Source organism: Coffea arabica, chromosome 5c (genome assembly GCF_036785885.1).
Source record: "Coffea arabica cultivar ET-39 chromosome 5c, Coffea Arabica ET-39 HiFi, whole genome shotgun sequence".
Lineage (NCBI taxonomy): Eukaryota > Viridiplantae > Streptophyta > Magnoliopsida > Gentianales > Rubiaceae > Coffea > Coffea arabica.
Genome location: NC_092319.1, coordinates 42138730 through 42208410, shown reverse-complemented (window position 1 = coordinate 42208410; position 69681 = coordinate 42138730). Strand labels below are relative to the sequence as shown.

General features: G+C 34.8%; 9 protein-coding genes and 1 long non-coding RNA gene across 40 annotated transcripts in view; 7 read left to right on the top strand and 3 right to left on the bottom strand.

Annotated features, from left to right (window-relative positions):
- LOC113689503 (tabersonine 16-hydroxylase 2-like) overlaps nucleotides 1–1821 on the top strand; it is a 7572-nt gene extending 5751 nt beyond the window's left edge. Inside the window, exon 3 of the mRNA XM_072050208.1 lies at nucleotides 1082–1821. Coding sequence (XP_071906309.1) covers nucleotides 1082–1705 — 624 coding nt within the window. The 3' untranslated portion in view covers nucleotides 1706–1821. The remainder of the gene's footprint in view (nucleotides 1–1081) is intronic.
- A 1810-nt stretch (nucleotides 1822–3631) lies between these two features.
- On the top strand, nucleotides 3632–6186 carry LOC113690178 (tabersonine 16-hydroxylase 1-like). Its single transcript, XM_027208006.2, has 2 exons — nucleotides 3632–4576; nucleotides 5435–6186. The coding sequence occupies exons 1-2, from the start codon at nucleotides 3683–3685 to the stop codon at nucleotides 6065–6067; spliced, it is 1527 nt and encodes a 508-aa protein (XP_027063807.1). The 5' UTR covers nucleotides 3632–3682; the 3' UTR covers nucleotides 6068–6186.
- A 5195-nt stretch (nucleotides 6187–11381) lies between these two features.
- On the top strand, nucleotides 11382–14478 carry LOC113689824 (tabersonine 16-hydroxylase 2-like). The gene is made up of 2 exons (XM_027207615.2): nucleotides 11382–12481; nucleotides 13529–14478. The coding sequence occupies exons 1-2, from the start codon at nucleotides 11582–11584 to the stop codon at nucleotides 14156–14158; spliced, it is 1530 nt and encodes a 509-aa protein (XP_027063416.2). The 5' UTR covers nucleotides 11382–11581; the 3' UTR covers nucleotides 14159–14478.
- Nucleotides 14479–15359: 881 nt separating this feature from the next.
- LOC113689677 (photosystem II repair protein PSB27-H1, chloroplastic-like) lies at nucleotides 15360–16072 on the bottom strand. The gene has a single exon (XM_027207413.2). The coding sequence runs from the start codon at nucleotides 16007–16009 to the stop codon at nucleotides 15491–15493; it is 519 nt and encodes a 172-aa protein (XP_027063214.1). The 5' UTR covers nucleotides 16010–16072; the 3' UTR covers nucleotides 15360–15490.
- An 11227-nt stretch (nucleotides 16073–27299) lies between these two features.
- Nucleotides 27300–33826, top strand: LOC113690649 (probable protein phosphatase 2C 52). Of its 2 annotated transcripts, none has more exons than XM_027208642.2 (6): nucleotides 27300–27660; nucleotides 29175–29614; nucleotides 29690–30034; nucleotides 30152–30269; nucleotides 30358–30581; nucleotides 33129–33826. In XM_027208642.2, the coding sequence occupies exons 2-6, from the start codon at nucleotides 29360–29362 to the stop codon at nucleotides 33597–33599; spliced, it is 1413 nt and encodes a 470-aa protein (XP_027064443.1). In that variant the 5' UTR covers nucleotides 27300–27660; nucleotides 29175–29359; the 3' UTR covers nucleotides 33600–33826. The 2 variants fall into 2 exon arrangements, with proteins under 2 accessions (XP_027064443.1, XP_027064445.1); XM_027208644.2 differs by lacking the exon at nucleotides 27300–27660 and adding an exon at nucleotides 28358–28546.
- Nucleotides 33827–36616: 2790 nt separating this feature from the next.
- On the top strand, nucleotides 36617–37228 carry LOC113689502 (putative cell wall protein). Its single transcript, XM_027207273.2, has one exon. It carries the CDS (start codon nucleotides 36706–36708, stop codon nucleotides 37099–37101), a length of 396 nt encoding a protein of 131 aa, XP_027063074.1. The 5' UTR covers nucleotides 36617–36705; the 3' UTR covers nucleotides 37102–37228.
- Nucleotides 37229–39301: 2073 nt separating this feature from the next.
- LOC113689959 (uncharacterized) lies at nucleotides 39302–42536 on the bottom strand. 2 transcript variants are annotated; one of them, XR_011815157.1, is made up of 3 exons: nucleotides 42331–42457; nucleotides 41912–42186; nucleotides 39302–39654 (listed from the first exon to the last, which is right to left on the bottom strand). It is a non-coding gene; the product is annotated as an uncharacterized lncRNA (long non-coding RNA). The 2 variants fall into 2 exon arrangements; XR_003448272.2 differs by having other exon boundaries at nucleotides 41912–42536.
- A 992-nt stretch (nucleotides 42537–43528) lies between these two features.
- Nucleotides 43529–48358, bottom strand: LOC113689922 (protein SYM1). Of its 5 annotated transcripts, none has more exons than XM_027207743.2 (7): nucleotides 47845–48353; nucleotides 47379–47519; nucleotides 47170–47283; nucleotides 46906–47079; nucleotides 46074–46189; nucleotides 45266–45344; nucleotides 43529–44156 (listed from the first exon to the last, which is right to left on the bottom strand). In XM_027207743.2, exons 1-6 carry the CDS (start codon nucleotides 48229–48231, stop codon nucleotides 45284–45286), a joined length of 993 nt encoding a protein of 330 aa, XP_027063544.1. In that variant the 5' UTR covers nucleotides 48232–48353; the 3' UTR covers nucleotides 43529–44156; nucleotides 45266–45283. The 5 variants fall into 5 exon arrangements, 4 of the variants coding, with proteins under 4 accessions (XP_027063544.1, XP_071907076.1, XP_071907078.1 ...); XM_072050975.1 differs by having other exon boundaries at nucleotides 43529–44109; XR_011815156.1 differs by lacking the exon at nucleotides 43529–44156 and adding an exon at nucleotides 44305–45061 and having other exon boundaries at nucleotides 46074–46185; nucleotides 47845–48358.
- Nucleotides 48359–49544: 1186 nt separating this feature from the next.
- LOC113689920 (uncharacterized) lies at nucleotides 49545–56805 on the top strand. 25 transcript variants are annotated; one of them, XM_072050967.1, is made up of 5 exons: nucleotides 49545–51876; nucleotides 53543–53653; nucleotides 55040–55223; nucleotides 55470–55807; nucleotides 56450–56805. In XM_072050967.1, exon 1 carries the CDS (start codon nucleotides 49727–49729, stop codon nucleotides 51698–51700), a length of 1974 nt encoding a protein of 657 aa, XP_071907068.1. In that variant the 5' UTR covers nucleotides 49545–49726; the 3' UTR covers nucleotides 51701–51876; nucleotides 53543–53653; nucleotides 55040–55223; nucleotides 55470–55807; nucleotides 56450–56805. The 25 variants fall into 25 exon arrangements, with proteins under 25 accessions (XP_071907068.1, XP_071907066.1, XP_071907067.1 ...); XM_072050965.1 differs by having other exon boundaries at nucleotides 49545–51884; XM_072050966.1 differs by lacking the exon at nucleotides 53543–53653 and adding an exon at nucleotides 52444–52559 and having other exon boundaries at nucleotides 49545–51884.
- A 3404-nt stretch (nucleotides 56806–60209) lies between these two features.
- On the top strand, nucleotides 60210–64226 carry LOC113690743 (indole-3-acetic acid-amido synthetase GH3.10). Its single transcript, XM_027208768.2, has 4 exons — nucleotides 60210–60827; nucleotides 61245–61346; nucleotides 61594–62417; nucleotides 63290–64226. The coding sequence occupies exons 1-4, from the start codon at nucleotides 60526–60528 to the stop codon at nucleotides 63832–63834; spliced, it is 1773 nt and encodes a 590-aa protein (XP_027064569.1). The 5' UTR covers nucleotides 60210–60525; the 3' UTR covers nucleotides 63835–64226.
- Nucleotides 64227–69681: the final 5455 nt, after the last annotated feature.

The window sequence follows — 69681 nt, the reverse complement described above, 5'->3', positions numbered from 1 at the left end:
AAAATTATGAATCCCGTATCTTTTTTTTTTAAATTTAATTATCGCTCTAATCTGGGGGATGACAAAGATTTTGGATATAGTATAACTATATCAGTGAGTTGTGATAACCTTTGATAGCCAAATTTTAACAGCATTAATGTGAAGTTTGAACTTTTTTCCTAAACTAGAATTAATACATAGTGGTTGCCGGTTTTGCAAACAGAATACCTTCCTTAACTAGCTGAAAAATCAATATTGAACAATCCTTCAGGTACCAAACTCTAGAATAAGGAGAAACCACGAAGAGAAAAAGAAAATTAACAAAAAAAAAAAGGAAACCGGTATGATGCATATCCAATTGGTGATGTGGAAGTAATATGTTATTGTAATTAAGAAGTGGGTGGTAGTATTCTAAATAAGTTCAACAATTTGAATTAGTCAAATTCAAGATTAAGACGGTAAAGGATCCAAACCAAAAGTCAATTAAATCCAGCAAAGATACATACCCTATTTATCGTTGTCACGGTCCAAGACGATGGAGGCCCAACTAAGTCTATGGGAGAATCGATGGGGACAAAATTACCACCGAACAGAATCACCGATCTGAATTTTTTGAAAAACCACATAATGTGACAATTTGGCCAAGGTTTGAATCCCTGCCTTCTACCCTACTAACACCTTAAAGGCTTGGTGGTGGCCACCAGTCTTGGATAAAATCAGATGATGAATTCACTTATTGTAATATCTTATTGTAATCAAGAAGTGGTTGAAAGCATTCTAGATAGTTTTGTGCGGAGGTTCAACAATTTGGATTAGTCAAATTCAAGATTAAAGAAGGTAAAGGATCCAAACCAAAAGTCAAATAAATCCAGCGAAGATACATACCATATTTATGGTTGTCACACAGTCCAAGAGGCCGGCCGAGATTTATTTATCAAAATTTAGGGAATCTAAAATAGTCCAATGTCACTGATGATGGTTTTTTTTTTCAGTCAAGCATCAGATGATGGTTTTTTTTTTTTTGGGATAAAATCAGATGATGAATTCACTTAGAGATCTGAAAGTAGAATATGTAATTTCCATTAATATTCATGTGTTTCAGGACATTTTTAGTGCTGGTAGTGAGACTTCATCAACAGCCATGGAGTGGGCAATTTCTGAGATGATTAAAAACCCAGAAATAATGAAAAGGGCGCAACAGGAGGTGAGAAATTTCTACAATGACAAAGGAAATGTTGATGAATCACGCCTTCATGAGCTCAAATACTTGCATGCAATCATCAAAGAGACCTTGAGACTACACCCAAGTGCTCCGCTTTTGTTGCCAAGAGAATGTGGTCAGGAATGCAAAATCAATGGTTATGACATACCAGCAAAGGCACAAATAATTGTCAATGCATGGGCAATTGGCAGAGATTCCAATTACTGGAGTGAAGCTGAGAAGTTTAATCCTTCGCGATTTCTTGATTCAGAAATCGATTACAAAGGGAATAATTTTGAATACATCCCATTTGGTGCTGGAAGAAGGATTTGTCCCGGCATATCATTTTCTCAAGCAGTTATTGAGCTGGTACTTGCACAGTTGTTGTTCCATTTTGATTGGAAGCTCCCTGGTGATCTGAAACCGGAAGAATTTGACATGGCTGAGAAACTTGGAAGGACAATTAGGCCACAAAATGATCTCCTCCTGATTCCAATTCCTTACAGTGCTTCTTGTTTGACATAATTTGACTCTATAAGGATGCCTAGGTTATGCATATATCTGCCATCACATTCATGCTAGAGAGCTACATATGGTCAAGTTCTCGAGATTTGTATAATTAAGTTTAAAATTTCGTAATATTTCCCTTTTGCACATTATTTGCACCCCTTCAATCTTGTAGAAGCACCGATTTGCCTCCTCTATTCTTAAAATTTTGTAAAATGCCTTCAATCTTGTAGCCTTTAAAATCTACAAAATTCAGACGTTTATTTTGATTTTCTTCTTAAAATTTAAAATTTATCTTATCCATTAAGAAAAAACCATATAGATTCATTTTATAGACAATAAAACAATACAAACATTGTTATAGCTTAAACTCCAATATGTTATTCATTATAAATCCAAAGCAATGATTTAAATATAAACAGGATTTGGTTGTGGAGAATCAGACTAATTTATATTTTTGTTAGTGTTTCATTGTGCTTAATTTTTGTGAGGGTAAGATGGGTACACAGTCAGGAAGGCTATAGCTGCAAATGCAGCACCTAGAGAGGATCATACAAACTTTTCTTGGTGAATGGTGCAAATCGGAAAACTAATGAAGTTATAACTATAGCATGTCGATGCTGTTAAATGACAATATGCAGTGGCCCTTAAATCTTAATAGACAAAATGGGATTGCTTCTTTAAGTATATGGGCAATTCTTGATTATTTGGTACACCATCACCACCGTGAAAATACATAATTATTTGAGTCCTCAATCTAATTTAAAAAATAAAACATGAATAACAGGATCAATTATGAAAAATTTACCTACTATAACCTGATATTGTAAAAGAAGAACCTGTTGCATTGCGTGGATATAATATAACTAGGCTAAAATCAGATTGGCTTGCTAACAAATGGATGCACTAATTCGCCTTTTTTTTTTTTTTTTTCAGATGGAGGGGTATCCGGGTCACTGGGTAAACCGAACCCGACTAATCTCTCCTGGCTCGAGAGGAGAGGCCCCGTCCCCTCGAGCACGTTAACTCTGGGACTCGATCCCTGGTGGAAAAGATGGACAACGGCCGCTAATGAGTTTTCATGACCAAACGAGCTGTCCAGGAGGGGCGGATGCATTAATTTGCTTGCTCTTGGTTTTTCCCCCCCAATATTCAAGTAACGATTCACATATCAAGTTTCCAGACAAGCTTTTACTGCATGTACTTTATACTACCAATGTTAGCATAATTATCTGTTTCTTAAGCTAGCTTTTTTGATGGATTAAAGAATTGGATAATGAAAATCATTGGATCAATTCATTTATACCTATTTAATTAAAAATGTATAAATGAATAAATAAAAAATTGAGTCAAATAATTCAATTATTTATTTAGAGCCCATTTATTTTAACTTGTTACCAACTCTTTCCAGTGGGATGGCTGGCGTTGAAGTTGATCAATTGGATGCATTTCCATTGCTTTGCTGGCTAAGACATTGCCACTTGATATGGGTGCTGTGACATAAAAAGGAAAAAACAATCTTCTCACATAAAAAGTAAAAAACAATCTTCTCAATTAATTTTTAAACTTAATTACCAATGTATAGCAGTCTTTAGATCCTATTACTAGATGTGAATATTTACATATAACACCATAGGGTCTGAAAGAGCACTAGGGTCTGAAAGAGCGAATCACAAGAGCCTTTGAAAATCCCCAATCAATACTTGGCTTGCAAGTAATATCAGTCGAAAACATTGACTTGATTTTGCTAAAAATGGAACTCCAGTTATCTGGTAATTCAAACATTGACTTGATTTTGCTAAAAATGGAACTCCAGTTATCTGGTAATTCTAAGCCGCCAATACTTGGCTTGCAAGTAATATCAGTTGAAAACATTTGACTTGATGATGCTAAAATAGGAGTTCCAATTGTCTTTGCCTACCAAATTGTAGTATAAAAATAGACACTTCGCTAAGCAAACAACATCCCATTGCAGTTTTCTCCCTCCAGCCTGCAATGGAGGTCATTCTTTTCCTTTTGGCTTTCCTACTCTTCTATTTCATGGTAGCCAAAATTCTTAAAAGCTCCTCGGGAAAAAACTCAAGATTGAGGCTTCCCCCGGGGCCTAATCCACTGCCTATCATAGGAAATATGCATCAACTTTTTGGCTCCCCATTCCATCACTTGCTCAGAGACTTGGCCAAAAAATATGGACCGTTGATGCACCTAAAGCTTGGTGAAATGCCTACCATCATTGTCACGTCCCCTGAAATGGCCAAAGAGATTTATAGAACAAACGATGTCATATTTGCTTCAAGACCCTCTCATCGTGTCACATTCAAGATTTTTTCCTACAATCATAACGATATTATCTTTTCTCCCTATGGAAATTATTGGAGACAACTTCGGAAGATTTGCACCACGGAAGTTCTTAGTCCAAAACGGGTGCAAACTTTCAAAGCAGTTAGGGAAGATGAAGTTTTTGATCTCATCAAATCGATCTCTTTGCAAAAGGGATCGACTATCAATCTAAGCAGAAGGATTTTCTCTCTCACTTATAGCATCACAAGCCTGGCAGCCTTCGGGAAAAGAAACAAAGACAGAGAAAGATTCTTGCACTTTGTCGATGAACTCAATGGGCTGGCATCTTTGTTCTGCTTAGCTGACATGTATCCTTCAGTCAAGTTTCTTCAATTGACGAGTACAGTTAGGTCAAGTTATGAGAAAATACACAAGCAAGTAGATGAAATACTTGAAAATATTCTCGATGAGCATAAAGGGAAAATCCAAGAATCAAAACAGGAAGGTGAAGAAGGCAAGGAGGATCTTGTCGATGTTCTTCTCAATATTCAGAAACGTGGGGACTTCGAGCCTCAACTAACTGATACAAACATCAAAGCTGTTATCCTGGTAAGCGAAACTCAAACTCGCTAGGTTTTTAAGCTTTGCACCTTGACAAAATTTTGTAATTGTTTCTAGGATTAAAGGGACAAAACATGTATATTATTGATTTATCAGTTCAATTTTGGGGATGGTGATGATTTGGGATCTGATAACCTTTTAGCGATTTGAGATACCCTGTAATAAACAAATTTTGACAGTATTAGTTTCAAGTTTGAACCTCTTCCCTAGGATTGAACATGAGACTTAAACAGTGGCGGGTTATGTGAACAAAATTATGATTTTCTTAGCTAGCCGACAAATTGGTCCTATTTCTTGGTACTAAATTTAGTTCTGTTATGATAGAATGATTGTTATACAGATTAGCAGCAGTCTCAAAGTTGAATTCTATTCAATTCAAATCAGTTCATGTAATAATTATGCCTTTTGGTATAAACGTATATATACAACTTGGATGTGAATTTAACCTTATCAGCTCATACGACGAAGTTGGCTATCAGACCAAAACTGTACAAAACTACATCAAATGGAGTAAAAATTGTATGAGCGAACAAAATTCAACTTAGGAATATTACCCAAAAAAAAATTAAAGAACTACATTCATAAGTTTATGATGTTGGACGACAAAACAGGATATAAACCAAAAGTCCAACAAAATCGAGCTTAATTACATACCATATATGATTATCGTCAAATGGTCCAAGAGAACATCCGAGATTTTTTTTTATCCAAATTAAGCAATTCAAACTAATCCAATGCCGCTTAATTTGAAGTTATTTTGGTCAAACATCAGACGATGAATTAATTTAGATATCTGAAAGAAAAAATTGTAGTTTTCATTGATATACGTTCCTATTCATGTTTCAGGATGTTTTCAGTGCTGGCAGTGAGACTACATCAACAGCCATCGAGTGGGCAATTTCTGAAATGGTTAAAAACCCAGAAATAATAAACAGGGCACAATGTGAGGTAAGAAGTTTATATAATGACAAAGGAAATGTCGATGAATCACGCCTTCATGAGCTCAAATATTTGCACGCAATCATCAAAGAGACCTTGAGACTACATCCAAATGCTCCACTTTTGTTGCCAAGAGAATGCACTGAAGAATGCAGAATCAATGGTTATGACATACCAGCCAAGGCACAAGTAATTGTGAATGCATGGGCAATTGGTAGAGATCCATTATACTGGAGTGAAGCTGAGAAATTCAATCCTTTGCGATTTCTTGATTCTAAAATTGATTACAAAAGCAATAACTTTGAATACATCCCATTTGGTGCTGGAAGAAGGATTTGTCCAGGCATATCATTTTCTCAAGCAGTAGTTCAGCTGGTACTTGCACAGCTGTTGTTCCACTTTGATTGGAAGCTCCCTGGTGACCTGAAACCAGAAGAACTAGACATGGCTGATAACCTTGGCGTGACAATTAGGAGAAAAAATGATCTCCACTTGATTCCAATTCCTTATCTTGGTTCTTGTTTAATAAAGGATGACTAGGCTTTGCAGGGATGCCTAAATTATGCTAATACTTGTCATCCCGTCTATGATACTACTTTATAATTTTACCTTGATTATGTACCTAAAATAAAGATTTTATGAATTTATTACTTTCTGTACTCTAAAATCTGCCATGCACTTGCCTCACTTCACAGTGTTTGCCAACGGATCTTCTGTCCCGCACCCTATGCCATTCTCTGTCCCACTCTTTATTATATTGCAATTCCTTCTACATAAATATCATTTTTTAGTTCTTTTTGTTTCTTTAAGATCCAATAACTATTTACTGAGTAATACAAAAAATTTAACAAACTCAAAAAATCAAAATTCATAAAAAAATGAGATTTTTTATGAATTTTTGCTGTATTTTTTAATTTTCTACTATATATATTGCTTTTTTGAAGCTGTTGTATTTATTTAACCAAACTAGTGCTAGTTGATGAGAGTTACTTCGGAAACAGAAAAAGTAAAGTCAAAAAAATTTGAAGTATTCTCTCAATTCTAATAAAATGTAATCGGATCAAGTATGAGTTTGTGATCAGAGCGTCGTATATGGATAGAACTTATAAAGGGGTCTCGAAAAATAAGTAATTTCTGTTGGGCCTTTATCCTTTTTGTAGGTTCAGTAGGATTCTTATTGGTTGGAATTTCCAGTTGTCTTGGTAGAAATTTGATATCTTTTTTTCCGTCTCAACAAATCATTTTTTTTTTTGCCACAAGGGATCGTCATGTCTTTCTACGGAATTGCAGGTCTCTTTATTAGGTCCTATTTGTGGTGAACAATTTCCTAGAATGTAGGCAATGGTTATAATCGATTCGATAGAAAGAAAGGCATAGTGTGTATTTTTCGTTGGGGATTTCCTGAAAATAATCGTTGCATATTCCTCCAATTCCTTATAAAAGATATTCAGTCCATTCGAATATATATTCCTCCTCCAAATGATAAATGATTTATTTATTACAAAAATATATGATATATCTTCTCTATAAAGGGCCAGAAATACCTTGTTTACGTATCATTGGAAAGTGCATTAACATAAATACGGCAGTAAGAAGCGGCAATACAAAGTGTGTAAACTATAAAAACGAGTCAAGGTGGATTGTCCCACACTAGCACTTCCGCGCAATAATTCTACCAAAGGAGATCTTATTACAGGAATAGCTTCAGGTACACCTGTTACAATTTTTGCTGCCCAATAACCGATTTGGTCCCGAGGTAAGGAATAACCAGTAACACCAAAAGATGCGGTTAATACAGCCAGAACCACACCTATAACCCAAGTCAATTCGCGGGCTTTTTTAAATCCACCGGTGAGATACACACGAAATACATGAAGAATCATCATTAGGAACTTGAGTAAGGAGTAGATCTTTTTATTGGGGGGTTTTCTAGAACGAACCCCTTTCTTTATTTTCTTTATTTGGTGTACTTACTTGAGTCGGATGAAAGGAAATTTTCACGTCCGATTTTGAGGGGGGGAGATCCTATAGGATCCTATCTCAATTTTTCTTTTGCTAGGCCCATAACTAAAAAACCCACTTTCTTACAATTACGAGATTCATTCGAATATGAGATCCAATCTTGGAAATACAGCATCGCACTTTTTTTTACTACCCAAGGCTTTGATACATTTCGCAATCGATAAGAGGGTATATTTTGCACGCCGTGTCCTTTATATGAAAATTCGACGCCAGGGGACCATTCCCTTAACTCGTGCCGATGAAAATTTGACTCCACGAGAAATTGAACAAAAGGCTGCTGAATTGGCCTATTTCTTACGTGTATCAATTGAAGTATTTTGAGAAATGGGTGGAAAATAGATGCTTTTTCAACAAGTGGGAAAAATGCAAGAATATTTTTTCTTTTTTCCTATAACATAACTTAAGTGTGAAGTTCCGTTGCAAGAATAGCATAGGGTGTGGGACAGAAGATCCGTTGCGGTGATATTTGGCATACTCCGTGAACTTTACTAAGACATTACTTTTCTGTTAGTGATACTTTAAATCTCAGTTTTTCCTTTTTTTTTTTTTTATGCGTGCAATTTATTTACACAAAAAAGAAACGTAAATCGGATCACATCTGCCGTCGTATAAGTTACATCTCTCATTTTGTTTCTATGCAGAAAAGTGGTATTTCCATTTAGACCGATCAAAGAATGACGATTTATGGCCTCCATTCTTAGTTTCCAGCCTTTTCTTGAAGAGGACAGATATTCTTTGCAAAGATATCCTTGACTGAAACAGGCTGATGAAATGCATGAGAGAGAGAGAGAGAGAACAAACAGACTGAACATGGAAAAAAACTCAAAAGAGACAGAGTAGGCGAGGAGAGAAACAATGGAGTGACACGAACATCAAAGAATTTTGGTGCCTGAATTTACGTAAGAAGGAAAAAAGAGTTTTCGGCCTGAACATTTGTCACGCTTCTCTACTCCCAAAATATCATCTGATTATTGAGCATGAATTAATTTAATTGTCACCATTGTTTCCTAAACCAATAAAACCATAAAAAGATCTGGTTAGAGTACCGATTGTCACCGTTGTCATTTGGTTCTTTAGTCTTTGTCTATTGTCAATTCTTTAGAGTACTGATTGTCAATTCTCAATCTTTTCAGATTCGTTTGCCAGATTTGAAATTTCTAATTCTAGTTTGTCAAATCTCAATTTGATATATGAGTTTGAAGCAATTTAACAGGAGATGTGGAAGGAGAAGGCATGGATAATGAGACTGCTTCAGATTTTTGCCTAATTTGTGCGGGGGTAAGTTGGGTCCGCGGTCAGGAAAGTACGAAGCCACCTTGATGTGAGAGTGGGTTAATCAACTTTGCCAAAAGTCACAAAATGGGCTTGAAAATTTTATAAAAATTTAGATTTTGTCTCCCCTCAATTTTCAAAATTATCCTTATCTCTTGATATTAACCTCTTATAATTTGAAAACTAGTCACCTCTGAACAACTAATTTCTTTCTTTGAAATATCCCTTCTGTGGTCCAATCGTTTCAAAACTATTACTGATCGAGATATATTTAGTTACTTCTTGAATAAGACAAAGTTATAGGAAGTAGAACAAAAATCTAAAAAAATTTTTTTTATTTGATTTTAAGTATACAATCTTGTCCAATTCCATTCGCACTGACACTTGGTCCCGACTCCACCGTTGAATGTGCCACTACGCTTCTAGACTCCCATGATTCAGTACTAAATACAGCAAATCAAATCCAGGATTAATATCTTTTTATCTCACATACATCACATTTAAAAAGTGCTACAGTGTTTTTTTAAAAAAAATTATCCCAAATAATCTCCTATCCAAACACACTCTAGAGTTTTGCAAGGTGAGGTCGCACGATTAGAAAATTTTGGTGGGGTTTTAAAGAGGTGCGGAGTAGCTGTAGGGGCGACACGACCACAAACGACGGAATCATAAGCCATTTTTTATTAGACACCACCTCTTCATTAGTTTTCTTGTATTCTTTCTTTTTTTTTTTCTCTTATTTTTAGAATTGACAGATGAACTAATCTATTCGATACTCGAATTGAGTTCGATTTGATAAGAATTCGTTTGTGTATAATTCGCTAACTAGTCAAGCCAAATTTAAATAGTATTTTATGTTCGATAAATCATAAAATTTTCTTGAAAATAGGACAAATCGATTAAAGTAATGGGGTATGGTTTTATTATTATTATTTTTGAGCAAACCCCCATATATGGAGTAGAATGTCAGCCCAAATTTTATTAAACACCAAAGAAAGGTACAAGCATGAGTAGGGCCAGGCCTGACCTCATCAGAATGCAACAAATAATAATAAAAATATAAAAATAAAAATAAATAAGGAGCACTGCTCCTTTACATTATATGCCCTAGTAAAAGGTACCTGCAAACTATCTAGAAACGAAGCTGCCTTTACAGCCAGCGGCAGCTCAAAAACTGAAGAAAAAATCTTATTGTAAGTAAATCAAGCGCTGCAAGTTTATCAGAAGCAGAGTTTGCCTCGCAAAAAACAAGAACAGTAGATGCCTTGCCTGGAGAAAGGAATCTCCCCACCCATAGAAGATTACATAATACTGACGTTGCCAACGCGTCGGAATTTGTCAATAAAATCAAAACCTGTTAGGTCTTGTCCCAGAAAATCGATAAACGAGAATAATAGGGGTTATTGATAATTTAATAATGATAATAATAGAATAAATAAATCAAACAGAGAAAAACACCAAATTTATGTGATTCAATCAAATTGATCTACGTCCGCGGGTGAAGGAGTGGTAGATTTACTATAACAGAAAAAAAGTACAAATGAGAGAATACAAGAACCAGAAAATAATTTCTAAACTCAAAGACACCTTTTGCTTGGATATCACATCCGCTGAAATCAGATCTTTCACCAACTCGCATATCAAGTTTCTAGGCAAATTGTTAATTAACTCCTTTACACCATAAAAGATGGAAAGAATATGACACGTGGACAGATCTTTCACATGCTTGGCTTTCTTGACGGTCCTAAAGATTAAATGACACGTGGACATTTCCATTGTTAAATCACCAAATTAAGGAGGTGCACTAGAGACAAAGAGCTATATATTGAATGTTGTTGACCAATTCATATATGCTCTTGAAATTATAAATGCCAAATTTTTTCCTTCTAATCTATGTTTTCAGAACCGGACCAGATAGTGACTCGGCTGAGGTCAGGGGTCAGGAGTCAATGGGTTCGACCAGGAGTCGATAGGGGTCGAACCGGATGACGTCATAAATAAAAATTATTTAAAAATTAAAATATTATATATATAATATCTAATAATATATTGATATTAATAAAGGTATATTCATATATATTTGATGTTTCAAATATATTTAACAAGAAAATACAAAGAAATTAGAACAATCAAGTAGCAATTTATATTATTTAATAAATATTAACAAGTTTAGAATTAAAATTATGAATTTAATTGAAAAATAACATCAAATTTTAGGACAATATTTATAAAGTATCAAATATTTGAGGTATATCAATAAGTTTTAACAATTTAGGGGGTTAAAAAATAATATTAAAAAGTTTGAATTTTTTTTTAAAAAAATTACTGTTGAACCGGAAAAATCGATTTTTTTCCGGTCAAACCCGATTTTTGACTGGCTTTGACCGGATTTTAAATTTTCGGTTTTTTAATATGACTCGGACCGGCTACTTGGCCGGTTCGACCGGCCGGTCCGGTCCGAGTTTTAAAACAGAGCTTCTAATAGAATTACAAGCAAACTAAAACAAAGTAAAACAAACTAATTACAACTTGACAATAATAGTATAAAGTATCTCACAAACGATAGAATAAATCTTGGTCAAAGCATATACTTAGAAAACTTTCACGTAGTGTGCAATTTGCATCGAGGACTGATAATTTGTGGGACGTTGCCAAATTGGAAAATTGTTATTGCTAGCTTCATCAGCATCTATAAAAATCAATATTATGCTTCAGTAGGCAAATAACACCCAAGTTCCACATTTCTGGCTTCAGTCTTCAATGGAGGTTATCCTTTTCCTCATTGCCTTCCTTCTTTTCTATTTCATGGCAGTCAAAATTCTCAAAAGGCCCTCAGAGAAAAACTCAAGATTAAGGCTTCCCCCAGGGCCTAACCCACTGCCTATCATAGGAAACATTCATCAACTCTTTGGTTCCCAGATCCATCACTTGCTCAGAGACTTGGCCAAAATTTATGGACCATTGATGCACCTAAAGATTGGTGAAACTCCAACCATCATCGTCACTTCCCCAGAACTGGCCAAGGAGATCTATAAAACAAACGACATCATCTTTGCCTCGAGACCCTCTCATGGTCTCCTATTCAAGATTTTTTCTTTCAATTATGCTGATTTGATCTTTTCTCCCTACGGAAAATATTGGAGAGAATTACGCAAAATCTGCACCATGGAACTTCTCAGTCCAAAACGCGTGCAAACTTTCAAAGCAATTAGAGAAGATGAAGTCTTCAGTCTCATTAAATCGATTTCTTCTCAGAAGGGGTCGACTGTCAATCTAAGCAGAACCGTTGCCACTCTCAGTTACAGCATCACGAGCCGCGCAGCATTTGGGAAAAGGAACAAAGACACAGAAAGATTCAAAGAAACTCAGGATGAACTCAATAAACTGTCATCAGAGTTCAGTTTAGCTGACATGTTTCCTTCAGTCAAGTTGCTTGAGTTGATGAGCATATCTAGATTTAGGATTGAGAAAGTACACAGGCAAATTAATGGAATACTTGAAAGTATTATCAATGAGCATAAAGGGAAAATGCAAGAGTCGGCAAAACAGGAAGGCGGAGAAGGCAAGGAGGATGATCTTGTTGATGTTCTTCTCAAAATTCAGAAACGTGGGGACTTCGAACCTCAGCTAACTGATACAAACGTCAGAGCAGTTATCCTTGTAAGTAAAACTCACTACCATTCTTTTAAGCTTTGCAACTCAGACAGAAAAAAAAAATCTGTAATTAGGATTCGATTAACCTCAACTAACTGCATCTAGTTTTGTTTACTTTTTGTTGATTGCGAATTGCAGTGAGTTGAGATCTAGTAATTAGTATAACCAAATTTTGACAGCACTCGTTTGAAGTTTGAACGTTTTTCCTAAAATAGAACATGAGACTTAGTGGTAGCCAGTTTCGTAAACTAATTATTATTCCTTGACTAGCTGACAAATTAATGAAAAATCCAGAAAAGGAAAAGAAAGGGGAAAAAAACATCAAAGTGGGCTTCTGACTTTGCTAAAGAAACTAATCAGCACCAAATGATTTCACAAAGTAGTAAGCTTAGGGTGCGTTTGATAAAACTGAAATATGAATTTATTAAGTTAGTGAATTGTTAAGTACTAAATTTGATACATTTGAGTATATATCACGTGAAGTAATAAGTGAACAATTTATCACTTATTTTTTGAAACAAATTTTGGTTAGAAAATTCAACGTCATTTAATGAACTCAGATATTCTAGTTTGGTTATCAAAATATATTAAAATCTGAACTTATTGAATTGAATTATTAAATAGGGTCTTCAAATTGTTAGGATAGGCCTATATCGCAACGTATAGTCAATTATGAGTAAACAATAAAACTATATAGTCAATTATGAGTAAACAATATACTACTAATACAGGAATTAACAAGACCCAAATGGCCCCATATTACGATAAACTAATTGTTTGTGCCCTAACCAAACTACTGAAAGGAAAATCCGGAATCAAACCCCAATTCATGGCAAACAGGCAAACGAAAAGAGACGAAAAGTTCAACCCCATTGACTTTTACCTCTCAGTATAAAAATCATCTGTCTTTACTTTTTTGGCTCTTCGTAAGAGTAAAATATTGATATATTACTTTCAATTTATTTTAGTCAAGCAGCAGATGATCAATTAACCGAGAGATTTGAAAGTAGAAGTTGTAAGCTTCATGGATATGCGTCTCTCTGTATGTTTCAGGATATTTTCAGTGCTGGCAGCGAGACTTCATCAACAGCCATGGAGTGGGCAATTGGTGAAATGATTAAAAATCCGGAAATTATGAAAAGGGCACAACATGAGGTGAGAAGTATATACGATGACAAAGGGAATGTTGATGAATCACGCCTTCATGAGCTCAAATACTTGCATGCAATCATTAAAGAAACTCTGAGGCTTCACCCAAGTGCTCCACTATTGTTGCCAAGAGAATGCGGTCAGCAATGCGAAATCAATGGTTATGACATACCAGCCAAGGCAGACATAATCGTTAATGCATGGGCAATCGGAAGAGATCCCAAATATTGGATTGAAGCAGAGAAATTTAATCCTTCGCGATTCCTTGATTCGGAAATTGATTACAGAGGGAATAATTTTGAGTACATCCCATTTGGTGCTGGAAGAAGGATTTGCCCCGGCATATCATTTTCTCAAGCAGTGATTTTGTTGGTACTTGCACAGTTGTTGTTCCATTTTGATTGGAAGCTCCCTGGTGAAGTTAAGCCAGAAGAATTTGACATGACTGAGAACCTTGGTGTGACAATCAGACCAAGAAATGATATCCAGTTGATTCCAATTGCTTACGGTGGATCTTGTTTGATAAAAGGATAACTAAACTGTCATTTCTAGTGCCAGTTTAACTTGATATTAGAGCAGTGATGCAATCAAATTGTGCTGGATGATTTTAAACAATTTATGAATAAAGCTTGCTTTTTTATCACCAAAAAAAAAAAAAGGAAAAAAAACCGTATCTTTTAGTTGGAGGAAAGATGGGAGAACTTGGAGACAAGATGAGCCGATCTTCTTTCTATTCCTTCCCTATCTTTTAGTTGGATTTTGTTTTAACTTTTATCTTGATGGGTAATGGGACTGAAAGTGTTCAATTTTGTGGGTAATGAAATTTGGGCAAACATGCCTCGTGCTCTCTGCAACATGCCTTGAACCACAAATTCGAACCATACTTAAGGATTTAAAATAATTGCTTCTTTTTTATTTTTTTTCAATTTATCTAATTTTTAATATTCATTTTTAAGATTTAAAATAATTATTGATTTAAAACTATTTATGGAAGCAAAGATATAATTTTTATAAAATAATAAGCAAAAAATTTTTTCTATTTTTTTGGATTACTTGAAGGTTAATAAATAAAAATATGTTCCTTTTTTAATGCAATATGGCCTCAAAAAGGGCATTTTCGGCATTAAGGGGGTTTTTGTTAAATGTTTGATCATTCAAAGGATGAGACCGTTATTTGGACAAATTATAGGGATTGATTGATAATATGGTCAAACCTCAGGGGAGATAAATATAATTAACCCAAAAAAAAAATTTCCAGTCCGTGAACTTGGGCCTAAGCACCGTGTTCACATAGGACCAGACAACTCTTTATGTGCACCAAAAAAAATGCATGTAAGGGTATTTCTGATAGAAAAGGCATCGCTACTTCACTAAATTAATTAATTAATTAGTTGATTTTAGTAAAGTAGGGAAGGAATTTGACTTAATTCGATCGAATCTCCACATTCGCACTCCAATATAATTTATCAATAAATAAAAGTGTCAAGTATTGGAGCATATAACCTCAAAGGAATTACTGAGCTAGCTACTGTCAAATTAAAACCATAACAACGAAGCCCAAGAAATATTGATGAGGAAATTGACCCTAATACATGTGCAATCCTATAGAACAAGTTAAAATTACATATAGTAACTCCTCAATAATTAATTGGCTGTATAGAAGCATGAATAAAATTACTAGGTTCGAATGGCAAATTAATTGAATTAAACTCAAAACTAATTGCACATTACCTCATGATCATGAATGCCCTTGTTGAATTTCATTGTATATTCTCAAACTCAGTTGTAATTAATGATCAATAGAAACAAAAAAGGAGCTAGTAAAGGGGAAAAATTGCAACCAACTACAAATTATTGGCTCAAATTTTATCTCCCTCTTGATAATGCCTTCTCAGCAGTGTCAACTTCTTCCAAGATTCTTTGCTTCCTCTTAGTAGGGATGGGTGCAGTCGGACCAAAGCTAATATAATGGCCAGAAACAGCATTGAGGGCCGAGTAAATATCCCTAAATGAAGACCGGCCTAATAGAGCCTTTTCCCTTCTATACTTTGCCACCCAAGTATTGGATGCTTCTCTCAAGTCGGCCACTGCAGTAGCTATATTGGGATCATTTTTGTCCATGGTGATGGTGGTTCTAACCTTGTTGATCACCTCATTTGTCTCCTTTACGTACTCTGCATCCTCAGTGGCCCATGCACCTGGAGTACTACTCAAGGGAAGTATCAATGCAGGAGCGAAAATTCCGGCAGCCAATGATAAAAAATCACGGCGGCGATGGGTGGCAGCATTGGTGGTGGTGGTGATGGTGAGTTTGGATTTAATAGTAGGTGTTAGTAGGGGTTTTGGGGTGGAGGTGCTGGGAGTGAGCAAGGTTGGGGAGGCCATTGGTCCGGTGGTGTTGGACTTGTAGGGTGAGAAGAGAAAGAGGGTGTTAGTTTTTGGGAGGAAATTGAAATAGGGGTTTGATTTTAGGCCACGTTGCCTTATCACCTTATCTTGGTGTTTAGTTTCTGGATGAGAAAGGATCCAATCAGATTTTGGATGATCTGAAGTGGCTTCCTTGGGTACATGGGATGCCCCGAGGGACTCTAATAAATTACGACTTTGGTAGCTTGATAACTAATTGAAAAAAAATCAAAAACTAAATTGAGTTGATGGAAGTTAATGCTTTGTATGTTTCACACAAACACGGTTAAATGGTAAAATTTGGATCAAGAATTTTTTACAATTTTACTCACAATCGACCGGGTATGGTATTTGATGTTTGAATTAGAGATATAACTCTAAAAGCCTAAAAGGGCTAATAGATGCCAAACATGCTTGACATTATAATGATTAGAATAACTATTTTAGATTAATCTTTTTTACACCGATAATTTTATTATATTATTATGTGTTTGGACTTTGTTTCTTGGTGTAAAGTTGCAAGCAAGCTTGCCAAAAAAATTTTTTTTTTTTTTTTTGCATGATGAAAGGAATTATCGTGTTGGTGCTTTCTTGCTTAGTTAAATGATGGATTTGAATAAGAAATAGTCATATGTCCTCAAGCATAATACTACTTGTTGTCATTTAATTGGACAATTGTGGCTATAAAAAAAAAATCAAAACATAACTTGGAGGTTTGCTAACCTCCATTGTAGGATTGACACAACCAAACATAACTTGGGAGGTTTGCTAACCTCCATTGTAGGATTGAAACACATGGTAATAACTTGGAGGTTTGCTAACCTCCATTGCAGGGTTGTGGGCACCATACAAAGAATGAAAGAAAGTGAACTTCAAACCTGTCAATGAGATCGATTCCTTCAACTTTCTATCTGGAGATAATGGGCCCAATTTCTATCAGGAGATCGATGCCTGTTTGCTAATTCAATTCAACACGTAAACTTAATCAATTCAGATTTTAACATGTTTAGATGCGTTTGATAACAAAAATAGAACGTCTAAATTAATTAAATGACACGAAATTTTTTAAGCAGAACTTGCTCTAAAAAATATGTGATAAATTATTTAGTTATCATTTAATGTGATATATTTAGTACTTAATAATTTATTACTTAACAATTCAAATGTATCAAATTTAGTATTTAACAATTCAAAACTTGATAAATCCAGATTTCAATATTATCTTAGTTAAAGTCGTAAAGGTCGTCTCGTGATTGTTTTATAATGCCTAGAAAGAAATACTTAATGAACTAATAATACATCAAACTCTTTTTTTTTTTGTGTGTGTTCTTTTTCGTGTGTTCTTTTCGTGGTCGTGAATGACAAAGAAACCAGCCTAGCTGTCGTAAAGCCCATTACATCAAATGGACTAAAATTCCCTCAAATCCTCACATGGGCTTGAAAATGCAAGCACCTGTTCAACCAGATCCAAACTCAAACGTCTCTGGTCACGGTGGTCCATACAGTTAAAGCTATAAATTAAACTCCCGCTCCAAGTCCATCTAAGGATATAAACGAATTTAATCAAATTGAATATTCTAGTGTTTAAATTTGTTTAATTATTTTAATGAGTTTAAAATTTTGTTTAAATATAACTTGTTTATTTATCAAATAGAGTTTCAACGAACTTTTTATCGAGCATGAAAATTATAGAACATAAAATAGTGTTCAAGTTTAGTTTGATTAGTTGGCAAACCAAATTCAAACGAACTCTTATCACACCGAATTTGATTCAAGTATCAAGTACCTCCTGCTTACACTAAAAAAAAAAGTATCAAGTACCTTGATTCATCTTTCAACCAGTGTTGTTAGACCTAGATTGGACTAGCGGGCCCGACCATGAATCTATCTTCTTTTTGAGTTGGTTAGTAGCACCAAAATTGCTTTGTTCAAAAACCAGTCAAAATCGTCAAAAATTGGCTAAGCCAGTGACTCGATTCTCAAATTTTTCATTCTTGTTTTTCCTAAACATAATTTGAGTTACCTAAATTGTAAAACTTCATTTATTAATAGGAATAAAAAATATGTCACCACTTAATATAAACATTAAAATCACTCACACCCCTAAACGTTCTCTAAATCATGTTTTCATTCCTATCATCTTATCAATTTATCATTAGTGCTTCCAACTTGCATTAGAAAGCCATATTCCCAACAAAAAGATCTTGAATTGGGTATGATTTGTTTTAATTTAGGTTTTTAAGTAGTTTTTGAGAACGGACATATTTTAAAGATGAATTCAGATTTTTATATATACTCTTCAAGTGTATATTTGATTGTAAATCTAATATTTTTGGAACATTTTGTATAGTTGGTCAAAATCTAACCAAGAACTTAATTTCAATATTTCTAAAACTTATAAAAATATAAATTAAGTATAAAATCATGCTGACAGTAGTAAATTTTTTAGAACGATCCGAGGGATTCGACCAATTGACCCCTAATCTAGCAGTTTAGCAGAATCGCTATCCGGTTCGAGTTTAACAACATTACTTTCAGCCCTAAGTTCATCGACTACCATGTTGCTAAATTTTGCAGAATTCAACCTAGCACAGTTAAGATAAAGTCGACTTAGGAGCAATTGGATCATTCAAAATCTACAAGGTACATTTGAAAATCAATAATATAATCCTTAAATCCTGAGCAAATTCTCAAATATACTTGTTGACGGTAAGAAAAAAAAAAAAAATATATATATATATATATATATATATATATATATATTTCGCTTTTCCTAGAACGATCGACCTCGTGGAGGGGATATTCCTTGGCCCACCAAACTTTCTCCAAAGATTTCTATTACCCAAAGAACGAAAAAAAAAATTTTAAAGCAAATCTTGTAGGGCATATATCATGAAAATAGCAATTCACTTTACAGATGATGATGATGATGATGCATGGAATTTAGTTATTACTTTTTCATTATATATTTGCAAAATCATTTTTACTATTCATCCACTTTGAAAGAAAAATGCTTCAACCCAGTTTTAATTTAGTACATACAAAAAGTCTTACAGTTTAGAAACACCACTGGCTCATATTACTCTGCTAGTGAGAGACTATGAAGAAGCAGGCGAACTCCATATTGAACATCATTGCACATTAAAATGCTTGTACCATTGCCTCCCCTTAAACCCTGGCATATTTATGTATATGTGTATATGTGTCAATGTGTGTGTGTCTGTGTGTTTGTGTGTGTGTTACATATTAACTTAGTCCCTGAACTCTCACATATTTCATCCATTCTTTGGGACATTTCTCTTTCTTTCTTTTTTTTTTTTTTTTTTTTTTGTTTGAGGGAGAACCAAACCTTACAAGAAGGAGAGTCAAATCTCACATAAGAAAGGTTCGAGAATCAAATCAAAAACTTTATGATTACCTACTAAATATTTAGGGATAATTTCAGAAACCTCCCTTGAGGTTTCTGACTATTTCAGGAAGCTCCCCTCTATTTTAAAAAATTACACTTACCTCCCCTATTATTAGCATTTCAGTAACAATTTAGACCCAGTATGCTAAATTTGGCTTCAAAAATCCTAAAATACCCCTTTGTTACTTAGAAGGAGAAAAAACTCACTAATAAATTTCTTACACGTTGCAACTATTGTAAATGACATAACCACCACTCCAATAAACTCAATAAACCACTTCAACTTAATCTCCATATTTTCACAATTTTGACAACCTACTAATTCCTCCCTTCCCACCCAAAACTTCCTATGCAAATCAACTGTGACAATTAAAGTTTGCATTCAATCTAATCTTTAGTCTCAATTTTTTTTTGTCTAAATTCAGTGTTTGAATTGACGAATGCCACTATCCAAACTCAATTTAAATTGTTGTAACCTTATTGATTTTAAAATAATCCAACCCACCAAGAATACCAACACGGAGCAACCAAAAGCCGCACTAGAGACCATATCTCATGTCTTTAGGCAAATCTAATTGCAGTTTTTTAGGCAAATCTAATTGCAGTTTTTATATCCCAAAATTCTTTTTTACACAATTGACATAATAATGTAACCTTTCTCAATCCACGTTCCTTTTTTAGCTATTATTTTTATTTTTTTGTCTATACTTTGTATCACGACCATCATTTTCATTTTCATTTAGTTTGACAACAAATTTGATCTGGTAACTTGTCAATTGGCAATTTCAATTCAATAATACTTACCAAAAAGGAAAACAATGAAAGGGAGAGAAGATCTATTTGCATAATAATGAGGATTCGCAATGTATTAAATGGTTTTGTAGATGGGAATTTACAGAAAAATAGCAGATTATGAGGTGTAGAAGAACGAAGGTAGGAGGAAAAATCGGAGAGAGAGAATAAAAGTTTATTTTGTGTTGTAACCGTTGCTTTAGAATGAAAGACTAGTTATAGTTGTAGGGACTTTTTTTGTAGGAATTATTTATAAGTGAAGGATATTATGATCATTTTACTACATGAAGGGAGGTTAGTGTATTTATTCAAATCTAAAGGGAGGTAAGTGAAATTATTAGAAACTTTAGGAGAGGTTTCTGACAATTATCCCAAATATTTATACCAATTGCGTTCAGTCTTGAAACCTGGGGCATATGTTAAATTGTGAGCTTCTTGGATAACTAGATTCATCAATTACTTTTCATTTTGTTTATGGGGGGAAGAATCTGGAGTGGGTTATTGGATTTGTAGGGCTTAAGAAATACATGGATGTCTAGACATATGCGTATGGCTACACATGAGAAAAGCCCAAAGTATAACATGAAAAGATAGACAGATGCATGGCTGCCCCATGCAGATACCATGGAAGTCTCCCTTGTGTTTCTCAAACGGTAAGCAGGCGGAAATCATTTGAAGTGCAATTTTAGGATGGGAACTGGGAAGATAGATGTGACCTTTTGGCTTTTGGCAATTTCCTTAGAAAAATTAAGGAGAAATGAAAAGGAAAGATTTTGGAATTGTTCAACCATGAGATAACATGGAGGATTGCATAGTAAAACCATTCAAGGGTTAAAAAAAATAAAAGGAAAACTATTATATTATCTTGTGACAACCTTTAATTAACTATTTTGTTTCCCATTTATTCACCTTTGTTTTAGAAAAATGGAAAAAATAATGAAAAGCAAACAGTATCTTGCACTATGGTCTACTGAATGAAATGATATATGTACTTGACTTGCGTTCATGTACTCAACAACAACCTTTGGCTTTGTCAAGAAAAACGAACTAATGTTTCACATCAATGAGACTGTTTGAAAACATTACCGTGGTTTTTTTACTCATAAATCTTTGGCTTTGTCAAGAAAAACGAACTAATGTTTCACATCAATGAGACTGTTTGAAAACATTACCGTGGTTTTTTTATTCATAAATATGTACGTAAGATAAACAGTTGATAACGTATTTGATACCTTATATAAGGGATAATTTCAGAAACGTCCCCAGTTTATGATAGTATCACTTAGTACTCTTGAATTTTAAAAAATATCACTAACCTTCCATATTTTCAACTTTTTGAAATATTGTAAATCCATTTTAAAATATATTATTAAAAAATTATTTTTGTATAGAGAATGTGTGTTCAGTCTAATGTTGCCCTTTTTCATTGTACCTTTTTTGTTTTCATAACATCTATTGATAATCCCTTAAACTTTTAAAAACTTGGTCGATATGCTTTTGTAGTTAAAATTATAGGATGTAAACAAGATTGAAGAAAATCTTTTAATAGTTTTCACGTCATCAATCAACATAATAAATATAAAATTTAGAAATTTACAAACACTTTTCGGTAAAAGAATAATTTCTTTTGGTTTTCGAAAACATCTCGAATGAGTTTGTAAACATAACTATAAACATTTTTTTCTAGTTTTTAAAAATTCTAACAAATTGAAAAACTCTTTAAGTTGACTGCAAACACTTTGTAGTAAATGAATAACATTTTTTGGCTTGAAAACACCTTAATGATACTTTTAAAAATGAATTATTCATACCTAATTATAACACCTACTATTATATTGTATCCTACTAAAATTGCATATTCACACAATTTGTCTATTGATTTCAAGCTTTTCTTAATACATACTTTTAATTTTGAATAAAAAAAAAAGTAGGACGACAAAGGGCACTTTTGGAATGAAAAAAGATCTTCTCCATCCAAGAATCGGTTTTTTAATAATATATTTTGAAATGGGTTAATAATGCTACAAAAAATCAAAAGTAGGAAAGACAAGTGATATTTTGCAAAATTCAGAAATGTTGAGTGAAATTGTTAGAGTTCTCAATGGAGGTTTCTGAAATTATCCCTTTATATAAAAAAGTTTTTTTACAAAACAATCCCATCAAAGGAAGCTAATATACAACAATCAACATATAAGAGTTTGTTAATGTGGCGTTAGAGTGTTAGGTTAGAGTCTTTATCATCACTCTTGTCGTGCTTTGTTTTATTATATGCATGAAAAGAATTGAAAACCTAAGCATCTTTTTTTATTTTGAAAAATACACATGGGACAAAGCAATTAAGGTTGTTTTTCTCCTCTCTTTCTATGACGATGGATAAGATTCACAAAAGGATTTGAGTGTCATCAAGTTAGCAACTTGTACAAATAAAACATTTTGTGTATCAAACATTCATATGAGACAAGTTGAGGGTTGAGTCAGAGCAGCCAGGTCCATGAAAAGGACTTAACATCTCCTCGCACCCCTCCCACAAAAACAAAAGAAAGAAATTAATTATGCTCATGTATTTGTCTAAATAATGAACTCAACTCCCTCAAAAGAATCGACAACATGATCTAGATATTAAAGTTGGCAAATCTTCTATACTTTATGTATTACATTAATTGCAAGAATAAGTCAAAGCCCAAATTGATGAATCACAATTTTTATGGCTTTTTCCTGCAAAAGAACACAAAAAGCTCTATATAAGTTATTTTAGACGAGTTATTCTTGGAATAGATGAAATTACATGTTGGTAGATTATTTGGAATTTGCTAAGCAAGTTAAAACTCAAATAAAAAACGCATTGTGCCTGCATCTTGTTCTTGGTAAATAATCAAAAAGCTTTGCACTCTATGGTCAAAAAAGAATATTTGTCATTTTTTCTTGATAAACGGATTATTTTTTTAATAAGAAAAGTGCTGCAATATGGCATTAATTTCATTGAGAATATTTGTCATTTTAAAAGGGTCATACAAAAATTTCTTGGGTAAAAAATAAAATTAGAGTACAATTCTCATTAGACAAGAAGAGCAAAAAAATCCAACAATTTTACGTAAATATGCATTACACATAAACACAATTTTTATAGTACAAACTTGAATTATTTGATCTCCTTGGAGTTATCTTTACGTCCACAAAGAGGTGGAACAACTCAACAAAGTAAAAGACGGAAAAAGGGGCCTACAAAACAAGGTTACTGTTTCTTAAAGGCAACAAGCAACAGAAAAAAGTCAATCTAAAAGTTGTACAATAGATTTTGATATCCCTACCATATCGTCATCAAAAAATGGTTCGAAGATGAAAGGGCCTTGCTACAGAAAGATCATAATCCCCTTTGTTATTTTAATCTACTTCTGGATAAGAAAAGTCATCGTAATTTAGTGGGAACATGTGATTGTTCCCCACTTCGCCATATCTGTAAATATATGATTTTATTGGTTCGTTCCACTAATTGTTTTAGGAATGAATCCTATGTGCTCCTGGGAATATATAAATGCAAGAAAAATTTTCCTTTGGTGAAAATGTTTGAAGCCTATTGATGTATTGTATTAATGTGTCATCTTATATATGAAGTCTATCTTAGGTACTATACTCTATCTTAATTTGTTGTCTCAAACTGCTCTTCACCTAAACCTAACTTATAAGTTAATAGGGACATTATTTGGATAAATATGAGATATTTGTATGGATTCTCAAACTCTCCATTTTTCTCCTTCCTTCGCATAGTAAGGTTTAAAGTCTTTCTTAAATAAATTCACAAAAAAAAAAAGATTTTTCTAATGGGTGCCCTAAGAGTATTCGTTAACACACCTAATATTTACCTAAATTATTATATATACACATGTACTAACAATTATTATCTTTCGTTGCATTTATATACTTTACTTATTTAATATTGCCTATTCTCTCTTATATTTACTTACTTTTTTTAATGAATATTATATTTTCAAAAATATAACACTTGAAATATATATTAACGAGTGTCTTCCGAAAAAAAACACACACACACACATCCTCCACCAAAGAAAGGCATCTGCCTAATTTCATTTAGGAAGTTCAAGTGTCAAGCGAGACAATCTTTAATCTTTGAAAGGACATAGTCAAGATTAGCATGTATTGAAGTTCTTTCAAGTGCTGCATTTTGGTCTGACTTGCAAGTTACAAAACCGATCACATCATTCGGTTACAGATTATAAACCAAATAATCCCTTCCTCAGGCACCTTCGGTCAGATCTTCCAGTTTGACTAAGCAATAAATTGTCAAAAACAATTTCACAATTCCACAATAATGAGGATATTTATGAATTCTTTGACTTTTCTTTTTTGTTTGATAAGTGGGGCATTAGGACATCATTGCCACTGGAAAGTAACAAGAAGGTGCTATGAATATATATAGTTGGCAGTTCGAAAAGTTTTTATTAAAATTTCAGACCAAAGTCATAGCCATATATTGTCAACTTGTCATTGATCATTTTTTTTTTTAATCTTGTTTTCCTTCAAAAATTTGGCGCAGTGTGGTGGCTGCTTTTCTGAGCTTGATGATTCATCACATGCTTGAGCTGGTTGAAGAAACTTTAGTCCTTATTAAAATAAGGAAACAAAATCAAGAAAAATTATGCGGAAAAAGTTCACAGAAATCCAAATTTGTGGGTTTTCCTTATCTTATAAATTTTTGTCATGAGAATAAAAAAAAAAGAAGTGATACTAGAAAAATTGATGTATTTAGTCAATTTCGTCAAGATGCTACTCTTTTTTATTTTTTTTTTATTTTTGGGAGAGTGGAACATCAATTCCCTTTGTAAATGCTTGTAGAAAATTTTAAAATTAAAATCATAGTGCTAATGAATAAATTGACACTCCTAACATGTTTAAGAACTTCACAAAATGTTCTTGATTGTTCAATAATAAATGAATAAGACCTGCATTAAAAAAATTTTAAAAAAATATTGAGGATGGTGTGGGCCGTTGGGAACATGGGGCAAGGACGACGCGGTGATGACGAGTGGACTAAGGAGTGTGGACTGAAACAACATTAATATTTGGGGTTGGGGCTCATTTAATTGGGCTTATGCCACGTCATATGGGCCCGGCTTATTTGTCAAATTGTCGACTGCCGTGTGCTTTTCGTTTTGATGATTTCCTAAGTTTGATCTTAGCTCACATGCCCAGTCGGCGCGTGACAGTTCTGCTCCTTTTTAAATTGTTGTTATTATTATTATTATTATTTTTTATCAATGGTTACTTATCTTTTTTACATCTATTATTATTTTAACCTATTTTAGGGGAGAATCAACTAGGCCTACAGAGAAGGCGATGGGACTGAACCGCCCAACTGAACCTGTACAGAAATCGACTGTAACTTAATCACCATTGAACTAGATGTATAGATTTAGACATGTATAATGACAAGTGACGGGAGGTAAGATATGAACCCTTGACATCCTACTCCCACAAAGCGTTAAGGACTTTGGTGGTGGCCAACTACCCTTGATAGGGCAATGAACTTACCCTTGAACTGACCTATTTTGTCACTTTGCCTCCCCGGGAGTTCAATCGAACCAATGTACCCCTTACTCTTTATTCGCAACCAACTGCAATTGGGTCGGATAACCCATTTTGTGTCTGATTCAGTCATGTATAACTCACATGAGCATGTGAATTGACTGAGATATCTTTAAAAAATCTCTACCATTTTGTATGTCTAACAGAAACACAAGCAGCCACTAGATGATTTGGAGTTTTCATTTTCCTCCTACAAAATTCCTAAAATTTTCATATGACAGATTTGAAGACTCTAAAAATTATTTAAAAAAAAAACCAATTACTTGTAACCAAGAGTAACCAAAAAGGCTGATTAATAGTAGATAATAGGTGGTTTTGATTTTGGTTACCACTTTGTTATAGGTTGTTAGAAATCTAGGTTTTTTTAAGGTCTTTAAAATTTTCAATTAAGAAAATGTAAGAAGTTTGATCGAGGGAGATAACAACTCCACGATCGTCTAGTTTATGTATATGTTTCAGTTTGACCAAGGAATATTTTAAGCATATAAAATGGTAGGGGTTTTTTTTTCCCAAATAATTTAGTCAATATACATAATCATGCAAGTTGTACATGATTCAATCAGACATAAAATGGATTATCCCACCCAATTACATTTGACTAGGAGTTAGAAGGTGCATTGATTCAATCGAACATTGAGGGGAATAAGGTGAGAAAAGAGGTAAGTTCAAAAAAATTTATTGGAATTAACTCGTTTAGTTTCCCAACACTTGGTTAATTATAAATTTGCTGTAATCTAATCCCCATGTGGTATGCTTGAATATCATTTTGTATTGAAGATTATTGAGTAAATTTTTTTTAATATACCAAACTTGATCATCAACCCAGCTAGCGAACAGATTCGGGTAAGTGGTTCAATCACGGTCAATTAGCTAAATTGGTGAGTTTACAATATATAACAAAATAATACATTCAAGTCATTAAAAATAATATATAGATACTGAACCGCGGTTGAACCGGTCAAATTCTCAGATTTTACCAGTTAGACGGGTCATTGACTTTCCAAACATCTTTTCCTTATTTTGTCCAACAATTAACCTAACTCTATTAAGTGACTGGTTTACTGAGCTGATTGGTTAAACCATCTGGTTGCCAAACTGTAAAGATTACATAGTGGTTTGGTAGTACTGTACATCAAGTTCATCTTACGGCCCCTAATGCTTCTCTCTAAGGCTGTTCCAGATTTCACAGTGAATCATATAAGTAGGACTGCAACAGTACTAGTTGACCAGTTGACGAAAGAAAACGAAAAAGGTGGTGATGGATTTTGGTAAAGTGGTGGACATAATGGGACAAAACAAAGTAAATTGATGAAAGCAATATACATATATGCAGGTACTACAAGACACATGCTACGGATGAGCGTGGGTTTGCTTTTTTTGACGTAAAGAGAAAGGAGAAAGAAAAGAAAAGAAAAGGAAAGAAAGATTCATACCCATCATCTCCACCATCATCATCATTTCAGCCATTTGAATTGATTTGCAACCATCACCAGGCTGATAAATACATCTACTAATACGAGTTCAAGTAATCAAACCATATCAACCCCACCACCACACTTCTGCCCTGCTGCTTTTACTCCCAACTTCCCCATCCTCCCATCCTTTTCTTGCTTTTGCAATAAATGCATTGCAAAATTTGTAATAAACAACAGCCAAGCTACAGTAAAGCAAACTCTCCCCTGTTCTTCTTTCTCTTCATAAACAAGCAAGATATCCCCTTGTTTTCTTTTTTCGTATTAATTTTGGAGTATTAGTGGTTTGATTCAGAATCCCACTTCTTAGAAACATGGGATTTCACCACCTCAATACAGTAAAGTCACTAGCAAAGGTAATGGTCTCAATTTTGCATTTTGCTTTGCTGCAAAACCATTCCAATGCTGGTTTTCACCAGCATTTTTGGGCTTTGTTGTGTCATTTGTGCCTCAAAATTTGGTCTTTCCTTGAATATTGTATATTCCTAACTTGCGTTCTCTATCCTTATCTTTCTTGGTTCATGATTTTCTGGTGATTGCTTACAAGTTTGAACACTGAAAGCTAAGAAAAAGGCAGTCCAGAAAGTATAACTGCATAATATTTTGGTATCTTAAGTCAAAAAAGTCCTTCCTTCGGTAATCTTGATGGAATAAACTACTTTTGAAGTATGAAAAAGAAAAAGGGTTGAAGTTCAAATGCGGTGTTGAAGACTCTGCTTTTACTTTGTCATTGACAAAGAGGAGGAGCATCAGTGAAAATTACTGCTGTTTGTTGTAACTTTCCTCTTGCTTTAGTTGATCTGCCGTTGTTTTTTCTTTTTCTTGCTTTTGGGACTGCGTATGTGATTTTGTTTTGACAATTCCACCGATTTTTTCCGTCCTTTTCTGCTTTTCTTTCGCTTTATTATCCTCTACTACATTCTGTTGTATGTTCAAGGGGGAAAAAATTCAAACTTTAAACCATCCTATCTTTTTCTCTTTTGCTTTCTGTGTATCTATCTATCTACCTCAGGATTATCTGTTTCAGATTAGTATCGTTTTTTTGGTAACATTTTTTCCCTTTTATATCATCTTAATTTATCAGCATCTGCCATCTGGGCTCTTTTTTGAGTGCGTTTTGTCCAACTTTGTACTCCTTTTTACTTTACCAAAATCTCTGCCTTTCTCTCTCTCTCTCTGTCTCTGTCTCTGTCCCTGTCTCTTTGAACACACACATACAGAGTCACCAATTATGCATAGTCTGTGAGTGTTTTTATAATCACCATATATTTATTGATTCTTCTGTCTTATTCTTTTGGATTAGTTGTTAAAAGATTGATAATGGTCGGATTATGGTGGAAGCTATGTTCTTATGCTAATAATCTAGGAGTAAAATTCTATAGTTTCCCTAGATGGGTTTGGAACTGTGTTCATTACTGAATAATTAATGCAACTTACCGGGAATGGAAGAGTTGGGTTTTACTTTAATTAGCCTGTAGATCTTTGATAAATATGTCCGTTTGTCGATTTTTACTCAAGTTTGTGCTGTTAATCAACTTGATTTCTTGACCTTCCGTTGCTTCTGTCTGTGATAGGTCAAGTTTTATACTTGAAAACTGTGAATGTCACTGCATGAAAAATTTCAAATGTATTTGTTTAATTAAGATTCCCACAGAGAGACAAATGGTCAAGACAGCCTTTTTCTTATATAATAGTCCTCATTCACATGCAAAATCTTTAGAAGAACCTTGTTTGGTTATATTAAGCTCATATACTAGTGTTGGCATTTTCTCTTCTGCTGAAATAATGCATTAAATATTGAACTAATTAATGCGATCGCGGTTTTTTTTTTTTTTAACATGTACTCATTATCAGTTCATGTCTCTCTCAGTGCTATTGACGTTTGACCAAGATAAGTTTGAAAGTTCTCTTCCACATTGGAGTCTTGTACACATCCCATTCAACTGCATGGTTGACTAGAAAAACCAACCCGTTATTATTGTCAGATTGGTTTTCCAGAGTATAAGAACATTGTTTTTCCTTCCAAACAAATGGTCTCTTTCTGGGTCTGAGGAAATGGGGGGTTGTGTGTCAACCAGTAGCCAAAGTACTTGCAGTAGCAGGAGCAATGGAGAGAAGTTTGCTCCATCTTGTCTAGAGATGATGTTTGGGCGAAAGAGGACGAGGACATTTTCTGACCATATTACTAAATTGCAACATTTGGCCTCTATACCCAATCGAATTTTCACAAATGGGCGAACTAGGAGTTCTTGCATATTCACTCAGCAAGGGCGCAAGGGCATCAACCAGGATGCCATGATTGTTTGGGAGGTGAGATCTGTTCTTTCTACGAATAATGTCATTCAGTTGTGATCAATTTTGACATTTATAATTCTTTGTTCATAGGACTACATGGCAGATGATGTAACCTTTTGTGGTGTCTTTGATGGCCATGGTCCACACGGTCATCTGGTTGCCCGCAAAGTGAGGGATGCACTACCATTGAAATTATTGTCATTCCTGCATTCTAATGACACAAAGCAAAGTGGGTCTAGTGCTAATTGTTGCAATGGTGACCTAAAGTCTGATGTGGTAGATCCTGAAAAGAATGGCTCTGTTGAGGATCAGGTGGATAATTCATGGAGAGAAGCTTTTCTCAAATCATACAAGGCCATGGATAAAGAGTTAAGGTCTCATCCTAACTTGGATTGCTTTTGCAGTGGTAGCACTGCTGTTACTATAGTAAAGCAGGTACAGAAGAAGCAATGCCTGCTCTTCTCCTCACGTTAGGGAATGCTCTTGCTTTTATCATTGATAAGTTTCTCTCATGCTTTGATTGTTTACATGTGTTTGTTGTATAATTGAAAGGGCTCCAACCTTTTTATGGGCTATATTGGTGATTCTCGAGCAATCCTGGCATCAAAGGACAGCAGTGATAAAATGGTGGCAGTACAGTTGACTGTTGATCTGAAGCCTGATTTGCCAAGTATATTAATTTTTGTCTGTCATATTTTTAAAAGGTATTTGCAGCTTATGTGAACTATGTAGAACCAATGTACACTTTTATGTAACAGGGGAAGCTGAAAGGATTAAACGGTGTAAAGGTCGAGTTTTTGCATTGCAAGATGAGCCAGAAGTGCAACGGGTTTGGTTGCCATTTGATGACGCCCCTGGATTGGCAATGGCCAGAGCATTTGGGGATTTCTGTCTAAAGGAGTATGGTGTAATCTCTATTCCTGAGTTTTCTCATCGGGTTCTTAGTGAAAGGGATAAGTTCATTGTACTCGCTTCTGATGGGGTATGATTTTCAGTTTCAATAACTGGATTGTTATTTCATCATTTTTCAATTATGCTTTTCTGGGATTCTCTGGTCTGCAAGGGTACACATTATCCGTTTGGCAGAACAAATAAAGGAGCATCACACACAAAACTTTCTAGAATTAGCAGTTGTAGAATATGGCTTGCACCTAAGTGCAAAAAAGATCAAAATATGGTTTGATCTTTTCCAATAGAAAACTAAAATTAAATATGATAAATCCTTCTCCTTTGTGCATGTGGAGCATAATGACGATAAAATGTTTCGTTTCATTGCAATTGGTCATGCTAGACACCACTCTCTGAGACTAAATTAGTGAATTTGATATGCTTTTCGTTTGCAGTATTTTCTGGTGTAAGCTTGCGTTTGGTTTAAGTAAACATATTTTTTGAATTTTGGCACGCTTTTAAGTAATTCAATTAAGTTGGCCTTGAAAAAGCCTCTCTGCTTCCCAGGATAAGGCTGCTTATGGGATTAAGCCATGCATGCCCTTCCCAAAAACAACAATGGCAGGATCCTTGTGCATTTTACTCCACATTTTCTTATTCTTTTCTTCCTTCGTTTCCTATCTTTTTTAACAAATAATGAAAACTTGTGTAAGACCTCTGTGGTAATTCCTGTTGCTGACATTGCAACGTAGATTTTGGGTCTAAATTGTTGTTGTGGACAGCTAAGTTTCCATGGGCTTCTATAGAACTCGTGCTGTCATTGTGGATTGGTTTTACTTCTGGGTCTACCTTTTTACATTGTATCTTTCCCTATTTTAGCTTTGTTGACTTAGTTATAATGGCATGCTAAGGGTGAGGACTTGAACACTATGCTACTGAGGATGGAAAAAGTTTATACGGAATCAGTAGGATATCATTGTTCTCAGCATAATCTGAGGCTGTCGTACTGGTTTGGCTGGAAAATTCAATACAATGTAGTTGTAAAGCATTTACTTAGCAATGGTCAGAATCTTTAATCCACAAAAAGGACACCTCTAAGGAAATTATCATTAGCTCTCACAAACAAAAGCACTCTTGATCTAGCTTATCATCAAGATGATTGATACCATGAAGACTCAGAATTATCCTGGATGCATCTGATTGAGAGATGCTACTGTAAAGGAAGTTAATTTTCTTCATTACTTCTTTCCCTGCTTGCCAAAAATCTCCGATCCCATGGCAAACACCTAGGTTTGATGTATTTGATTTCTCTGGCTCCATTTCTTTGACTTCTCTAAGGTACACTTCCATGATGCAGTGCAGGTAAACATTACATACCATATGTGGATGACACCATGCACAATTACTTTCAGTTTGACATTGCCAAAGCTAAGTTATTTTCTCACTGAAAAACCATCATTCAATTGGTAAGCTCCAATCAGATTTAAGAAGGCTACCATTTGCTCATCTCTTGCTAAGCTTCAAGTTTCAAAATTTATGCCTCTTTCCAAATTTAAAAGCTTCAAGCTTCAAGTTTCTCTTGATACTAAATCTAATCGTACATATATCTATACGCTCATCTCTATCTCCTATTGCTGATCCTTTGCCATTTAGTGTCAATTAATCCTGTTGATCAGAGACTCATTTAATTGTTCCTTTCTTTTTCCGCATCCACATGAAGCTTTGTATGCATTTGCCCTGTCCTCTTAATGAAATCTTTATTTCATTTTTTCCACTTTTTGCAATTATAATATGATGATATTACACTTTTTTCGTGTCAGTTGATTTTTCTTCATAGGGATAGAAAGCGAGAAAACCTGTAAGCTAGTTGCTTCCTTACTAGCCTTATTCAAGAAACCATTCGGTGAAAAAACTAACCAAACTTCTGAAGTAATAAAAAATTTAACCCATGAGAAAAGTTTTATATATACTTCTTTGTTCACCTATGAATGGCACGAGAACATGAACTTTTGAAGTAGAGTTAATCCAGATAGAGTTTTATTAGTGTATGAAGAAATGATTAGAACTTATTGTATCCGAATCTGGAAATATATTCTTTCTTGTATTATTTTATTGGTTTTTTAAACAAAGAAAGATTGTTTTACTTGCTTGGATACAGCTGTTATCTGGATCTTAATTTTGGATGTGAAATGAAGCATGCCAGTCAAATGCCGGCTTACCTATTCATAAGTGATGAGAAAATATGGAACCGATTGAGGTGAGAATACATTGAAGTTGAAAGCTTTTCTAGTAAAACTCATGCGAGAGGGCTTGGAAGTCTCAAGAATGAAGGTGCTGACTCAGGAGCAGGGGAGAGATCGATATAAATTTTGCTTCATCAGCAAATTAGGACTAGATATACCCTAGATTTTGAGTTGATTGATTGAATAATTAGCTTAGTTGTAATGTGAGGACCAATTAGGTTAAGGATACAAATTCTAAATATGGTTTAAACTATTCTTCTTTCTCATGTGTGCTGAACTATAGGGGTGAAGATCTGTACAATTTTTATGATTTTTGAGTCCATGGGTTGATAACTGGCTACAGAATTGTTGTGCCTTTGGGCTAGAAACTCAAAATAGGTATTTGATTCTCATTTCAGGTCTGGGATGTATTGAGCAATGATGAAGTGGTAGAAATTGTATCTTCAGCTCCAACACGGTCATCAGCTGCTCGGATCCTGGTTGAGTCAGCTGCTCGAGAATGGAAGGCCAAATACCCAACCTCGAAGATGGATGACTGTGCAGTAGTCTGCTTATTTTTGGATGGCAAGATGGATTCAGAGTCTGATTATGAAGATCAGGGTTTTTCTTCTGCTACTCTACAAAGCTATCATTCTGGGAATGCTGCAGAATCAGACGATGGGCAGAACTCAGAGCCTTCTTTGCAGAGAAACTTCACTGTTAGATCAAGCGAAGAGAATGAAGCATACAAAAGAATTCCCGTTGAAGCAGAGGGAAATGGGGAAGCTGTAGTTCCTGAAGATCTGGACTGGTCAGGTTTAGAAGGTGTTACACGGGTCAATTCTCTGGTTCAACTTCCAAGATTTTCCGAAGAAAGACCAAGACCTTAGTTTTGTAATTCTATCCTCTTTATTGTGACACCACTTTCATCTGTCTCAAAGTCTTAAAAGGGATAATATCCTTTAGGTTCGGAAGCATTTGGTAGGGTTTTTACTGCAAATACTTTTTGCTGCCTGTTCCATTTTGTTCATATTTCTTCTACTCTCTTAGCATCATGGTTGGATACTCATATCATCGAAACTCAACTGTATATACTCTTTGTGAAGATTTTCTCCAATCTGCTTCTCTTGTCATTTCTTACACAGTTGAAGTTGGAAGCCCAAGCTTAATAATGAGAACAACAAAGTGGTTGGTTCTTGTGATTTCAACTGCATTGCTGGTCCGACAGAGATTTTCTTGTACCTAAAAAGTGGTACTATACTATGCCATGTGAACTGGGCGAGAGTAAAAGCTGAAATCAGTTGGTAGAATTAATTACGTTTGAGTACCATATGGTCGGTGTTAGAGTACTGGAGGTGGCATCTTCTCATTCTTCTTCAAAGATGAATTTACCGTTTCTGTAAAGACGGGCAAGTGGGGTGCTCTTCTGTTTCCATTATTGTTTCAAAAGTAAATGTTGTATGTACATCAGATGGCAATCCCTAGTAAGTTGTCATATAATCAGAAGCAACAACAATAGGTCAGAGAAAATCCTCTACTAAACGATATACGATTTAAGCGATAGAAACAAATTAAAGATGGTACATATAAACGATGTACGACTCAAGCGATAGAAACAAATTAAAGATTGTACATATCGATGATTTGACACCATATGGTATGTTTCAAAATAGGAAATGCAACCACAAGAAAGTGCAAAAGCTCAAATTTGAATGTCCCTTCAAATTACTACCAACTATGAGTTGGTTAGATAAAAACTGAGACAACAAAAGACCTACCCCAGCAATCAATGGTTGATTTAATCCACATTTATATTTGTATGTAGAGGCAAAATTTGCTTGACTTCTTAGGTGAAGGGCAATTAATGAATTGTAACCCACATGAAGTAGCATTGATCTTTTTTAGAGTGACAGTTTCTAGAAGAAATTCAAACTAGAAAACGTTACAATATAGGGAGACAGACTGAGTGGTTCTGATGAATTTATGAACTGTGAATGCGAAGCAAATAGCATCTGACTTAGTTAAGACAAGTAACCAGCACTGGTGCAGCCGTTCAGGCAGATCAGAAGGTCCCTTTTCCTGCTAACGTGTCAAACTTAGCAACCACCAGAACAACGGCCAGAAAGCTCTAAAACAACATTTGCTGATGGGGTATTAAATTCATCCAAGTACATTATACATAGTATGGAAGGTTGGCCAAGAAGCAAATACCTTTCCTCATGAAAACACTGTACTAATCCAAACGGGTGTGCAGTGCATTCATCTGATCCGATGGTGGTTCAGTCGCCGTCGGTGTCTCATAGACCCAGTTGAGTCCCCTTTAGAATACGATAGAGTAGACAAATATCTAAGTGTTGAAAAAAAAAATGAAAACACTGGATTAAATTTGAACTTTTAACCATGCATGGCACAATTTGTGCTAATAGCTATATGGGATCAAGGAGCTCAAGTTCTTTCCTTGAATCATCCAAATATTATTGAAGTTTGCGCAACTGATTCTCAGTAATAAATTGTTTCAAAAGACCCCAATTTTGAATCTTGTAACAGTAACAAGAAAAGGAACAAGGGTCGGTATACTTTGGACAAAGTATTATACAGCACTTTACTAAACAATCAGCTAAGGGGTTAATTCGATGGAAACTTTATTTTGTCCCCCAGCCACCTCCTTCACCCCACCACCACCACCACCAGACTATCGCTATAAAGAATGTAAGAAAAATATTGGGGCAGTCATTTTGTTATGTCATTCAGTTTGCAAATATTTGAAGCAATTGGAAAATTTGAACCCATGAAGAACAAATGGCCTTCAAGAAATTATGTTAAAAGAAGTGATACTCAAAATATATATAGCACATTTGCATTAAGATAAAAAAAAATAGAACCACTCAGTGAAAGGGAAATTTTTTTTTTTTTTTTTTTTAAACTGAGATCCACAATAACATACACACGCAAGGACAAATTTGGTGCAATAGATGATTCTAGCATAATCAAGTGATTCACTTGGGTGGAGCATAAACTTGCTTTTGTTTGTTTCTTCAGGTGATCAGGAGATCCTTCGGCTCTTAAATCTTTCCCTCCCTTCCCCGTTATAAAGTTTGGAATCTCCTTTGAGCTGAAAAAATTAAAAAAATAACTCTTATAAAACATAGATAAATTTCTTAAAAATTCCAAGCCTTTCCCTAGTAAAAAGAAAAGAAAAAAAAAACTCATGCATATGCCAAAACAAGGTTTCCTTTTATAAGTTTTGTTGTCAAGATTGATTACTTTCTAAGCCGTTACACAAAATGAGAAGCAATTAGTTGATTATTTCGAGGAGGTACTGTTTTAAACCCTCATGTATGGTACTAACCTTAGGTTGAGAGCATGTGCTGCAAGCTACATGATAATCAAGAAGGTTGATATAGCCCTGAGGTTTAATTTATTGAGAATCTAAATACTGAAATCCATCATGTCCTTTTCACTTGCAAGGTTGATTAATCATGCAACAAATGATGAATATAAGACGAATCAACTCATCAGTTTTCTGCATCGTTGTTCTTAACAACCTCCAAAAAGGAAACATATACGTGCACAAGTTTTAATTTGGATCATCATAATATGCATCAGAAATTGTACAATGCTTGTACAATTCTAACTTTTCGTAGTTAAGATTCATCTATTGCTACCAAATTATGCAGCTTTACTTCATGAACATGCATTTATTAGCCGTATAATCAGCTCGTTAGGTTTCTATGGCCAAAAGTGTGCATTGCATACAACACATTATTGTTCTCGTCACCATCAAACCTGTTCATGCCGCGTAAAACTTTGTTCTCTAACGAAAATTGAACCAACTTCTTGAACTCATAAATGGCCGCCAAAGACATCAAACTTGCCTAGTTCTACCCTATAAAAACATGTCTTCACTTCCCAGATTCCCCATCCCCAACTCAATCCATCTCCTGTCCCTTCTTGGCTCTCTCAAGGCAATCCAACAACTTTTCTCTCAAAGAAAAAATGGGAAAAATCCATCCTTCTATCGCGGCTTTCCTTTTTATACTGAACGTGTTACTAAGCTTAACAGGGGTTGCATTTTCGGGCCGCGAAATCCCAATGAAGGATTCCAAAAATTTGGAAAAAATACAACCAGAATCCTTCATTGGTAATGATGGAAGTGTCCTCATTCCAGGCATGGGCAGGTACATGTTCCCTAGGCCAGGCACACATTTCGATCCAATCAACTACAATCCCATTACTGGCACTAATGGAGGAAATGGTCTGCCCGGAATCGGCAGCTTTGGCGGCCCTTTCCCCGGCCAGAGCTATATTCCAGGCGGTGATGATACATTTGTCCCCATTCCTGGTGTTGAGGTGCCAGTTGGCGGCAGCATTCCTGCATCTGCTAGCCCTTGATGATCCTTTGTGGCTTCTAAGCAAATAATGATGAAAATATTTAGCTTATGTGTTGTGCGTACGAGGGTTCTTTTGCTGTTTGTCAATCTCTGCTTTCCTGATAACAAAAACTTATTTTATCTATGAATTTCTTTTTTTTTTTCCCTTTTTTTCGTCTTTTTATCAGAAACATGTCCAGAAAATATTTTAAGGATTAACATTATTGTTGCATTAACCACGTATACATTATTGGATTTGAATGCATACGACTTAATTATCAATCTGAATCTGAATTTCAAAATTTGCACCTATGACAAACATGCATTCATGATCACCAGTACCTCCATAAAGACATGGCCTCTCAAGTAGATCGAGTTATATTCAATTCAAATTAATTGATATAATTCCTATAACTTTGATGTAAACTCGCACAACTTGAATGTAAATTTGAATTTGTCAACTCATACAACTAAGTTGGTGCAAAATTTATGATTACACTAAAATTTTACTAGTTTACACAAAATGTAGTAAGAATTACACTGATCAGTTTGAACTCGATAGAACTCAATTTTTGTGAGACCCCATTTACAATATACTATCGTTCAATATAGAACAAATTAATCCACAAAATAAAATAAATGTAAACTAGGGTACATGAAATCTTGATACAGATATATATGGAAATAAAGAACCGTCGGGATTGCATTCCTTTTATAGAAGCATTGGTAAAATTTGTTATTTGTGATGCGTACAATTATCATGGGCATGGTTGTGAAGTACATTGGCTCAGACATAACTCCTATCTTTATTTAATGCAACAACGGGGTCAAGGGGCAGTGAAGAAGTGTAGGACAGAATGTTATTTTTGCAACTTCCAACTCAGGGAAACCTTTTCTGGTATCTCTTTATTATAGTATAAAATGACATAAATTTTGTAGTGTTTACATATTACAGAGAATACGACTGACTGAAACAAACTAGCATTTGAACAACCGTAAATATGATATAAACTTCACTCAATCAAAATTTTACTGCCTGTGTGAAACATTTTGAGGAATTTGTGCAAGGAAAAAGGAGAGTGCAATATGTTTGAGGTCATCTTATGTGAGCAATTTTTGAAGCACATTCATGCTTGTTGTTGCCTTGTATTGTTTGATCTACTGCTTGTGATCTCAAAGATTCATCATTACGTTTTTCCTTTTTACTGAGCAAACCAAAAGTTTGGTGGTAATATTTGGAGGTGGAACGAAGCAAAATTTTGTGATAAAAGGATCAATTGATAAACAAGTGTCCCGCTAAAAAGGAAAAATGAGTTAATGCATTAATTCGATCTGTCGTAATCCTTGTTCCTTCATTTGAAGAAATTAGTAGTTTAAGCGACAAGGCAACTCATTGCAGTTAATGAAAAGCAGCAAATTATACCCGGATATCTTGTGGAAATCATAAATTTAAGGATAAATTACAAATAACCTCCCTGTGGTTTCATCTTTTGTCATATGATCATTTCATTTTTTCAAAATGTTCATTTCACTCCCTATATGTTACATGTAAAGTCGAAACTTATGTAACATCATTTAGGGTGTGCCTCCTATAATCGCCCTGATTGATTGAGCATTCGATATTTTTTCACTTTACATAAAATTACAAGGAGTTATATGGTTATTTTGAAACTTTAAAGGGGTCATATGGCATTGTACAAAACCACAGAGACGTATGTAATTTACCCTAAATTTAATAGCACAAAAGGTTGTAAAAAGTCGTTAAACGATCTAGACACATCCTTAATAAAATGCATGGTACTTATCTGGAGTCACATGATTTTAGATGCCATATATTTATGAATCAAAAATTGTTTTCTGTACATAAATTAGCAACCAAAGTTTTGGAGGTTTTTTACAACCTTGGAAGCATCCCTATCACTCAAAAGACAATGTGACAAATCCTGACTGGTAATATAGTCAGTTCCACTGTTCAAGACTTTCCCCACCACAAAGACAAGGTTCCCTCTCCGTCTCTATTAATGTCATCTACCCTTCATTAATACACATCAATGAACCCTTCTACTTGATCATCGCTCTTCCAACTGCCAAGAAAGAGACATTGCTTGAATTGTTAGTTTCAAGAGGGATATGCCCTGCAGTTCATGTTTGCCAAGGGCAATGCCCTTTTCATCTTTGCATCCAAGTTCTTCAGCAGTAACAAATGTTTAATGCAAAAGGAGTTACAAAGATCCTCAATTATCTAGATAGGATAATCGCGTACACTGTTTTTTACTGCTCCATAGATATGTCAAAAGAGCTATTGCATTTTTCTCAAGGCAAAATCAAAGAACTTAACTTCCCACATCATACTAAGTGAATCAATACTCAATCATACAAAGTCAACAACTGAGCTTGTACGAGATGACTAATCAAAACAAAAAACTATGATCGCTTATCAAAGAATTTAATGAGTTCTTCAAATATAAAAACGACATAGAATGATATTTAACCAGACATGGTCAAGAACACATTCCGGAATCACCAAATCTGCAATGTTTAATGGTTCTCTATGCTGCTTGGACTTGCCGTATATCTGAAATTAAAAAAAAAAAAACCTCATAAACAAGCCTGGCTAGGAAAAGTAGTTGCAAAATTTAGACAAAGCAATGGAGTCATAGGCATCACGGAAGGGCCCAACATTAGGCAGTGCCTGAGAAAGCAGTAGGGCTACATTTTAGCAAAAGTTCAGCACATGACAAGAAGCTTTTCATAGAAGAAAAACTTCCAGGATTCACCTAATTTACTTTCAAGCGAAAACAAATTCACATTCAGGTCAATAATTTTTTACAGCACAACTAGCTTTGTCATTTATCCAGTCACAAAACTTCAGGTGCATTTTTTATCAGCTAGAAGTTTGCTGGAAGCTTGTAAAGTTGAATATCATAGTGCTTCACCTTCAATAGTGTCATCAATTGGGATATTATTTCCATTTCTCAGATTACCAAATAAGATAAAGCCAGCAACTTTTACTTAGCATATTAACTGAAAAAAGAAAAAGAATAAAAGAGTCTGAAAGATCTAAGTGAACTTGAATCTGATCAGTCACACTGTTAAATAAGAAAATTTTCTTATGCAGAGACAATCTGTCGTAGACTTGAAGGAGGCATAAGGTCACCATAATTACCAAGATATCTAAAATGCCCAATGAAAGGTTTATAACTTTAGAGAGAGAGAGAGGGGGAGGGAGAGGAACATGGCAGCAATGTGGTAAAAGCAGAAGAAAAGGGTTCTTCATGTTGTTCTAAAATATGTAAACCATTGCACTACAAGCACATGAAGCATGAAATTGGCCATCTTCCTATTAACAGATGTTTACAGATAAATGTACAACCCTCCACACTTTTCATGAATTTCATCTTATTTCTTAGGTATTATTCTTATAGCTGAGGCGTCAAAGTCCATTTCAGAGGCTTCAACTCCATGTAATCATATAATTGATGGAATGCTATGCATTCCTACTTAAGTCTTAGAAGTAAAGGTCTTCCCTTTTGTAGAGTTAACATGGGGCAACCACGTGATAAATGAGTTTTAGATTTACTGAAAACTCTCAAGAACACAGATATCAGCATATGGAACTGCACTGCTGTCAATTAGTTAACACTACATGAAATCTAAGAATCACCAATTCCTAAGGAATACTAGTGTCAAACGTAGTTATGGGTCAATTACCAGAAACAAAACAAAGTTGTCACCAAGTGTATGAATTCATCCAGATGAAGGGTCATAGTTCAACTAAGAAAATCTTCTCCTATAATTCAAGGAGCTTACTGCAGATCAAACTTCACTCTACTATCACATCCACATATCTTAACTGCTCATTCCACCACAGTGTTAACTCAAAACACAAAGTGTAGGATTTGATTGGGTGGTATTAGATCACAAAAGGAAGAAGGATTTGAATTGTGCCGTAATCAAAGTACCATCCATATCTAGCCAATAGATCTATCTCAGAAAGACGATTGCTGCAGTTCATTCACTCACTACTAATGACCAAAAAGTTAAAGAGCTACACTTTTAATACTAAGAATGTCCCTAATCAGCATTTTTTAATGTACTATTAGTACCTTAAAATTTGCACTTTTGAGTATTGAAGGGTTACATTTATCATACTAAAAAATGTGCATAATCAGCACGAATATCAATTACGCATAGAAAAGCATTTCAGCATGACTGGTTAGGTTCAAATTTATGCATTTCTTCTTAGCTGTATCATCATCCTAATGGGAAATTACACTCAGTTAAAGCATAACAGATCAAAAAACAATTTATACGTAAAAAGTCACCATCATCATCTAATCTAAAGTACAACATATGAAAGAAAATTCCGTTAAACTTAAACAAGCCCTCCCTCACCATGAGCATAATTTTTTTCCCCTTTTCTTCAAGTTGCTTAATTGAAATTGTAATCGATAGTTAAGCCCTTCAAAAACCGAAGTTAAAGTCATTGTCTTGTAACATCAGATCATCTTTTACATGAATTTTCACTATTCTACTAAAATTCAACAGCGTTTCTCTTTTGTATTTCAATTCAGAAGGAAAATTCAACAGAAAATCTAGGCAACCGTTTATCAGTATATTTAAACACATAAGTTTGCATAGAAATCAGACAAAATGTAGAAATACTGAACGAACAGATACTTCAAAAAAGTGTGGAATATGGATGCACAGGAAAATCATAGACCAAACAGATAGTACACAAATTGCCTTCAGATTTGCTAAAAATTCAATCTTTGACCAAAAGGGCCTCTCCAAAAATCGTCAGAAATGAAAAAGGGTCTAGGAATAATTACCTCAATAAATCAAAATCCAATCAATTTGAGGAGGAAAAAACAGAGGAAACCAAAGAAGACTATCAAGAAAAGGTAATCTACAAAGACGAAGAACTTTGTTGATCCATGATTTCTCTTCACATTCTTTGTCTGCTTCTGCTTTGTGGGTTCCTGAAATTCTTCAATCTCTGCCATCTTTTCAAGGTCTAAAGATCTGCCTCGGACTGAAGGATTTCTCTAAGCGTTTGTTGGAGTATTGTTTTGTCAGCATGCCCACTGATCGGCAGTCACGTGACCTGCATGTGTTTGGAATTTGTGCGGAATTGAAATTTTTTTTTTTAAATATTCGTTTCTGCTTTCTGGATTTTTATTTTTTTGGGTGAAGTCTTTGTGGAACATATTATTATGAATTATGTTTTGAAAAGGAAGAAATATTTAACCTGTGCAGTTAAGGATTAAGAGCCATGGGCCTCAAATGAGATTCAAATCAATAGCCGAGATTAGTTCGAGGTTGGCTCAATTGTTAAATCTGTTCATCGTCCTCTTCTGTTACTGCAAGCGCAACTGCAAAGAATCCAAATCCTTGATACATAATTCGGCTAACTTTTTGATGTGACAATGATAAATTTTTTTTTCCCTTATTTGATAAAATTTACACTATGTTGAGTTCATTTAGTATCCGAATGTCATATACATATACAGGAAAGGAAAAGATGATTCGTTCACGTTTGGATTGCTATTTTTAGGATTTTTTATAAAAAGATATATTGTAACGATTTGATATATGTGAAGTAAAAAAAAATAATTGAGAAATATGTTCATGAAAAATATAAAAAATTTTTGGTAGAAAATCACAATCCAAACAAGACAGCATTTCTAATTTGGTATACTTATTGAGTCTAGTGAACTTCTTACCTAGTCTAATAAAATAATTGAAAATTATCAATCCCTTTGGAGAACAATTCTTTCAATTTATATCCAATCACTGATTGTCACAAGTTTCAATAATGGTGTTAATTTACATTTTAAATAATTGAAATTACTGTAATTTAAGTTTTTTTTTTTGTAAGTTGGAAATATCGAACTTAGAACCTCGATATATCTGTCCATTTTTTGAGCTCCACTATCTGACCCTCCATGAATCAATTTTAACTTTAGGGCCCTCAAAATCTTTTAGCCCTTTTTCTAAGCCCTTAAATGTGTTAGAAATAGCTAATATGTAACAAAATAGAAAAAACTTTTGTGCTCATTTTAGAGTACACGAATAATTAAGTTCTACATTTGTTGGAACCCAACCCCTCCTCCTCTTTGGAGTCTATGCATTTCTAATTGAATTAAGGAAAAGGTGACAGACACACACAAAAAAAAAAAAATTCTTATTTGGTAGAAAGCCAGTTAGCAAGTGTTTTGGCTTTTATGGAGATAGTATTCATGAAAATAAAATTATTAGTCTGTACATACACAATAAAATAAAATAAAATAAAATAAAGTTTGGTCGGTTAATTAGATGTATGTTAACTTTCTTTTCTTGTTTCCTAAGGAAACCAAATTGAAATTATTCAATAATAACCAAATAAAAAACCGAACCAATCAGATTATTTTTAATATTGGAAACAAATATCCAATGCTCCAACAGGCTTCATAATCCACTGGCTTATAATTATAAGCAACTCAAAGGGGCTTTAATTACATAGATTTCATATTGTATTCCAAGTCCAATACACAAATATGGGATAAGGAGATTAATAAAACTTGTGGGGTAGTCTAATCTTCTTCTCCCACTGGATTTCGGAGATCAAGTAAAATTTGACCCCTAATGGGATTGGATCAGGTTTTGAAGTGGACATGTATATAAATAACACAGGTTTTGAAGGTCAATTAATGCATAATAAGCAATTTTTACGTACACCTTTCTCTTTTTTCCCACTGAAAAGAAAAACCCTATTCCCTTAACCCGAGATGGCAAAAGCTAAAGTGTATAAACAGCCACTAGAGAGGCTGAGCAGAGCAAGAACAATGTCACAAGGAAGAAGAAAAGTGCTCAAGGATTTGTCCCTGTGCATGTTGGAGAAGAATCCAAGAAGTACATGATACCAGTTTCATGTTTGTCTTCCATAATGTTCAAGGCTTTGCTCAATCAATTTGGGGAAGAAAACCAGTTATCTTTACAACCCATACGTCTTTCTTGCTCCATTTGGATGTTCGAAGCCATACTCAATCTTGCAAAAGCCGAGACAGAAGGCAGTGATGAAGATTAACTTGATTTCTTGATGAAGATTGTTCGTTCAACAGATGAGAAGATAATTAATTAGTGGAAAAACTTGACAATTTTCCATGAGGGATATGTATATATATCATGATGTTCAAGAAGACAAAAAAAGGAAGAAAAAAAAGATGTTGCTGAAGAAGATGCATGTCCAAAATTGCCTTGCATGTAATTAACATATTTTACACCTTTAATAACATTCAGGGAAACTGCAATTAGATTTTCATCCTGAATTTCTTGAATGGAAGTCTATCTTGTTCGAATAGTTAGGATTACATCTCCAACATTATACTGCACTCCTTCAAAATCATCTGGTATAAGAAACCAGTCAAACTCAAGAAAATTTTCCTGCTACTACTCTATGTTGAATATTTATCATGGTTTTTCTGGTATTTTAATAAGAAGAAGCAGGGCAAAAAAAATAAAATAAAATAAAGGATTACAAATTTATATATACTGCATCCTCATGGCGTATCTAAGTAGCATGACCAGCTAATCATTAACTAAGGGTGTGTTTGGATTGCAATTTTTTATCGTTAACACATTTTTCAATCACTTTTTTATCTCACATATATCAAATCGTTACAGTAATTTTTTTACAAAAAGTCCAGAAAAATGCAATCCAAGCAAACCCTAACCCTTCTGCAACAGCACCAGGCCAACCTGGGAGAAAACCGCTCTAGAGTACAGGAAAAAGAGAATGTAGAATTCTAAGAAAATGGGAAGAAGAAGAATAGACAGATTCTTGCTGTCCAGAGAAGAGGCATACAGATGTATAGCTATAGCATAATTTTTTCCATTAACTGAGCAATCTTTCAGCTGAAAGAAAAAGAATGTGCTTTTGGCCCAGACTTTCTTCAATTCCCAGCATCACATGACGGAATACAATTTATTTGCCAATACTCCTACCAAATGAAAGAAGGGAAGAATATCATCGCGTATAACCTAAGGATGGGCACTAAAGTAAACATTTTAGAAGACCAGTGATAAAAAGGCCTCACAATATGAGTTAGTTCACGTATTGACATTTTCTTTCAACAAAGAAATGAAAGCATATTCAGTAGTCCATTGTCATTATTAAAACTTCAAGGCTAGTACTTGCACTTTACCTTGGGTTTGCTTGATGCTTAGCTAGTGTCATCTTCTGCTGCTTCAGACAACCGTGCTTCTGATTTCTCATTTGAGAACCTTCAAAATTACATATAAAGTTGTATGAAGGTGATTCTCAAAGAAAGCATTTTGAAGAACTTTCAGTTCTGCAGGGTAGAAGAGTTTGCAGATCTAATACTTTTTGCAAGAACTCTTGCAGAAGAACAAATATAGCAAAAGACAATTATGTCAAATTTTAAAACTCAATACCCTTCAACATATGAAACACAGATAGGACTTAACTATTGCTCATATGCATTACTATGACTAAACATTATTAGGTAACAGATCCTGCTTAAGGAAAAACGGCACCATATGAGCATGCAAAATGCACCTTCCAAACTTTTTGAAATAAAAGGCCACAACAAACTTGTCTGAATTCAACTATGTGTTCATCAACACTGAATATTTTCACGGACATGACCATAGCCATTTTAGATGCCTTTGTCCTTGCATGATAATCAAGCCAACAACCACTCAAATGCTCAGGCATTCACATAAAGAATTGTATATAAAGCAGTCAACATTTTCCCCATCAATGCTCACTTTGGATGCTCAAAGCACTAAGGGAATACCAGGGACAGTTAAAAAAAAAAAAAGGAATAACATTAAAGAAAAACAAAATTCTGGCAAGATTCAAGCACAACAAGAATTTCAAACTAAATAGCTAAACTTTCTTTCTTGCAGATGATACTTGTAACAAAATTTGGGAGATCCAGTACTCGAGTGTGGCTGTGTGTGATGAACTTCTGCACAATATATACTTACCCTGAGAGTATGGTGACCCAAATAAGTTCCATACAGTCCACCCAAAGAAGTCTTTGCTGTACTGGAATCACGCCATAGGTGATTACATGAGCAAACGGCCAAAGCTTCCATCCTGCCTGTCATGGAGATGAAGACAGTTCATTATTTTTCCCCATAACATCCAGATGAACACAATTTGTGTCAAATGCAGTATTTCTCAGAGGCTGTACAAGTACAAACTGACGACTTTTCATTTCAACACTTCAACCTGACAGTGTATGTCTAACAAGTTAGCACATCAGCAACAGTCTGGGACTGAATTGGGCTATTGGTTAGAATTGTGGAAGCCATGTTCTATATTGTGAGAAATTCAGCAACCTAGAGTATATACCAAAACTGGGACTTCTTGAACTTTGCAGTTCAAAAGCCATAACAATTATCATAATAAACACGCACAAATTTAGGATACATCGGACAAAGAAATGTCTCCCAATATACTCTGGGAGAATCTTGCTTCAGATAATCATTTGAAGATCGTTGAAATACTAATTTTGACAATGCAGTGACCATAATTGCCTTTACTGCATAGATTTACCATTCATCTGACAATTGACATATGTAATTGAGCCTGAGAACTGATGATTTAAATCTTAAGCAAATGCAACATTGAGAGTGCAAGGGGCCTTTGATATGTCCTACACTAAATGACCAAAAGTTAGGAAGGTGGGACATAATCTTGCATGATGACTCCAATTCTCAACTTGATTAGAGAGATCATTAAAACAGGCCACATACTGGAACTTAACAAAATGGACTTCAAGTAACAAATAAATTCGTTTGACAGAGTACTTACAGTTAACATAGGCCAAAATGTTGACTTCAGTTCATCGAATATACTAGCCGAGGACTCAGAGCGCAAAAACCCCAGAACCACATAGTAGATGCTGTTCCAAACTGCAGACCAGAGAGTTTGGTCAACTACTACTTTGGCAGGGACAACCCACCAATCATTGAAAGGAAAAAGAGCCTGCACGTGGAAGTAATAAAAGCATTTGCAGCTACTCAAAAATTTTGTATATCAATAGCAACAAGAAAATATATAAGCCACAAATCTCACCTCACAAAATTGGTAATAGTAGTGAGAAAGCGATCCATGAAGGGTGAAACCAACAAGACCTGATCTAAATATCCTCTGTCGGTCAAACTCGAAAAGCGGTTTCCCTTCATAACACTGCATCAGGGCCATATTAGTATGCAAAAAGCAAGGCAAAGCTGAAACAGAAAGTAAAGAAAATACTAGAATTGAAAATTAAAATCACACCATACTTGTGCAATCCAATCTCCTACAGAGTAGACAATCCCACTAATCGTCATTTTAGCCAGAACAGGATTGGATTTAAGAGCTTCTTCATATGCAATCCAATTGTGCTCAGGGGCATACTTCAACACTTCATAAAGGGTCCATCCCTAATCAAAGTAATCAAGATATTTCAACTCCAATATACAGAATCCACTGCAATAACTTGAAAATTCAATCTTGATCCTGCATCTTTCCCTTTTCACTTCATCAATTTGTACAACAAATGAGCAATATATATATATATATATATATATATATATATATATATATATATGAAAATACGGAACTTATGACTATCCCATCAAAAATATCAACAAATAAACTAATTGGATATGCTAAACAACCATCAGAACAAAAAAAAAATCACCCAAATTGAGCATTAAAAAACAATAAGCAGCCCGAGAGAGAGAGAGAGAATTCTAGAGAACCCACGTGCCAATATTCATGATCAATGGAGAGCAACTTGGTAATGGCAACAGTACCAACTCCAAGTACAATTGCAGCATTCAGCAACCTTTCTTTATCCTCCAGTAGAGTAGATAGTATCCTGCCCTTTTCCTTCACTTCTCCACCACTAATTGCTTTCTCCTCACCATTCTTTTCACTAGTTTCAGCTGCGACCAAGTCTTTTTCCTCTTTCGTCACAACATTGACGGGCACAAGGCGTAATTGATGCCAACTGGTTTTAGACGAAAATTTTGCATCAAAGTTCAGACTTTTATTGGTGAATATGGTTTTCTTGGCGTCTGAACTTAACGGTTTTGTGGAATTCGATGATGAGAGGATCTGGAAATGGTTGATGGCCTTTAAACAAGCCATGATCGGTTTGTGAGTTAAATTCTTAGGATTTGGAAAAGAGAGATCAGAGTTTAGAATGCAGCTAAAATGGAATGGTGGATTCTGGGCTTTTGAAAGAACAAGTAAGATGTGAAGAAAGCGTGCCGTACTAGAGCGTTGACAATTGATCTCCACGTGTTTAATTGTGGTGTAGCTTAACACGCTTTTGAATTGCTGCCACAACTCACAAGTAAAACCACAAATCTCATATGGTATGGTAATTGGTAAGAACTAAGAAGAAGAAAGTTGGACTGTAACGAGTGAAAGTTGATACTATTTAAGATGATAAATCCTCGTTCCTCCAAAAAAAAAAAAAAAAGGATGATAAATCTTTGTAAATTGCGTTGATCAAGCAGTAAGAAATTCTCAACAATCATAAATTGTCATAAATAGTGATTTTGAATCCTTAACATCTTAAAAGTTGACACATGTTTATCCTAAAAACAATTCAGCCAGTCTATCTTTGATGGTTGGCATATTTTTGTTCTAAAAAATAATTCAACTACATTGTTTGGATTGAGGAAGTAGGAGGGAAAGGAAAGGAAAGAAAAGGAATTGGAAGGATTTAATCTTTGTTATTTGAAATAAGGAGAGAAAGGAAAATATAGGGAGGGAAAGAGAAAAGAGAAAAGAGTCTAATTGTTTTATTAAATTATAATTTTACTCAAAAATAGATCGTAACAGAGAGAAATAAAACTAATTAATTGGAATAATTTATTTTTTTTAAAAATAATTTTTCTCTATCTTTTCCAATAAATTAATACTTTGATCTTTTTCTTTCATTTTTTTCCCTTCAATCTAAATAAAGATTCAATATTTTCTTTTTTTTTTTCCCTTTCATACTTAGACCAAACAAGTGGACAGAAGGCACTTTCCTCTATTCTCTTTTTAATTTTTTATTCCATTGCTACCTTCTCTCTTCCTTTCCTTCAATTAAAAAGGTGCATTAACTTCTTTGAAAATCACTCTGATCAAACAAGCTAGTCAAATTTAGGGATACAAATGACTCGAGTCGAATTGAATTTCGATCTAATCGAGTGTAGTTTTAACATAATTTTACGAAATTTGAACTCGACTTCGAACTTAAAAAAATATAAAAATAAATAAAATAATAAATTTTTAATAAATAATAAAATATTAAAAATATATATAATTTTATTATTAAAATAAAATATATATATATATATTCGAATTTAAGTTAATTTATGAATTAAAAAATTTAATATTTTTAAATTCAAATTCGACTCGATCAACTTAACTCAACGTGGAGTTCGTGCCACTCACGAGCAAATAGATTCATTTGCGGCTCTAGTCAGATCATCGTACAGAAGAAATCGACTTTCATTTGCCATAGCCTCAGCTCGTAAAACCCATCTGTTACTGAAGATTATACTGCATTTCCTTGCTGTTACTGAAGCTCATAATCAAGCACCACAATCTTCTTCTTTGCCCCTCCACCCAACAAATCAGGCCACTGATGAGAAAAACCCTCGATAAACCCCTTCTCACCTTCACACCATCTCTTATACCCCAACACCACCACTACTCCAATGCCAAACCCCCTGCTCCCGTACCAAAACCCAAAAACCCATCTGCAAAATCACATTTTATCTCAAATTCCAAGTGGGTTTTCCCGAATACCTCTCCTCTCCCACCGCCTGAATGGGTTCAACCCTTTACTGACCTCTCAGACCTGATTAAAGACCCCAGAAACCTCCTGCCTTCCCCATGGGTCCCTCAAATTCTCAATCTTTTAGATGGTTCACCAGCCATGGAGCAGAATTTATCCACTTATTGCCACAAGTTCTTGATCAAATTGTCACCAAATTTTATTGCTTTCTTGCTAAAATCTGAGAAGCTTGCTGAGCAGAGTGTCAAAGATACCGCCTTTCGGCTTTTTGTCTGGGCTGGTAAGCAAACAGGCTATGCTCACACTCTTGATTGTTATGTTTCTTTGATTGAAGTTTTGTCTGTTTCAAGTGACTTTGATAGAATAAGTTGTATTTTTGGTGAATTGAAAGATAAGAGCTTTTTGATAAATGTGAATGCTGCTAATTCTTTGATTAGGAGTTTTGGGAATCTAGGATTGGTTGAGGAGTTGTTGTGGGTGTGGAGGAAAATGAAAGAGAGTGGTGTTGAGCCTAGTTTGTATTCTTATAATTTTCTGATCAATGGGTTGGTGAATGCCATGTTTATTGAGTCAGCCGAACGGGTTTTTGAGGTTATGGAAGGTGGGAAGATTTTGCCAGACATTGTTACATATAATACGATGATTAAGGGGTATTGTAAATCAGGGAAGGTTGTGAAAGCCATAGAGAAGTTTAGAGAAATGGAGGTGCAAAATGTGGAACCAGATAAGATCACGTATATGACCTTGATTCAGGCATGTTACTCAGAGGGGCATTTCAATTCTTCTTTAGGACTTTATCATGAAATGGAGGAGAAAGAATTGGAGGTTCCACCCCATGCCTATAGCTTAGTTATAGGAGGACTTTGTAAAGATGGAAAATCTTTTGAAGCATATGCTGTTTTCGAGAATATGTGTCGTAGAGGATCTAAACCTAATGTGGCTATTTATACTGCTCTAATTGATTCATATGTTAAGAATGGGAACCTTGAAGGAGCAATGAAGATTTTTGACAGTATGAAGCATGAGGGTTTTGAACCAGATGAAGTTACATATGGAGTCATTGTTAATGGTTTATGCAAGAATGGTAGGTTAGTTGAAGCCATGCAATGGTTCGAATATTGTGAAAGTAATAATGTCCCTATTAATGCTGTGCTTTACTCAAGTCTCATTGATGGCCTTGGAAAGGCAGGGAGAGTAGCAGAGGCTGAGAAGCTGTTTCATGAGATGGTTGAGAAGGGATGTCCTCAGGATTCTTATTGTTATAATGTGCTTATTGATGCCTTGGCTAAAACTGGGAAAGTTGATGAAGCTTTGGTATATTTTAAGAGAATGGGAGATGAAGGTTGTAATCCAACAGTCTATACGTACACAATTTTAATAACTGGCTTGTTCAAAGAGCATCGCAATGAAGAGGCCTTAAAGTTATGGGATGCAATGATTGATAAGGGCATAACTCCAACTGCTGCTTCTTTTAGAGCTCTTTCAACTGGGCTTTGTCTTTCTGGTAAAGTTGCAAGAGCTTGTAAGATTTTGGATGATTTGGCACCAATGGGTGTTGTCCTGGAGACAGCTGTTGAAGAAATGATTAATGTTCTATGCAAAGCAGGTCGTATAGAACAAGCTTGCAAGTTAGCCGATGGGGTAGTTGATCGTGGTCGGGAAGTTCCAGGTAGGGTTCGCACTATTTTAATCAATGCCTTGAGAAAGACAGGAAATGCAGACTTGGCAATGAAATTGATGCATAGTAAGATTGGTATAGGTTATGATAGAATGGGAAGCATTAAACGACGAGTAAAGTTTCGGATTCTGGTTGAAGATTGATTCTTGGGTTGTGGCAAACTTTGTATGAAATGAAGTGTGGGTTCTTCACTGGCTACAATATCTCAGAGCTTGCTATCGTCAAACGAAGCTCCAATTTTTTAAAGCTGACTGAGCCTTTACCATGCTTCTACTTTGTTGATATGCCCTCTTTCTTCAGTTAGACCTTGAATGGTCCGGTAATCAGGTTCTCCTAATATATTTTTCAGCAAATTCTATGGTTTTAATATGCGACTTGGTTTTGAAGACATCCAAAGCATTCTTGGTGATTGATGCTTACCTTAAAATTTTGGGAAATTGTTCTGAAGAACCGACGTTGAGTCCCAGCAATAGTGAAATATTATTTGATGCATTTGAGATAGGCTTAATTAATTGAATCTAACTAGTAGTAACATTGTGCATAAACTGTTAGATAAGAATGGCTTTTTTTATTGCTGGCTAGATATAGAGGATACAAGATATTGGCATGTTTCAGCTATTTTATTTGTCTTCCTAACAGACAGGATGCAGTGGCCAGAAAAAAGATATTAATAATAAGTGAAGCAGACTTGAGAATGTTTCATTTATAGATCGTGTTTTCATTTTCCTTCAGAAGAATGTGCTGTAACCAACTAGGCCCTGGCTGAAAAGGTTTTAAAGAGTAGATCTGGTATAATCTTATTTAGGGTACACTCACGAGATGTCTGCGACTAAGTTGCTTGTAGATTATAATCTTGTTGCACTTAGGAATGGCCTTTGTTTTTCAGCTTCTTATAACCATCCAAGTCAGCCTACAACTGCAAGATTTAGAAAGGACTAAATGTATGCAAGTTTCCTCTGCCTGATTTTGAACCATGGAGACCATGGTGAAGCAACCTTGTTGGTATGTCAAGGCACTCTTATTTACTCTTAACAACTTATAACAATTTTATGCCTAAGTACTGATAATCTCTTAATCATAATTTAAACAAATAATCTCATAATACGTCATGCTGGAGTGCTTTTACAGCTTAACAGGTTGCCTCTGTCACTTCAGTGGTTTAAGTTTTTGCTTGGTAGATGTTGCCTAGTTAGGTTTAAATGTTACTTAAGCTGTTTCCTCTGTCTTTGTCATTTTTAGTCTTTAAGAATTTGGTCTTTACCCCTAATTATCAGGCTGGACTGATGATGTGTACTTCATAGAGACCTCACTGCATTCTAATGGTATTCTGTTAAGTTAATGGCTAACATAATGGTACTCTGTTAAGTTAATGGTTAACATAATGGAGTTTATGATTCATCTTGCTCCTTTTCTAAACTGAGGTGCAATGCCTCAACAAGTTGTTGTTCCACTACTAGGCTAATTTGTCAGTTTTTGGAGGTGCTGATTCTCCTTTCTTGGTATATCACCAGACGCTATTGGTCTTTATAACAGGAGTATTGGAGTAATATGTTGTAATGGCACATGAGGTGGACTGTTAAGATGTTAAGCCATACTATTGTTGCCTTTTTCTATCTTGTTTTGCCACTGTTCTACCATTCAACATAACAATAGGCTATAAAAAGCATGTTTTTAGAGTACAGACATTAGGAGAAAAAAAAAAAGTAAATCGATGACTCTTTAACCCATGATTATATTCATTTTAAGAAAGATCAAAGAATAAATTATGCTAGAGAGTCCAGATACTCCAGCATAATTTGAAGAATAATGATAATAGCTGCACATGTAGCACTGTAGAAAAGGTTTCACACTGGGAAAAGTTTTTTTGGTTAAAATTGTTTCAGAAAAATATAACCAGTTTGCTAAATTTAACTTGAGGAATTTTTATTGGTTTTTTGCACTTGACCAACATTTCAGCAATTTATTGACGTGTTTCTCTTGTGCAGTCCCTGAGTTGATAATTAGAATTTCATCTAAAAGTCTTTTGCCATCCACTATTAATGATGTTGTTGGCCTCATTAGATGGTTCATTGATGAAGAACCAGCCATAAGAAGAGGTAATGACCTTCACTCAGCCTTTGTTCCCGACCATATCTGCCTTAACCCACTCTCATAGTTCTGAGCGAAGGAATAATTGTAATAGTAAAAGAAGATAAATGGTCTTCATAAGTGTGCTGATTTCAGTATGATTTCTACTTGGTAAGATTTGCTTTGAAATAGTAAAATCAAAACTTATCCACTGTAAGATTGTTGCTGTGGCTGTTGCACTTTTAACTAGCAATTTTGAGTAAGTTTTCAAGGGATATTCTATAGTGTGATGAACGACTACAGTGACAGCCTGGCTTCCAGGTTAAATAATCTGATAATCATGCACTGCAAAATAACCACTATGATCTTCCTGAAGGAGAAGGAGCCCTTTCCAAGTCTTTCCTATTGCCCAGGGCATAATATACCATAAATGCAATTAAGTTCTAACTTTGAGTATATATTTCCATTTTAGTTTTCATGTCTACCTTTTGCCGCAACAGTAGTATACTTTTTGTATGCGAAGAACAATACTTTGGCAAATTTAAAGGCCTTGAATTGCTGATTGCGAAAACCTTGATGGAGGAAATTTTTGTTCCACGAGATATGCTCCAATTTGTTAGTATTTTCACTGGCAAGTTGTATTGAGTGTGATATCTCAGCATTAGTTTGAAGTCAAGTTGGGCTGCAACATGATAATATATTTAGCATTTAGGTTGCTGTAGTTCAGTTACATTTTCACCACGAAATAATTTGCAAGTACAGAACAAAACCGTCTTTGCCTTTTTTTTCCCTTCTTTTTCCCTGCAAGGGTGGTTGGGGGTTTGGGTTAAGCCATGTTTGCCATTCTTAGATGGAAATATTCTTGATTTCATTAAATCAAAACACTTGTGGTACAGAAATAGATGTATTCCCATGTTATGCTGATCTGGGCTCGATCTCACTATTCTGCTCCTTAGATGTATATTTGGATTTCCAAATTTCAACCTACAACTTTCTACTTGATTGTATCATTGTGATAATGGAATAATTTTGCTTCTTAAAAATTTGATTTTTTTTGGGCCCAAAATACTCCCAACTGCTGTGTAGTTGGGTCATACTTTTGTTGTTCTACCCATCCATCAATGATCACAAAGGAATTACTTGTAATGATTTCTGTATATTTACTGTGTGGGCTCTCCTCTTAAACACATGCTTGTATCTTTCTGGTTTACTTTATTCCCTGTCTTGGAATGTGCAGCTTTACTGGGGATATGTCTTAACAATAAATTGATACCAACATAGTAAGCAGGACTGTGAATTCGGCATGAGGTTGTCTTGCATGTTTAAAATTATTGATGTTGGGTTGAAACGCCATCTATATCATTACCAAATAATGTAGAGCATGTAGTAGCTTACCTATTGTTTTATATTCTCAGGATGATGGAGGAGGAAGGATGCTGTACATCTGGAGACAAATGGTGCAGAATCACAATAAACAGATGTTTCAAGCATTAGAGCATAAACGGTAATTGCATGTGACACCACGTGATATTGTTTGATCTTCTTTCCAAGATTGGAATGATCTTCTTATATGATTAGGGCGATGCAGTGTGTGGCCAGGTAAACTGTCTTAAGGGCTGAAAGTATTATCTGGACATATTTGGATTAGTATATTTTTGCCTAGTTAACTCTTGAGAATGTAAAATGTTTTCTGAGATGTAGTTCTTTGGGATTACTAGTCTTGAGGAGATAATTTTAAGGAAAAGGGGGGAAAATTGTAATTAAGAAACAATGTGCAAAATAGTTGGTTCTGCAAGCTTTCTGATGCATGATTGATCAGTAACATGGTTTGTTCTTCCCTGGTAGGTGCAATGTGATCTGGTGGATTCCGATTTGTCCATAATGATTGTATGGTACCTTGATGTCTACAGGACATGGCTTGCCCAATAGAGTGACGAGTTGCTTTCGGTATAAAAGTAAAACAGGTGGCTGTTGTGGAAGATTTCCTTCCATGATTTACCATGTCTGGGATTCTCAGGTCCAATATAGCAAAGAATGGCGGATATTCGTCTGTCATTTGGCAGTTGACAAGACATGGTTAAATTGTTTTCTACACTGAAGGTATTGGTACAGCTGCGCATGGTGGGGAATGAAGCTCACATCTGAAGGTTGTCAGCTGTCCTGCTTGTATGCACAAACAAAAGGTAGATGCCAATTCCACCACTTTCCTTTTCTAGTGGCATCAAATCGGAACAATCTCGATACTTTAAGTAGTTATGCTTCTCACAGAAGTCCATGCATTCAAATATACAATAGCTCCAAGGTATTGAGTGTGTTTAAATGATAATGGCCCCTATCTGCTGAGAAGTTGGATCAGTTCTATAGCAAGTGCATTTCTTTGTTGTACTTGGAAGTTGATATTTTCATTTCCTACAAAATGTTTACCTAATCAACTTCTCTCCAGCTTGTTTTAAATGGAAAACTAAAAATAACCCTGAAAAAATGTAAAGTAAATCTCCTGTAAAGCTAAACATGCAAAGCCATATAAGTTGCTGGAATGATCCTCTGGGATATGAAAGAGACTTGCAAACTTTTGAAAATGCAGATGACTGTTGAATCAGCTGGGAGTGGATTTTGAGAACAAAGTATGGAAAACATATGGTAGTTGTAATTTGTAAATGCTTGTTTCTCTTCTGAAAGAGAACTAAGATCCGGCCTTCCATAATTGATGCAAGTAGTTGTGTGTTTTGCTTAACATTTTCTTGAAGAAATCATTGAAGAAAATGATTGTCCAAGTGGCCATTTTTCCTTCATCAATGACGTGGGCTTGAATCCTTCACTCACAGGATGTGGTGCTCGTTTTCCTCCTCCAATGAATGGCTATGACTTGAGAGTCCAACCCACTGTGCCCTTGTCTCCACTCTCCAACAACTCTCCAGCAATGTATATGAAGAATAGCTAAGTTGGTAATGGCTGCCTGGTAAATGTTGCTGTCTCAAGTGCCCATTATAGCAAGAATGTTGTCCAGATGGTGACATTAAAGGGTTTGTTCCCCTTGTTCTCCATGAAAGATAGTTTTGATCATAGGTCAGAAAATGATGAAATCTTAGTACAATTCTTTTTTTTTTTAAAAAAAAAACCCTGAAATTTTGGAGTTATTGAAGAAATTCAAGTGAAATATATTTCAAAACAAATTCTGTTACATTTGATGGTTGATTATCAATTGCATGATTATAAAAAGAAAAAAAAAGAGAGAAGGATATGCATATTTGTTTTGTTGTTAGATTAAAGCTACCAGGAAGAGAAAAATTTGTCAAGTTATTCAACTTAACCAACAAGCTGTTTCAGACAGATGGTCTTACTTTTTAATGGAATAAACTTTTTGAGTATAATTGTAAGTTTCTAAAATTCGATCAATTATGAGGATAAGACCAAAAGTAGTGAACGGTCCACTTAATCCTGTCCGCCACTTTGCCTCAACAAAAGCTAATCACATCTAAAACAGCAAAAAATATGTGGACGGATCTTACTGTTTTGAATCTTTCTTCTCCAAAATGGTACAAGACAAACTTTACTTTTGGGGTTGAAGACAAAATAATGCCTTTCTGATTGACTCCAACAATTAATGACCTTAAGACGTGAGCTGAGAAAGCTTGATAGATCATTAAGCATTTCTTGCATCAATAATTCCATCCCCATATGGTCCTATGTATACAACTATGTGTTTATATCTATCTATGCAAGGACATCAGCAGGCAGAGCCCTTTTGTTCTTCTTCTTTTTCTTCTTTTTTTTTGAGGGAACACAACCAACTTGTTAAGATCTCCGGCCAAAGTAGTTATGCTTTTTTAATGGAGTGCCAATAACATTTATCCTTTAAAATAGTAATTAAAAATGAAAAATATTATTCACACTCCACTTTTTTTTTTATCATAAAGTCTGATAAATGAAAATCATATGATACAAATGATAGTGAGAGTGACATCATAAAAAAGTGACGTGCGATTGACAATTACCTTAAAAACAATGGCGGGTCTAATTTACTCACACATGAATCAGTCAAATGGTATTTTTGCAACATCACTCAAATGCCAATTCTAAAATAGAAATCAACCATAATCTCTCCCTCTCTCTCTCTCTCTCTCTCTCTCTCTCTCTCTCTCTCTCTCTCTCTCTCTCTCTCTCTCTCTCTCTCTCTCTCTCTCTCTCCACGTCGAATTGATGTTATTGATGCATTTTTCAAACATAATTCATCGTAAACTGCTTTGTCAAGCAAAAAGGACAGGGACACACGTGAAATATGATACTACATTCTTTATGGTAAGATACGAAACATTCATTCATAACCAAGCAAAAAAAAAAAAACAGAGACACTTAATACTTTCTTTATAGAAAAGATTATGGTAAGTTATCGTTATGCTTTCAATCTATAGATTTTCTTGTTATTTCTTTTGGTAGACTAAACATATTAGGCAATTAAGACAATATCATTCCCATCATGGTCAGTTACCATGATAATATCATCCCCCTTTATTTTCTTGGTTGTGCGCTGCACCTGGCCTCATATTAAAAAAATTTTTGGTTGGCAAGTGTTGTTATTAGGATTCAAAAGCTTACAGACGAGGTGAATTTTGGCTTTTTCATCCAAAATCAACATCTTGTTCGGATATTGGTACACGTTTATAATGTTTATAATAGTGCGAATTCAAAGATTGAGACACACAAATTTAGATATAGAACTAAATTTTACCATGTACAGTAGGCGTCACATCACTTGGCGTGAATATCTAAACCAAGGTTAAAGAATGATGAAGATGGGAGAAAGGGAATGGCAAGGAGTATAAGGACTGGATATTCCCCATCACAATATAGGTACTTATAATTTTTTCTTCCATAAATTAAATTGACACAGCTTTTTTCTTTATATATATATATATATATATATATATATATTAACACTTACTAAACCCTTTAGTTGTGTACTCACAAGCATCAAGTTGGCCTCAATAAATCTAAACACTGTGTGATGAGTTGGTACTTCATCAAAAGGACCACCTTCTGAAGGTTCTTGATGATATACTAATGGTGAAAGTTCAAAATCCTGCTGTTCTCTTGTGCTCTTCAATCATGACATCTCCTTAGATAATAATGGTGAAAATGATACCTCATGGCTCTTCAGTCATGCCTTTAACAGTTTTGTGAGGTTTGAGGTTTGTGATAGGCCAAGTTCATGTCAGTAAGTTAAACCCACAATGTCTATGACAGAATTTTTTTTTTCAGAAATGAAAGAGAATGAAGGTCTTGTAAATTTCACCTGTCATGTTTTGAGCAAATAATGGTACATGTCTCATGAATCCTCTTCTTTAATTAAGGCTTCCTCTCATTCTGATTAATCTGTCATGAGTACGGATAATTTCCATGATTAATCACTTAACTATCAATTGGAGAACAGTTAAAATCTTAACAAGGATCATTTGGCAAAATGTTATCAACAGAAATAATTCTGGTTATGCAACATGTAACCAAAATATCAACAAATTTCCTTAGTAAATGTGCACTTATCTTGAACCTGTACACAATCAGTTACCATCCATATGCTGTTCCATTTCCTCTTCTATTTTTTGGATATATGATGCCATTGCATGAAAAGTAATCCTGTAATCCCGGTAAGGTTTTACCCAAGATTTTGAACTAGTTTCCAGAGAATATGTCTACTTCCTTGTGAAGTATTGAATTTTGGAAAAGTCCTTAATGGAATCCCATATTCCTGTGCTTCCAAAACCGTACTTTTGTAGCATTGTGTCATAAAGGATAAAGTTCGAAGTCTATCCTGTCTCCTAGTGATATAATATGGAAGAAACACCTCGGTTTGCAGGGCCCGAGCAAGATTTGCCCAAAATGCTCAGATAATTGCACTAGAACAGTAAAATAGAACTCAAGAGTCAAGATCAGCCAACTTCAAAGAAACTTTTTTTTCCTTTTTTTCACTTCCTCTTGTCTTGCTGCAAAATTTCAAGCTGGCCTACTCTTAAATTGTAGCCCCAGCTTGTAACTTTCATACCGTAGAGCTTCGGAGTTATGGTTATTATGGAAGTAACGTTCAAAGTAAGATCTTTAGACTATACATCAGAGTTACAAGTGTATGTTTTTTCTTTTTCATCTATAGTTTATTACATCTCAGCCCATATCACTTGTGTAATAAGAGAGACTTCAATTGGTGCAACCTCAAATTTAGTCCAATTAGTCTAATCTCTAAACGAACAAAGATGAGTTCAGAAAACTTTCTGACTTCAATCAAGATCAGTTTACGAACTATTTGATCATTAACCAACTTGTCATACTCAGCAAGGATATACCATGAATTGCTTAATTGCATGTTTGAAGTTCACCTAGTAGTTGCATCATCTTACCATAAAGCACCAGGACATGAAAAGAATATCATACTATGTACCTTTTTATGGTCAGAACCTAGTCCACTGTAACGTTAGCATTTAAGGTAGGAAAGGAAGGGAAATGCAGGTAAAGTCTAGCTGTCAAAAATAATAATGGTTTTTGGTCCCGCGCTCATTCGTCTCCATCCATTGCCAAAGAATCTCACTCAAATCATACACACTGTCTCTCTCTTTCATACAAGTAAATCCGATAAAAAGAAGTCCTGTGGTCTACAAGCAGTCGTACAAATTGTGTTTGAAGATTTTGTTAGACTTGTTGAGCTTTTTGATAGAGGACAAGATCAAGGACAAGATACCAAGAGGATCTTTCAGTATTCATGTGGGCACAGGGCACCTATTGTGGTTTTTTTTTCCTCGCTTAACTTGAATTGGCAGAGAAAAAGATAACTTCCACTAACAACTATTGCATTTTTGTTGCTTATAAGATTGAGCAATATTGCTGCATGATAGCTGCAACATCATCAGCCTAAATGGAGAGAAATGGAGAGTATGATATCATCGGTTGGTTTGATGAAGTAGCTGAAACCGCAGATTCAGTTCAGACTCAAACACTCAGCCAAATTCTTCGGCTGAATTATGGAGTTGAGTACCTCAAGAAATGGTTTCGGGACATCAACATTCAAGAAATGGAAGAAAATGCATTGGAATCCCTTTTTACCTCTTTGGTTCCTCTTGCTTCCCATGCGGATTTAGAACATTATATTCAGAGAATTGCTGATGGAGACGACGCTCCTCTACTCACTCAAGAAGCAATCACAAATCTCTCGTTGAGGTAGAGCTTTCTTACTTGATTTCTTTATCATCTCTGAGGTTGAGCTTTCTTACTTGATTTCTTGATCATCCCTTTCTTTTCCTTCTTCGTTGTTTTCGACATGCAATCAAATGATTACACAATAAAGTACACTTTCGAAACATTAGAAATTGATGGCTTCATATTACCTATCTTCTTTCTCTTCTTTCCCATCCGGCGTTGCTGAATAATTAATTGAGAAACAGTTCAACTTGAACTTGCAAGAAGACAACAAATCTATACCAATTATTGGTATCGAGAAACTAAAAAAAAATGTATCTTTCAGATAAATTGAAAGAAAATCACCACCAACCACTCAATACTGTTCAACAAAAAGTTTTTCTCATTTGTTCTCACTTTGGCCAACTATTACATCAATGGACTATGAAAACTAACCAGCTCTGGAACAACCGAGGGACGACAGAAGTTTGTACCATTCACAAGGCATAGTTCAAAGACTACTCTTCAGATTTTCAAGTTGGCAGCGGCTTATAGATCAAGGTATCGTTCTCTCTCACTCTCACAAACAAACATAGAGCAATATTCCGTTTGGAATTCCTCTAGTTATTCTATTATCACAAACATAGAATCATGGAATCCTAGAATTCTTCCTTTACCATGAAGTAGAGTATAATAGTAAATCAACTTAGAATTTTCCCTTACCTAGACTTAGGACCATACGTAGATACAATCCATAATTACTTTTGTTACTTCTCATCCCTTTTTTGGCTTAACACGGTGGCCCTAGGATCTATCCAATAAGGGAAGGAGGAAGAATTCTTGAGTTGATTTACAGCAGCAAGCAGTTCAAAACAAAAGGTGGATTAACAGTTGGCACAGCCACCACACACTACTATGCTAGTGAGGAGTTCAAGATCAAACAGGAGCAGACAAAATCATTTACTTGTAGCCCTGAAGCAGTGATTTCAAGTGGAGATTACAATCAATCCACCTACTGTCACCTCCTTCTTGGACTTCATTTTCGCGATGAAGTTGAATTCATTACCTCAACATTTGCTTATAGCATAGTGCAAGCTTTCAGATCATTTGAAGAGTTGTGGAGGGAGATATGTGATGACATAAGAGAAGGAAGTTTAAGCTCAAGAATCACCATAACAAAGGTGAGAAATGCCGTCTTGGATATCATTTCGCCAAATCCTTGTCTGGCCTCAAGGATTGCATCAACTTGTGAGGAATTGGAGGAGAAGGATTGGTTTTGCATGATCCCAAAGTTGTGGCCAAATGCTAAGTATGTCTATTCCATTATGACAGGATCAATGCAACCGTATTTGAGAAAGTTAAGGCATTATGCTGGGAACTTGCCTCTTGTGAGTGCTGATTATGGGTCCACAGAGAGCTGGATTGGAGTAAATGTGGATCCTTCTTCTCCTCCAGAGAAAGTTACCTTTGCGGTTATGCCCAATTTTTCTTACTTTGAATTCATACCTCTTCATAGACAAAGCCAACAGAACTCAAATTCAAACACAGATGACTTTATAGAAGAGGATCCAGTACCACTCTCTCAAGTCAAGCTGGGGCAAGAATATGAGATTGTTTTAACCACTTTCACAGGTCAGTAAATGACGGTAAAAGTTAATCTTTGATTTGCATTACCTACTATTTAGGGAACAAAATTGCTAAGTATGGCTCCTTGGAATTGACGCAGATCTTTCGGGGCCGCCTTCAATTTTCATTATGGGTCCTGAAAGTGACTCATTAATCCTCTTGTGATCTTTTAGCTCCATCATCGCATATAGTAATAATATCATGATCCACAAAATTTCTCCATAGCCATTCAATTTATGAGTAGAAAAGTAAACTGTCCCATCTCTTAATTTAAACCATGAAGCATGGAGACGTGTTTGATATTACCATGCTAGTACCAGTATATATTTGTGAACTTGTTTCTCCAAGACGCTGATATTATCCAGTTGACCAGAAACATGGACCGTCTAGGACGTCAAAAAACACCAGATCTTTGAAGAATCTAAATCTTTATGTTTATTAGCAGTTGTCTTAAAGAAAATTGGAAGTGATACGACACTAGACAACCGAGTGAAATGAAAATGAAAATATTATGATGATTACAACTAAAGTTATGGTGCAAATGCATTTGTCTCTCTCAAGTCTAGATACTTGTCCTTTGTCATTTGCCCAAATCAAGTGTAGTTGAGTTGATCTTCCTTTATCCCAAGGAATTTGCCTGTCCATTATTGCTTTCCACACGTTACATGACTTTTGCACCTTCTCTCCAAAGGGATGATTATATTCAAATTATATGGCATTAGGGTTTCTCACTTTCTCTTACCTGGTCAATTATATTTCTGGCTTCATATTCTCAATCATTAGACTTGCAAAAGAGATGGGAAATTTTTTTACTGAAAAACTCCCTGGGCTTATGGTTCCTTATTAACACTCTCCCCTACCTCTTATCTATCTTGCAGGGCTATACCGGTATAGGTTAGGAGATGTGGTAGAAGTGGCTGGTTTCCACAAAAAGATCCCCAAGCTGAACTTTATATGCAGGAGAAAGTTAATATTAACAGTGAACATTGACAAGAATACCGAAAAAGATCTTCAATTAGTGGTGGAAAGGGGTTCTCAAGCTCTTAGCAAGTCAAAAGCTGAGCTAGTGGACTTCACAAGCCATGCTGATGCAGCAAAGCAACCAGGCCATTATGTAATATACTGGGAAATCAATGGAGAAGTTGAAGAAAGGGTCCTAAGAGAATGTTGTCGCGAAATGGATGCCTCTTTTGTCGACCATGGATATGTTGTCTCCCGAAGAACAAATTCCATTGGCCCTCTAGAGCTCTGCATTGTGGAGAAGGGTACTTTCAAGAAGATTTTAGAACATTTCATAAGAAATGGAGCAGCATTGAGCCAATTTAAGATCCCTAGGTGCACTAGCAACCAAGTCCTGCTTAAAATTCTGGATGCCAGCACAATTAAAAGGTTTCGCAGCACAGCATACGGACAAGAATTATGACTACACAGATTTGCAACTGTTTATTTCCAGCCAAGCTTTTCGTTACTGTTTTCATATCTAGGGAATTAGCTGGATAAGATTCACTGATGTGGTTATTAGTGATTAAAAAATCTAGACATCGGAGAAACTGATAGTAATAAAAGTTGAAGATTTAAAAAAAAAAAATCAGATATTAAAAGTTGAAGATTTTCCTGGATGATCAGTTTGTCCGTATTAAAATCTTCAACTTTTATTTTTAAAAGTTGAAGATTTTAATACGGACAAACTGATCATCCAGGAAAAATGGAGCAACCTATGGAAGCATGATTGTACCACCAGCTCTTTTTGGTCAGTAGGTAAATGCGTGTTCACTTGGAATTAGAAAGCTTGTCAAGACATTACTCACTTTCAAATTTACTGTGCTTTTTTTTTTCTTTTTTTTTTTCCGCTCTTTTCAGTTTTGCCTGATTCTCTTAACGCCAGATCACTACTTTGAATTTGATTCCTCTTAGCAATTTTCAGAATTGCTGTTACAGATACAATTGGTGTATGTTTAAGATAGCACATAGACAAGCATAATATCATCTACCGTGAAAGAAGGTTTATTACAAGCGTATGAGCTCTAATCAACTATTATTTGGATTATTGCCTTGCAATGTTGCCTAAGAAAATCTAGAGAAATTGTCTATGTGATTTGAAGTATAAGTTTATTTATGTACTCCAAAAAGGAAAGAGAACTCAAGGGGAAAAAATCCAGAAAACCAAAAAGAATTATTGGCAAGATAATCAAGAAAAAGTATGCATTAGATCAACCTTGTTCAAATATGAAAGAGTTCTTGAATCTGTGCATGACCGCCATATCCTAGGTCATCAATCCAACCATTGCAATGAAAACTACATTTGATTAAAAACTAAACCCAAAACTATCTTTACGCAAAGCTAAACTCGGTCCCTTGGTCTCCCTCCCTTCCATGTCTATCTTTTTCTTTTTTTTTGGGTTATTTTAGTGTATTTGAAATAAAGTCTCTTCTAGAGTTTCCTAGTAAGAGTTTCTTTTCTTCTAGGAATTTTTAGTGGGAGTTTTCTCCTCTCTTAAGGATTTCTCGTGCGAGTTTTGTTAGTTTTATATTTCTTTTATTGATTTAAGTTTTCTCATATTTAATTACCAAATTGAGATTTTTTAGCTGTACCTCGTCGGATCTCACATTAACATTTGCACTTGAATCGGTTTATTAATGGATCTGGGAGAAAGTAAGCGACGCGATTGAAAACATACACAAATGATCATGAGACAATAAATGTTTTATCTTGTAAGTATATTTTGAGTTTCACAGTGTAATATTCACTTGACCTTTTAAGATCTATATTGTCTAATTTTGTTCTTCAGATCTGTTTGTCTTTGTGTATGGTTGATGTCAATTTTGCCATTAATGCAGATGCAATGAATGATGAAATGTTTAAAAAAAAAAAGTAAAAAAAAAATCTTTACGTGGGTAGGGCATTCCTGGTTATCTTTCATTGTCAAAAGGTTTCATGTAGGGAACAAGAGAGATGAAGAAAAAGTACGAACCCATAAAGTAAAAGTCTAACAGTTGTATCATGACTTTACTCTTTGTAATTATTAATATTCGTACTTGTGATTTAAATCAACCACGAAGAAAGTTGATTAGTCCCAAAAAAAAAAAAAAAAAAAGTGCCATGCATGTGTAACACCTTAGACATTATAAGCACTATTTGCACAAAAGACAATTGTTGAGACATGGATAATCAACTTTCCGACCCTAACATAATGATGATCAACTTTTTCCAGTAAAAGTTTAACAGTAGATTCCAGTCAGTTCATATTAAGAAATTAAGACTTAAGCTGTCGCAAATAAAGGAGAAAGCCAACAGAATCAAGAGCCTCCTTCACTGCAAATAAGGACAAGATCTTGAAAGCACAGCCATAAGTTGAGCTGTTATTCAAGTTAAATAGAACATTTGATGTAGAAGTAGTACAATTTTAGTGTAAGACTTATATGACTAAATTTATGCAAAAATCATGAGTATACCAAAATTTATGTAAAAATTTGCACCCGCTTGTTAGATTTATATGATTGATTTGAACTGAAACTTGTGAGGGTCCAAATCCGAAAGCACATTCAGCTAGCACTTGGATTGGTGGTGATATCTTTTCATCGGTGACAAAATCATTATCCGCTTGTACTTTTGGTCTAATTTGTGATGATTTTGAAAATTATTTTTTGTCAGCATTTGAAATACAGAGTCGGAGAGCTACAAGAATAGCCAGATTTGACAAAAGAAACCGTCATATTCACAAAAGCCACAAGTTTGGACTTGTATGCATGCATGAATAATTTACAAAATTGGCTTGAGATATGCATTAAAGGGTGCAGGATTCGAACCAAAGGAATTTGTAGTTACTAAAAATTGACAAAGATTCAAAGATGCAGGAACACCAAATGGTTATAACAACAGTTGCAAGAAAGAAAAGCTACTGCTTGATTTAAGATAGAAAGAAAAAAAAAATTTACTGCATTTATTGTAGTTCTATACATTAAAAAAATACGAGCATTTCATGCTTTGTGGTTTACTAAATCTACCTAATTCCAAAAGTTAATAGAATTGAAAAACATATATTGTCTAGGACTTAATTTCTTTGTCAGAGATGAAGAATTTGAAGAAAAACAGAATAAAGAAAATTTCTCCAGGTAGCTATAGCTCAAACTGTGCTTATGCTAGAAGCAAAGATAGTGAGAACGCTGCTACGTGCGGAAATAGCCTTTATATGTAGCTGTGGCATCTTAATATATGACCTTTTGGTCGGAAGTCTTATCTGTACGTGCTGAGAAATTTGAGTAATAAAATCTAAACATTGATAAAAACAAACCGTTAGGAAATTGGTTTAATTTTTTTTAGTCAGATTTCTTTTAATTTCTTTTAGTTTACTTATTAGTTTTAGTTATTTGAAGTAGTAGCCAAGAAATTTCCTATTTTGTTTAGGATTTAGAACCTATTTCCTATTCTGTATAAGTATAGGAATTAACATTAGTTTCCTGTTATTATTTGATTTTTGGTCAAATAATATTCTTTATAAATAAGTGCGTTGGCAGATTATAAAATGGCACACAAGAAACACATAAGAGTGACATGTAACCTTACACATGGGGTGAGAGAGGGTTTTTGAGAGATGAAAGATGGTATACAAGGGTTGAACTTAGGTTCAAATTGTATTATTGCATAGGATTTTACTCTCATAATAAAGAACGGTTTCTCTCCGTGAATATAAGTTCAATGATGGAACCGAACCACATTAAAACTCATGTGTTATTTATCTTTCATGCTTGTGTTTATTTGTCATTAAATTGTTATGTACTTGATATTTCAATAGTCATTTGTTACGCGTTTAGATCCCAACACAAACTCAATTTTCTTGACGTTCAAACATCATTATTAAGGGATTGATATGACAAATATTAATTGATAGATGTTACCGAAGAGGATAAATACAAAATAGCTAAAATGCACTCTAAATAATGTGGTATAATAGGGTTGTTCTCAGTTAATTATTTTAACTGATTATAAATTTTGATTTTGGATAATCATTTTTTTTTTATGTTCTTGGTTACTTTTATATCCTGATTATAAATTTTTTAATGATCATCCAAAAAAATTTAAAATTTAAAATCACTCAACGAGTAGGTTTTGCTATATATTATGATTATTATTCTTTATAATCAATTTTTATGATTAAAATTTGTAAAATCTAAAGCAACCGAAAACAAGTTCAATATGTTGGCCGATATTAATGGTTTTGCCCTGCTATTATTTATTTATGTCTAGCAGAGAATGATTGAATCATAACACATGAATCACGATCATCAAAAACACATGAATCACGACCTTGGACTGTTTCTTTTGCGGCTTCTACCTGTGTATCATTTTCTATTATGTATTCCCACCGGCCACTTTTCTTTCAACCTTTATTCTTGTTGCAGTTCTCTTTTTTTTCCTTTTAACGACTGTTTAATTAGTAAAGTCATTCAAAACTCCATCTTTTCAGACATCAATATCTCAGTCGATTTGTTGGACTCAACAGTTGAGCTGCTGACTATTTTGTACCAAATACGACTTTTGTAGGTCCCATAAAAAAATTTGAATCATCAAGTTAATCCAAGATGATTTGAATGCTATTAAATCAAAATTTTTTGCAGATGTGTCTAAAAGTTTACGAATGATCATTGAGCATTGCTCACATGACAGAAATATGTTAATCAAGGTAATTATGATAAACGTGTTCTTTGCCTTGAAATATTAGTAATGTAAAATCATTAATTAGGCCAAAAAAAACCATTAGAAAAATCCACTAAAATTTTATTCTAAGGCGCTTCTAAAGGGGAGATTGTCCTTCGACTGTCTATACTGTTATTTGGTTCTTTGAATTTGCTTTTTTTTTTTTTGCTTTGAAACAACAAAATTGTACTGTGAAACGACTGAAATTTCAAGAAAAAATGGCGACCTTTTGACCACCGCCCATGCCCCAGCTCCTTGGAGGAAATGGACGTATGAGAAGCATAATAAAAGACGTCGTGAAAAACGAAAATGGCCCACGTAGTAGCAGCTTAACCATGCAAAAATAGCAACAAAAAGAAAAAAGAATTAGACAGTTTTCCACCACATATAATATCAAGAAAATTACTGCTACATCATCTTGTGCATGGGGAAATCCAGTAGAACCCTTTTGAAATTTCTTTCAGTAGTGTCCAGTAACTTAATTATTACTAATTACTACTTCTGTTTGCTTTTTTTTTTTTGACTGTTTTTATGGTTTCCTTGTTCTGTTTCTTGATCCAAAAAGCAGATAAAGTTAACAAGTATGAAGAATGTTCCAAAGTCAAGTTAAAACATATACAGTAGTACTAGGGTACATAAAAATAATATTGAGTTATTTGCAAAAAAAAATTTTAGAATGGTTCATTGAGATTTCAAATCCTATCCTTAGTAATCAACTCTTGCGAAATGTGTGGTTTATCGAAATTCTAACCATCTGACTAATCTTCATGCATGCATCCCACATCACTAGGCATTACCTGCTTCGTTCATCAGTCCAATTCGTGAAGAATTTCTTGCATCCGATGATCAGATTCTGGACCAGTACTTCCACTGTTAAAAACAGTTTCTGATGACGAGGTCGATTTCTACTTCAAAAATGAAAGAAAAGAAAAGTGTATCATGCATGAAGGATTTGATGCAAAAGAAAGTGACTTTCACGTTGGATCATGGAATCAAACCTGCCCCTCAAAGGAAAAATAAACTCAAACCACCAAAACCCTATCCTAAATTCCTAATCATTGATGTTTTCTACATAATTTGCTATTTCTTTTAATTTTATTACACGTAAACCATTCCAAAACTATCTGTAGATTGAAAGCAATTGACAATATGAATTCTCGACCATAGGTGTCTTATTCCTCCTGAGTTTCTCTCTCAAGCCCCAGTGACGGAGAACAATGCACAACTGTATAACATGACTCTGGTGGGCATGGATGGTCCAAGGGGTCCATTTGTCTGGTTATCAACTTTGCTGTCGGTGATATTTTGGAAGCCACAGAAACTCCAACACTTGCAATTCAGGAAAGCTTTGGGAGACATTAATAGCCGGCATTGTTTTGTTAGGCATAAACCAGTCTTTTCAATCACTTTAGGCTTCCAAACCCTACGACCTTAACTAGTCTCCATGGTTTGGTGGTAGTCTTTTCCCCTCAAACCCCAAACCCCAACCCCCAAAAAAAAACAAAAAAAACAAAAAAACACAACAAAAAACCATAGTTATTAAACCCAACCCGGGAGGGAACCCGGCGAACGAGG

Bases quoted from the DNA above. Each gene is read 5' to 3' on its own strand.
- LOC113689920 (XM_027207741.2), top strand. From the start codon at position 49,727: ATGAGAAAAACCCTCGATAAACCCCTTCTCACCTTCACACCATCTCTT.
- LOC113689677 (XM_027207413.2), bottom strand. From the start codon at position 16,009: ATGGCCTCCCCAACCTTGCTCACTCCCAGCACCTCCACCCCAAAACCC.
- LOC113690178 (XM_027208006.2), top strand. From the start codon at position 3,683: ATGGAGGTCATTCTTTTCCTTTTGGCTTTCCTACTCTTCTATTTCATG. The intron at 4,577-5,434 runs GTAAGCGAAACT...TTCATGTTTCAG, and splicing joins ACATCAAAGCTGTTATCCTG to GATGTTTTCAGTGCTGGCAG.
- LOC113689502 (XM_027207273.2), top strand. From the start codon at position 36,706: ATGGGAAAAATCCATCCTTCTATCGCGGCTTTCCTTTTTATACTGAAC.
- LOC113689824 (XM_027207615.2), top strand. From the start codon at position 11,582: ATGGAGGTTATCCTTTTCCTCATTGCCTTCCTTCTTTTCTATTTCATG. The intron at 12,482-13,528 runs GTAAGTAAAACT...TGTATGTTTCAG, and splicing joins ACGTCAGAGCAGTTATCCTT to GATATTTTCAGTGCTGGCAG.
- LOC113690743 (XM_027208768.2), top strand. From the start codon at position 60,526: ATGGAGAGAAATGGAGAGTATGATATCATCGGTTGGTTTGATGAAGTA. The intron at 60,828-61,244 runs GTAGAGCTTTCT...AAAACTAACCAG, and splicing joins ATCACAAATCTCTCGTTGAG to CTCTGGAACAACCGAGGGAC. The intron at 62,418-63,289 runs GTCAGTAAATGA...TCTATCTTGCAG, and splicing joins TGTTTTAACCACTTTCACAG to GGCTATACCGGTATAGGTTA.
- LOC113689922 (XM_027207743.2), bottom strand. From the start codon at position 48,231: ATGGCTTGTTTAAAGGCCATCAACCATTTCCAGATCCTCTCATCATCG. The intron at 47,520-47,844 runs GTGGGTTCTCTA...TACTTTGATTAG, and splicing joins TTGATCATGAATATTGGCAC to GGATGGACCCTTTATGAAGT. The intron at 45,345-46,073 runs GTAAGTATATAT...GTAATTTTGAAG, and splicing joins TGGGTCACCATACTCTCAGG to GTTCTCAAATGAGAAATCAG.
- LOC113690649 (XM_027208642.2), top strand. From the start codon at position 29,360: ATGGGGGGTTGTGTGTCAACCAGTAGCCAAAGTACTTGCAGTAGCAGG. The intron at 29,615-29,689 runs GTGAGATCTGTT...CTTTGTTCATAG, and splicing joins ATGCCATGATTGTTTGGGAG to GACTACATGGCAGATGATGT. The intron at 30,582-33,128 runs GTATGATTTTCA...TTCTCATTTCAG, and splicing joins TTGTACTCGCTTCTGATGGG to GTCTGGGATGTATTGAGCAA.